This window comes from Papaver somniferum, chromosome 4 (genome assembly GCF_003573695.1).
Source record: "Papaver somniferum cultivar HN1 chromosome 4, ASM357369v1, whole genome shotgun sequence".
Lineage (NCBI taxonomy): Eukaryota > Viridiplantae > Streptophyta > Magnoliopsida > Ranunculales > Papaveraceae > Papaver > Papaver somniferum.
In genome coordinates, this window is record NC_039361.1 from 51087759 (window position 1) to 51159847 (window position 72089).

General features: G+C 35.8%; 3 protein-coding genes across 3 annotated transcripts; 2 read left to right on the top strand and 1 right to left on the bottom strand.

Annotated features, from left to right (window-relative positions):
• Window positions 1-13935: 13935 nt before the first annotated feature.
• LOC113272505 lies at window positions 13936-14996 on the bottom strand. Its single transcript, XM_026522331.1, has 3 exons — window positions 14608-14996; window positions 14307-14502; window positions 13936-13995 (listed from the first exon to the last, which is right to left on the bottom strand). The coding sequence occupies exons 1-3, from the start codon at window positions 14796-14798 to the stop codon at window positions 13936-13938; spliced, it is 447 nt and encodes a 148-aa protein (XP_026378116.1). The 5' UTR covers window positions 14799-14996.
• Window positions 14997-17365: 2369 nt separating this feature from the next.
• LOC113275455 (E3 ubiquitin-protein ligase SINA-like 10) lies at window positions 17366-18834 on the top strand. The gene is made up of 2 exons (XM_026524961.1): window positions 17366-17719; window positions 17986-18834. The coding sequence occupies exons 1-2, from the start codon at window positions 17432-17434 to the stop codon at window positions 18646-18648; spliced, it is 951 nt and encodes a 316-aa protein (XP_026380746.1). The 5' UTR covers window positions 17366-17431; the 3' UTR covers window positions 18649-18834.
• Window positions 18835-24492: 5658 nt separating this feature from the next.
• Window positions 24493-26541, top strand: LOC113275456 (heavy metal-associated isoprenylated plant protein 21-like). Its single transcript, XM_026524963.1, has 3 exons — window positions 24493-24775; window positions 24945-25020; window positions 26028-26541. The coding sequence occupies exons 1-3, from the start codon at window positions 24701-24703 to the stop codon at window positions 26318-26320; spliced, it is 444 nt and encodes a 147-aa protein (XP_026380748.1). The 5' UTR covers window positions 24493-24700; the 3' UTR covers window positions 26321-26541.
• The last annotated feature ends 45548 nt before the right edge of the window (window positions 26542-72089 follow it).

A 72089-nucleotide genomic window follows, 5' to 3' on the forward strand; every position in this document is an offset into this window, starting at 1 on the left:
GAGAATATAACAATTGAATAACTATATAACTAGTTTCATTTGAGTCATTTGAACTAGTTGTGGTTAAGATGAATAAGGTTGATATGAGAGTATTCATATAGCTAAGCTCGGTTAACTACTGTTGAGCCAACCTAGTGTACATGTTTAGGTACGGTTACTCAAACCTAAATGAAGGTACATTTCATTTGTGTATAACAATCTAAGTTTGATCTAACAGTTAAAAGATAACGGTGAATATTGAATGCTTTGTTACCAAGTTAACATTGATTGCAAACCCTGATTTGAAAACTATATAAGGGAGAACTCTAGAAACTGGGAAACCTAATCCCCACACGTTCTGTGTATACTAGTTGCGAGTAGAGTCGATTCTCTTTTAACCTTAGGTTTTTCACGAAACCTTGTAGGTTAACGTCTTAAAGACTTCATTGGGATTGTGAAGCTATTCGAACTATTTTCTCTGTAGTTGCGTGTTCTGATATTACTTCTACTATCGTGGTTGAGTATTATCTTTGCTTGAGGTTTATCTCCGATAGATAAGATTAAAAGTAGTCATAAACATCTTTCGTCTAATCGTTTGTGATTCCACAGTATCTTGTTTCGCTTCCATAAGATTAATTTTATTGTGAGGTGATTGATAATACTATGTTGTTCTTCGGAAATATAAGTCCGATTTATCAATTGGTTCCTGTGCACCTTGATCTATCAAAAACCGGAACAAAACTCATAAGTATTTCTGTGGGAGACAGATTTATCTATTCCAATAGAATTTTCTGTGTGAGAAAGATTTGTTTATCAAGTCTTCGACTTTGGTCGTAACAACTCTTGGTTGTGGGTGAGATCAACTAAGGGAATCAAGTGCGTAGAATCCTGTTGGGGTTCAGAGACATAAGTAACGCAACTGTACCTTGATTAGTGTTAGATTGTTTAGGGCTCAACTACATTCCAGTCTGAAGTTTATTGTTAGTAGGCTAGTGTTTGTAGCGGCTTAATACAGTGTGGTGTTCAAAGCTGGACTAGGTCCCAGGGTTTTTCTGCATTTGCAGTTTCCTCGTTAACAAAATTTATGGTGTCTGTGTTATTTCTTTTCCGCATTATGTTTTTTTATATAATAGAAATACCACAGGTTGTACGTTAAATTTAACCAGTTCTTGAATCCGACCTTTTGGTTGTTGATTAAATTGATTGACACTTGGACATTGGTTTGTGATACCTTCCAAGTTATTTGTCTTATTCAATTGGGCTCGCAAATTCCTATTTGTTTGATTGCAGATTGAATTGAGAAATTGAGATATAACTCTTTGATATACTTTTCTATAGATTGAGTCTGACTGTCTAGTTGATTCTCTTGAAAGTATATTGGAGTTTGTCTATTCAGATTGCCGAACAAAATTTGGGTGTGGTTGTTAGACCCCCGCTTTTTCAATTTATGCTATTTTCTTGTGATGGTTCATCAATTGGAAACCCTAGCGGCTTTGACATAATTATCAGAGACCATATATGTCAAGTAATTGGCACAATGTCTGGTGGTCTAGGTGTTACTACTAATTTCATACCTGAAGTGTTTGCAGGTATTTGTGCAATGGATGGGTTGTTGTACTGGGCGCTAAGAAGATAATAATCAGGTCAGACTCTAAACCACTCATTAGTGACTTTTGCGGAGGTACAATTCCATGGTTCATGAAATTAAGATGCCTTAATGCAAGACAAAAGTTGGAGTGTGTCAGATTTGAGCATTGTTTCAGAAAAATAAATTTCTCTGCAGATTCCTTAGCCAAAAAAGTTGCGGAATTAGAAGTTGGAGAAAGAGTCATACATAATGGAAGACTTGGATTTCTGATAAGTACTGATATGCCAGAAGTTGCTTTTATCAGATTTTGCAATTAACTTGGTTTTTTGTTTGTGAAAAATACTAGAACCACCCTACTATATGGGTTCAATATATATAAGCCCCACTAAATGGATCCTTCACTATCAACTCCAACTTTGACTTTTTGATATTTCTAGGCCCGGAACTTTTATTTTTGGGTCAGGTTTTAAATTTTCCCGGATTTGCTGACGTCAGCAGAATTTTTAATAAATTATAAAATACCGAAATTAACCTTCAGTATTTATAGTCGTTTTATACCAAACAGAAACCGAAAATCAAATCAATTTTTTTTCAGCTCTCTCTTCTCTCTGCTCTCGTTCAGAAACAGAACTTGAGATTTTCTTCAGACGAATCTTTGCATTGAACAGTTTGATAGTGAAGAAAACGAGAAGAAGAAGAACAATTCGTTAATTTTCTCTCAATTTTGTTGATCTTTATTCACCGGTTTTCAGATCTGACGAGTTTGTGAAGATGCATTGATGAACAACAAATAGGCTTGCTCAATTTATCTTTTATGTTTGTATCAAATACGTTTGATTCAATAGTTTTATGGTCGATTTTTTGATTTCGATCTTCTACTGATTTCCGTTTTTTTTTTTGTATTTTGTTGAGTCTGAGAAGAGGTAGAAGACAGGTTGGAATAGAGGAAGCTCAAATATAGGTACGATTCTGTTGTTTTTTGAGCTTATTGATTTTGATTTTATGATTTTTTTTTTTTGCAGATTTGGAATTTTTTGATACGAAGAAGAGGAAAAAGAAACCAGATTATTTTAGAAGAACAATAACAAAACTAAGTACGAATTCTTGTTGTTGTTTGATTTCGAATTTGTTTTTAATTTTTTTTGGACTATTTGCATTTCTTATTGATTTGAGAAGAGATCTAGTATTTGTTGATTATAAGAAGAAGAAGAAGAAGAGATCTAGTATTTGATGAATTATGTTTATAATTCTTGTTAGTATTTGTTGATTATAAGAAGAAGAAGAAGAAACAACATTGTATCTGAAGAAGAACAACAAATCTAGGTATAAATATGTTTTATAAAATGTGTAACTTCAAGTTACACATATTGTCATGTAGCATGTATAAGTGTTATTTGTTATTGCATGTATTATCTGAGAATAAATTTACTAGCTGTAATTTTCTTTTATTATTGTTGTTAATATTTGTTGGTATAAGAACATAACAACAAATCTGGGAAGACATGTTGTTTTGTAAAATGTGTAACTTGAAGTTACACATATTGTTCTGTAGCATGTTTAATTTTTGCTTGTGTATCTTTAAAACAATTTTTTTATTGTTTTCATTTGTTGAGTATGTTGATTGCTCCTTTGATTTTTATCTTGCTTCATAGGATACACTTCTCACGAGGGGGCAACGCTCCCGAGTGAATAGTGTTCGTTTTTTTTTTTTTTTGCATATTATTATTGAATTGCGTTCGTTTTTATTTTTTCAGTTTGTCATGGTTGTTGCTAGTTCCATTATTATTGTTCGCTACTTTTCTGATTTCATCACCACTCGTGTTAGTATTGAAACCACAATTGATGAGTTTAAAGACGAAGTTTGCAGGCAATGGAAGCATTTTACTCCACTTGGTATTTGTTTCTTCTTCCGAGAAGGTGGGAAAGATCTTCCGGTTGACTGTGATTATTCGCTTCAAGCTCCTGCTTCCCTCACAAATAATAAGAACAAGACCAGTTTTTATATATTCTTGCAAAATGTTACTCATGTAGCCTCCTCATCTAGATCTAGGGTAGTTTCTTCTGTTTCTAATGGTTCTGGTACGTCTTCGAGAAACAACAGCTCAGATAGAATGTATCTGGAAGATAGGAGCAAGACTGCAAAACCATTGTTATCGGATGGTTGGCCTAAGGTCCTTGGTGAGATTGGTCATGTTTTTGTTGAAGGGGTTAAGGAGGTCAGGATTGCTTACACCAATTACCGTCTTCGCACTGGTTTCAATATGGTTGTAACACACAATGAGCGTTTGATTATGATTTTTGATGGGGTTGTAGTAATGAGGTTCAAACTCCCGGACTTGTGAAGATTAAATTTAAAGATTTGATAAAATTATATATACAAAAATATTAACAATGGGTGCGAGAGGTAACCAAGACACTAGATTCCACTATTATGCAAAATTGAATGATAAATATTTCAAAACTTTATTCAATTCTTAAGTCCTCTTTTATCTTTAATTCACTATCAATCATACAGATTCTCAAACATTATTTGTAAACCTTAAGCATAGATTATCAAGAGATTAAACCAAGCATAACCTATCAAACTGAATAACAAATAATTAAGACAATCATTCAAATAATTTAAAACTCTGCAAAAGCAGCGATTAGGTGAATTATATAATTAAATGAAATAGTTACCCATTTATGTTGCGTGAATAGCTTCCTCCATTGCCTTGGTTACGAGGGAATTAGCCGCTCATCATGTTGGAAAACCTCTCAAAATATTTCGTTAATGCTCAAAAATGGTTTACAAATGATGAGAATACGAGAAATACAATAAAACCGGGTTTGTAACAATTATATTTGTTACAAACCAGAGAACTACGACCCTCAGTGACAAAATAAGACTGCTGCAGCTGTGTCGCAAACGCTGTAGCAAATAAGTCTGCCTGATGTATGACCCATAGGTGGGAGTCGTTATTACTGTAGAAAAACGACTGCTAGTGCAGGTCCGTTCTTCGTGTTCTTCATGTTCTTCAGCAGCAGCAGCAGCAGAAACCAAGTTTGGGAAAACTCGAATTTCTTCTTCTCTGGCTCTCCTCAGCCCCCCAGACTCTCGACACCCTTTCTACTCAACCCCAGCAACCTATTTATAGCCAACAGACCCATCGAATCTCGCTCATTCACTCCATATAATTCTCTTTAACTCGGCAGTAAAGAAAATATTTCTGGGAATATTTTCTTTCCTGTTTCATCTTCTCACGTGTTTTCAAGCCTCCAAATTACCATATTTAACTCCTTCACGCTCCAACAGTCTATGAGGGTCTTCCATGCACGCACAAAACACGTTGAATCTTCTCCAAATCACGTGAAACCCGTGATATACACGAACTGCCCTGTTTTCAACCCGTGAATTGTTTAGCTGATTCTAGCCAATTCTGGTCGAACCAAACGCCCACAGTGTGTTTAATAGGCCATATCACAAATATCTACCAAAAATCAGCCACTGAATCTCCCTAGAACACGTTCAAAAATTCGATCAAAAATCTGCAGAAGTGTTCTCCATTTTCCCACCAAAAACAAAATTCAAATGTAGAAGATGACCTTCCCCTAATCCTGTATTGGGGTGTGTATAGCAGATGCCTTTTGGGGTGACCTGGGGTGCCCCTTAGTAATTGAGGTGCCCCTTATCCAACAATGAGAGTCCGAATAACACGTGTCCTCCGGGGCTTTTACCAACTTTTCGAGCCGAATTTTCAAAAAATGTTTATTTTCCAAAGGTGCCTACAAACACATAAAACACCAAAATTAGTACAAACTCGAGTGCCAACAATATATAGTATTGAGATCAAATTAAACACAAAAATGTGTCTATCAAATACCCCCAAACTTATTATTTGCTAGTCCTCGAGCAAAATTTATTTTTGAAAAGATAAAAAGACTACACTTAGCACGTGCAGCAGGCCGTTAAACCGCTAGGTGGCCTTAGCGGCGGAGTGTTGTCTCCGGAGGGTTTACCAGAGGTGTACCCACAAAACCTTTACTCCTAATTGGTCACAAGTATCCAAAGAGCTATGAGGACATACATATTCTCAACCTATCTCCAAGTAAGTAGAATGCCAGAGAAATTAAAGGTGTCAGCTCTAAAGCTGACTGAAGAAAAGGGGAGACACATCCGCACCACTGCTAGATAAAGAGATATCCTCTACACAGCTAGATAAACATTGTAAGATGCGTCCGCTGCTTTACAGCTGGATAAGATTAGGAGAGAGATAAAAATGAGAGGGACATCTGCTACACAGCTGGACTAATTACGTGTGATGAGTTAAACCAGTGCTAGAAAGATCTTGTGCCAGATTTAAAGCAGACTAACAAAGCAACCAAAATTCATCTTTCTTCGACTCTCTCACAGTGCTCAGTAGAAATAACGTCTTCTTCGGTCTTCAACTGTTGATGATAAACTCGCGAACCTCATAGAACCTTGACAATTAACTCTTCTCTTCGATTTCTTGCTTTACTTATAAATTTCTTCTTCCCTATGGCCTTATTGAACAAAAAGAACGTAATGATGTTTCATTTTTTTTTTTGATGAACAAAAAATTACAAGACAAAAATTTACATGGCCATGAGAGAAGGACTTTCAAAACTTGGATCTTCGCAACTTGTGATGTCTTGGTATCATGGATTCTAACAACTTATATCATTTGCTCTTATAACTTCAACTTTGATTTTTGAATTATTCTCTTCTATTGTTGCTTCTAAACCTAAAACGTCTTCACTTTCTTCATAGATTTTGATGTCGCTCCGCTTGTTGATGATGATAAGTTTCTACTGAGAGAGAGTCGCAATCCAGTAACTAAGACTACATTGTGAGGTTGCTTTGTCTTTCTGGCATTTCCATGACCTACTTTCCTTTCCATCATGTATGGTTAGGTCCATCACGGTTACCCTCTAAAAGGAACAAGTTCTCTCCTGAATTTCAAGGATCTCGATGTCTTTTTCTCTAATGTCTCAATAAGTTGTTATCCCTAGCATTCCAATTTCTATCTTTTCGGTGAGAAATAGTATGTAAACTTAGCTAACCGGATACCATGTGACGCTAGAAGTTTCAAAAATGCAACTAAAAAGTTTCTCCCATACCCCCAAACTTAAATATAACATTATCCTCAATGTTCTAAAGATAAAATTAAAAGCATATGAACAAGGAGAAACTGTTACCATTTGAAGCAAAAGGGTTAAGGAAAGATATTACCATGTTGCATGAGATTGGGTTACCTCCCAAGAAGTGCTAAGTTTAAAGTCTTCAGCCAGACATCAGAAGGAATTAGTCACCTCATAGAATCATATAGAAGTAGCCGGAATAATTGTGGGTCATCTGGATCAAAAAGTGCTAACCACAATAAGAGGAAACTGCAACAGAACAAGAAGATACCGAACATACCCTTATTTAACTTTTTGTTTAATACAACTATCTCTAGTTGTGGCTCAGGTTCAGGCTCTATAAAAGGGTCTAAATAAAATGCTTTCATAGGCTGGACTTCCTCAAAAGAAGGATTCTTAAGATCAGGTTGTAGAGTCTGGAAATACTCAAGTAGGAACTTAGAAGCACATAACAATAACCTGAACAACTGCGGATCCTTAAAGTCAATTAGACTTGACTCACAAAACTGACCACAATGAAAGAGTTGGTCTTCCTTAAGAAAATGTGTCGACCCTATTCTCCTAAAGTAATTAGGTTTAGTCTCAAAACTTAATAACCGACACATCTGAAAATCAAATGTTCCCACAATTGGAAGAAAATTTTTTGGTGGGAAAACAAAGTCAATCTTGGTATCATAGCCTGGGTCAACCACATCAACCAGAGGATGGGTTTCTAACAACTGAGCTTCTCTTTGGACATCATTAGGTTCAGGAAAAAGTATACGAAGATAATCTTGTAAGATGGTTGAGGCACAAATGTCAAGTCCTACACGAGGGAACTTTTTAAGAGTTAAAGCACACAGAGAATGATAATCACCCCCAAACTTAGAGTTTTCTGTGTCTCTAGAAAGACTAGTCACAACTTCCCTAATTTCTAGGTCATCGGATTCCCGAAAATGGTCAATTGATTCTTCTAAGTCGGGTTCATCCTCACTCATCTCTACGGGTATATCTTCTTCATCTAATACTATTGTTTCTAAGTCACTAGACTCTAAAACAACATTTTCGGAATAAACCCGTTCCTCTAAACCACTATCGGCTTCGTAATCAAAAGGAAAAACTACATCGTCTAAAACGGTGGTATCCCTAATCAAATCCTCGTCCTTTTGAATAGGTGAATAATCATAAAAATTATTTGGATTTGAACTAGAAATAATATAATCATTATAAAGCTCAATTGGATTAATAGATTCCTGATTACTATGCCTACATATTTCAGATTCTTCATTACTACTATCCTCATCATCATAATAGTACAAAGATGATTGAACCTTATCTAAATAAGTAGTGTCCTTTATTCTAGCCTCGTCCTCTAAATTAGGCAAATATTCACTATTGATATCAAGGGTAGAATTAGAAACCCTATTTTGGAAATTTAGATTATTTCGAGCAGCATTAGCCAACTGTTCATTTTCTGCCTCTAGACGTGCCTGAATTTCACTGAGCATAACACTTATACGTTTACCACTCTCGTTTATCATCTCAGAATATCGTGTACACTCTTCTTTTGAACTATTCATTGCAACTAAACGTTTATACGTCCTTTCAATCCGTTGTTGGGTCTCTTCTAGAGATGGAACAGGTTCAGAAATATCATAATCAGGACTAGTTTCCAAAAACGAGTAACCAGTACTACAGTGTTCCTGATTTTCTTGCTCGTAAGACCAATTCGAGTGTGGATAGTAATTGGGCTCACCATGGTATGAACCATAACCTTGAAAAGGTTGGCGTTCCCAACTACTATTCCCACCATGGTCATAAAAATGATGATGTCCATATTCAAATTCAGATCGATACTCATTGTATTGGCTTCTGTCATACCAGTTCGACATTCTTAATTGCAAGGGAATTCTACACAATCACAAACAAGGCTGACTCGACCAAATCAAACCTACTGATTTCTAGCAAACAAAAAGCATGATGGCTCCACTTAGATTGTTTATAGACCAGCTTCTAATCCTTCGAAAGGGAATTCGTTACAATTTAAGCAAACCCCTCTGGAATCAATACGAGTCAAAGTAAGTTGAATTGAGGCGAGGGAAGCTCAGTGGAGCTTTGATACCCAAGGCCTCACCGCTATCACAAGGCGGCGCAGTCACGCATTCAACTCACAGAAACCATCGTGAACTTCGAAGTATGCTAAAAGAGTAACCAATATTTTTTGAACGACTTTCCTACTAAGCTCGTTACCCTATCGGTCTCGTTCTAATCAAATTTTAAGCTTGGGTTCGCGTTAGGTTTCGTTTACCTAAGGCGAGAAAGAAGGGAACGGTGATGAAATCCGAACCCTTATCTTATATTGCCAATTCTTGCCCTTTACTAGGAAATTAAAGCATCCGGTTCAGTCCTCAACATATAATCATCTTAAGGCAGACAGTAAACCCGCTGACAGGAGATTCGCGGGTGTTTAGAAGTTTACCTCCCGTACCAGACGGGCGAAGAACCGCTGTAGTCGACTACAGGTCCACTGACTCCGGTGTCAGTGTGCGAACCCGAGGGGCCGAGACGATATTGTAATCGTCGTCCTTCCCTGCAAACAGTTTATATTTAATTTTTTTTTTATATAACCCTTCCGTAGGGTTTAAAATTAAAATAAATTGTCCAAAGTCCAGTCCAATGAAAAGAAATATAAAAAATAATAATAATTACAAAAAAAAAATGGAAAGTCTCTTAAAAAAAATAAAAAAATAATTCTCTCTCTTTTTTTTTCTCTCTTTTTTCTTTATTTTTTTGCTTTGTCTTTTTTCCTTCTCTTTTAGCTTTAAGCTTTGATTCCAAGGTCTTTAGTATCCAACTTCAAACATGTAATACAAAGACACAACCAAAGAGACGTAAAAAGAACAAATGGAATAATAAAAATCTAAAAATTCTACCTAAGCACAAATCCGCGTCGGCGGCGCCAAAATGATTATATTTTTTTTTTTTTATGTTGTAGTAATGAGGTTCAAACTCTCGGACTTGTGAAGATTAAATTTAAAGATTTGATAAAATTATATATACAAAAATATTGACAATGGGTGCGAGAGGTAACCAAGACACTAGATTCCACTATTATGCAAAATTGAATGATAAATATTTCAAAACTCTATTCAATTCTTAAGTCCTCTTTTATCTTTAATTCACTATCAATCATACAGATTCTCAAACATTATTTGTAAACCTTAAGCATAGATTATCAAGAGATTAAACCAAGCATAACCTATCAAACTGAATAACAAATAATTAAGACAATCATTCAAATAATTTAAAACTCTGCAAAAGCAGCGATTAGGTGAATCATATAATTAAATGAAATAGTTACCCATTTATGTTGCGTGAATAGCTTCCTCCATTGCCTTGGTTACGAGGGATTTAGCCGCTCATCATGTTGGAAAACCTCTCAAAATATTTCATTGATGCTCAAAAATGGTTTACAAATGATGAGAATGTGAGAAATACAATAAAACCGGGTTTGTAACAATTATATTTCTTACAAACCAGAGAACTATGACCCTCAGTGACAAAATAAGACTGCTGCAGCTGTGTCGCAAACGCTGTAGCAAATAAGTCTGCCTGATGTACGACCCACAGGTGGGAGTCGTTATTACTGTAGAAAAACGACTGCTGGTGCAGGTTCGTTCTTCGTGTTCTTCATGTTCTTCAGCAGCAGCAGCAGCAGAAACCGAGTTTGGGAAAACTCGAATTTCTTCTTCTCTAGCTCTCCTCAGCCCCCCAGACTCTCGACACCCTTTCTACTCAACCCCAACAACCTATTTATAGCCAACATACCCATCGAATCTCGCTCATTCACTCCATATAATTCTCTTTAACTCGGCAGTAAAGAAAATATTTCTGGGAATATTTTCTTTCCTGTTTTATCTTCTCACGCGTTTTCAAGCCTCCAAATTACCATATTTAACTCCTTAATGCTCCAACAGGCTGTGAGGGTCTTCCATGCACGCACAAAACACGTTGAATCTTCTCCAAATCACGTGAAACCCGTGATATACATGAACTGCCCTGTTTTCAACCCGTGAATTGTTTAGCTGATTCTAGCCAATTCTGGTCGAACCAAACGCCCACAGTGTGTTTAATAGGACATATCACAACTATCTACCAAAAATCAGCCATTGAGTCTCCCTAGAACACGTTCAACAATTCAATCAAAAATCTGCAGAAGTGTTCTCCATTTTCCCGCCAAAAACAAAATTCAAATGGAGAAGATGACCTCCCCCTAATCCTGTACTGGGGTGCGAATAGCATATGCTTTTTGGGGTGACCTGGGGTGCCCCTTAGTAATTGAGGTGCCCCTTATCCAACTGTGAGAGTCCGAATAACACGTGTCCTCCGGGGCTTTTACCAACTTTTCGAGCCGAATTTTCCAAAAAATGTTTATTTTCCAAAGGTGCCTACAAACACATAAAACACCAAAATTAGTACAAACTCGAGTGCTAACAATATATAGTATTGAGATCAAATTAAAATGTCTATCAGCGTTCTGGAAATTTCATGCAGCTTCCATTGATGAGAGGAACAAAATGTTTCAGGTAATTTTCTTTTGTTCTGTTATTTTTTTAGCATATGATGTTTTGTTACAATATGTGTAACTTTGGGTTACACGTGATGTTTTTGCACCATATTGGTGTTTTTTCTTCTTTTATTGTAGTTTTGTTACAGTATGTGTAACTTGGGTTTACACATGATGTTTTTTTGCACTAGATTGGTGTTTTCCAGCTTCTATTGTAGTTTTTGTTACAGTATGTGTAACTTTGGTTTACACATGATGTTTTTTTGCACCAGATTGGTTTGAGAGATTATTTTATATTTTGTATCAACTTTCTCAGGTCAGAGCTTATAACCCTGAGCACACTTTTGGTGCTGGTAGGCGCAATTTGAATCAAAAATACTCAACCAGCTTCACATCTAGTTTGATCAAGGAAGAAGTTCGCAAAAATCCTCACAAGAAGCCAAGGAAAATTGCAGATGATTTCCAGACCAACTATGGAATTACCATGGAGTATTATCAGGCCTATAATGGTGGAAGAAGGTTTATGATACCATTTATGGCGACGATGTGAAGTCATACTCGCACTTGGTATGGTATATTAATTTTACAAGGGAAACTAACCCAGGTAGTGTGATAGACTTTCAATTTAACCCTGCAAAGAAAGAGTTCAAACAGATTTTCATCTCGTGTGATGCATGCATCAAAGGGTACCGGTTTTGTCGTCCAATGGTCTATTTGGATGCTACTTTCCTTACTGGTAGATTTAGAGGCTGCTTGATGGCAGCTACTGGGATCAATGGTGATAAAAGTATGTTTTTTAAGTTTTTTGAACAACTGCAACTGAGAGTTATACATGTGTAACTGAGAGTTACACATTGGGGAATAACATCTGTAACTTTAAGTTACATATTATGTTACTAGCATTTGTAACTTGAAGTTACACTGGACCTGCACCTGTCAAAGGTTTTATTTCTCATGCTTTTTCTCTCTTTGTATGTTAATTTTTTGAAAGTTTACAGGGTGTGTAACTTCTAGTTACACTAGGTATAAGCATATGTAACTACCAATTACACATTCTGTATATGCATGTGTAACTAAAAAATACACATCCTGTATATGCAATGCTGTTTTTTTTGAATGTTTATATTTTTATTTTTTTTGAAGGTGGCGCGTATACGGTTTCCCTTGTGCTCATGCTCTTGCAGCCATACGAAAGATAAAACGCGAAGCTATTGATTTCATTTCACCGTACTTTACGAGCGAATATTTTAGGAAGACTTATTTGCATGCTATCCAGCCAATTCGCAACTACAACAGGCATGTTGATATTGACAAAGACAACACCATCAACCCTCCTATCGTAAAGAGACAACCAGGTAGACCCCAAGGGAAAAGGATTATAAGTAAAGGTGAAAAGAAAGCAAAGAGGAAAGTTCATTGTAGCAATTGCAAAGAAGCTGGTCACAACAGAGAAGGTTGTAAGAATACCTCTGAAGTACACGCCCCCTACCTTGAAGCTATCAAAGTCCATTTCTAGGAGTATAGGTTTATGTGTGGGTTTTTTATTTGTCTTGGATTATTTGTTTTTTTTAGTTTCCTTCATGTAGGTTTGCATCGACCAAACTTTTTTATTTTTCAGCAACGTTGATTATGTGCAAGGATCATTTATTTAGATTTTATATTTTCTGAATTCACAGGTGAAATGTGTTTCAGTCCCCAGTGTGTGTCTTCTAAACATAGAAGGGAAATGCATGTGTAACTTTGGTTTACACTTATAAAATATGGATGTGTAACTATTACTTACACATTGTTATTTTTACATTTTTGATTTAGCTTGTCTTAATTGCATGGGTAACTATGAGTTACTTAACTTAATTGCATGGGTAACTATGAGTTACATTTTTCAGCCTTTTGACTATTACCCTGTTACGTAACACATGTAACTTCAAGTTACACATCTTAATTATATGTGTAACTTTAAGTTACTTAACCTGTTGCATACTTCTGAAACCTGTAAAAACTGCAGAAAAGTTCTAACAAGATATTTTTGCAACTCTAATAACAACTTGTAGTTAACAAAAGTATAAAAGTTTTTAATTCAAGAAATTTCAGTCCAAAAGTATAGAAGTTCGCAAATCGAAGAACTGCTAAAATATAGTAACTGGCTAAATTTAAAAGTTTCAACAACGTATTGCAAGTCTAACAACAGCTTGTAGCTAACAACATATTTGCAAGTATAGAAATTTTTGTAATCCAAATGACTGCTTTACATATCTCTGGATGGATCTGAAAGAATATTGTAAAGCATGCTTCCTCTCATGCAGTTCACCTTGTCAGCCAACCATCTCACCATATGTGTGATTTGTTTTTTGTCAAGTGGTTTATTCTTCATCCTGATCTTTATGTAAGTGCATACAAATAGAATACAATCGGGAAATGAACCTTGTTTGGGAGAAGCGAGATTTCTGGCTTTTTCATTCATTCCAAGAGGACAGCGGAGTGTCAGTTCGGTAGTTATTGCAAATGCATTTTTCTTGGCTTGTTGTAAGTTTTCTTCCTTGAGTTTCTTAACGTCTGACGAGTTCATGTGGGACCGAGGATTAATGCTCGTCAAGTCATACTCCAACAATGTGTAGTGTGTGTTGTTGTTGCACATTGTGACGAAAATTCTGACTGCACTGTTGTTGCACTTGTGATAGTCCTAAATAAGCTTACGAATCCAGAATTTCACGAGATCACCGTTATTGTCCAAGTAAGATTTCTGCAAAAACCATTTGGTACATCAAACACACATTTTAAACCAAAAGTTACAAATGCACAAGTGATTATGTAAACAGAAGTTACACATAAGGTCTTGGGTTTTATACTTGAAAAAAAGGATATGTAACTTCAGGTTACACATTATAATTAGATGTGTAACTTCAGGTTACACATTATAAATGCATATGTAACCTCATACTACACATCACATTTTGCCAAAATTAAAAAATCTGAGCATGTTCTCATAATCTTACAACACCCATTACACATTATAAATGCAAGAGGATTTTAAATATTTTTCGAAGTACTTACATATGCTCTCGGCGAGAGGAATAACGCTTGTTGATACTTCTTGTTTGATTTCATCGTTTTCCTCAACCCGCTAATGTAGAAATCAATGAATTCTGACTCCAAGTAGGACTCTTTCTTGGTAAGCTGGAGCATTAGTTCTCCACTTATATTAAAGAGCAGGCTACCATCGTGTTTGAATTCTATCCAGGCAATGTCTCTACATTATAAAGAAGGAAACAATTAAAGAAAATAACAGAATCAAGTATTAAAATCTACAATTAAACACCATAACAGAATCAAACATGAGTTTATAGCTACTTACGTTTTGGGATGAGTATTGAAATATTCAAGCACTTTCTTCTTTTGCTCGCCATCCAGCCTTTCAATAACTTGGGAATATTTCACATCCTTTCTCATTGTCCTGTCATCTTCGTCTGAAACTGCATCCATTGTTTCTTCTACTTCTGGAACTACAGCCATTGTTTCTACTTTTTCTTCTTGAACTTCATCCATTGTTTCTTCATTAGTATTCTTCTTAATCTTCTTTGACTTCCTTTCATACTGTTTCAGATCTTGTTTTTCAATTGTTCTATTCCTCAAAACGCGTTGTTGTAGAACTCTTTGGTTTTTCTCAGCTTCCTTGATTGGTTCTCCTACTGGTTTTGGACTTCTATATAGTACAAGGCTAAAAACCCTTTGACTAACATCAGTGTTCTCCTAAGTTTGAGCTGTGCAACAACGAAAATAACCAGAATTAAAAAAAAGTTGCACATGCTCAACTTGTGTAATCTGAAGTTACACTTGCCTTGCATAACATGTGGCAGAAAACTACAATTTACATTAATATACTTTGTACTCTATGTAACCTCAAGCTACACATGCCTTTTACCACTTGATCTAGGCTCTGCATTCTCCATCATTTGATCACCGTCAAATTTCAGCTGATTTTGAGTTGTGCAACAACAAAAATAATCAAAAAAAACGTTTGCACACTGTCATGATTTTCCTTGCATAGCATGTGTAAATTCAACTTACACATGCCTTTACAATGTGTAAATTCAAGTTACACTTGCATTACAAACAAAATAGAGAGGAAAAAAATATAATAAGTTACATAAGGAATAATTGTTACCAGTTAAGCTAAGTTCTGCATTCTCCATCACTGAAGCTCCATGTTCACTTATGTTAATGTCACTGACAACCCCATCTAGCAATGTATTTATTTCCAAATCCGTCATAATATCACCATCAGGTCCTATTTGCATCAACCTGTAGGGTATGGGATTGTCATCATTCTATTATGTGTTGTGTAACCTTAACTTACACATGCATACGAGTGTTTAGGTTGCATTTGCAGACGTCATTTTTGATGTGTAACTACTATTTAAACACAATACAGACATATGTGATATTTTGCATCAGGCAATTGGAAAATCAGTAGTGAGATTTTTCATGTGTAACTTTTAGTTACACAGGCAATTGTCAAGTTAGTGGTGAGATTTAGCATGTGTAACTTGTAGTTACACATGCACCTTTTTGTAAAGTTACACATTTACAGACATTACTGGTGAGATTTAGCATGCGTAACTTGTAGTTACACATTCACAGGCATTACATATGATCAAAATATGATATTCAAAAGTGTAACTTATAGTTACACAGCCTCTTGGCAAGTCAGTGGTGAGATCTTGAATGTGTAACTTACAGTTACATAGGCTTATTTAGAGATCTTGAATGTGTAAATACAAGTTACACACTCAATATACAAACCACTATACAGTCAGTGGTGAGATTTTGAATGTGTAACTTATAGTTACACATGCCCTTGTTTGTATAGTTACACATTCAAGAGCTTTTACATTAGATTATAACATGACATCACAACCAAAATCACATATATAGTTTTCACTAGCATGCTGATATCATAACAACACATATACTCAAATAATTTCACATCTTAATACCTCTTAAGGCATGATCTTCTTTTGGAGGTTATTTCTTCCTTGCACCATTGAACCTTAATCTGCAGTTTAAACAGTTTAAAATGAATCAAAAACATGTATTAATTTGCAGTAGTCCTAAACTCCTAAACATCAATTGATGTTCTCTAAGAAAACAGATCGAAGAAAGGAAAACTGAAAAAACATCAATTGATGCTCAATTTGCATTAGTTTTCTTTGAATAAAAAAAAAATTCTCTGAAAGAAAGAACGAAAACAGATGCAAAACCTACCTTCGTCTTCTTCTTCTTTCTTTGTCTTGTTCTTTGATCAAAAAACGACTGAATCAAAAAACGAATTATTCAAACGATAGATCGAAAATAGATCAAATAACAGATCGAGAATGAATCAAAAAAGAATGAAACGAAGAGAATGAATAAAAAAACAACTGAAATTAAACAGATCAAAAACATATCGAAAACACGAAGAAGAACAAAATATATTACATGAAGAAGAAGATTTGATAGAAAATCTACCTGTTTTTGGTTTCTCTTTCTTCGATCTGCAACTCTGAAATTTCAGTTTCGATTTTGGAATTTTTCAGTATTCGCTCTGTAGTTTCTCAGATGAGATTTGGTTTCTCTCTCCTAAAATGAAAATAAATGTATTTGCGTAAGAATAAACCTAGATTAGTTATTTATATAGTCAAGGTTATTATGATCATTTCGACTTCTATTATAATTTAATTTTAATTAGGTGCCTCATTTTAAAATTCTTTTAACTAGGGATCTCATATTATGGGTTATCCATAGATGGGATCTTAGCCTAATTCTCCCTTTTTGTTTTAGCCCTGTAATATTTTTGTCCTGCTATTTGGTCTTTATTTAAACTTGTAAAACTTGGTGTTCCTTTTGTCATTCAAATTAATAAAAATGTGTGATTGAACAAAAATAATAAAAATAAAATAAAACAAAAAATCTTCCCGGAAAAACGGTAACAACCCTGTTTTGTTTTTCAAACATTGGTCCATCAGAATCCGTCGTGGCACCGTCGTCGTGTATCCTCAAATCTCAACAGTCAAAACCACCCAGGCCCAATTTGAGGGTATTTTGGTGAATAAAAACTAAAACTAGGAGGGAGAACCGGTTGGTATGTATAAAATATAAGAAAAGGGAAAATTTTGTGACAGAAGAGTTTGGATTGATTGATGATGGCCAAATTTTCAGTTGACAGAGAAGAAGATGAAGAAGAAGATAGAGGAGCAGGAACAAGCGGTTACATTAGCAGCAGTGAAAGTCCAAAACATAAGAAACAGAAGGTGGTTCCAAAGAGATCAAATGATGAAAAAAATAAAGATCAAGAAGAAGTGATGGTAAAATCAGAAAAGGAAGAAGGTATCAATGATTGTAGTAGCAGCATCTCTGTTACCTTAATTGATCCAGAAGTACTTGACTGTTCAATTTGTATGGAACCCTTAACTCCACCCATTTTTCAGGTAACCAATTTCTTTATTTGGGGGTTTTTCTTTGATTCATTATTACCTGAGATTATCAAATTCTTACCTGGTAATATCATATAGGTAATTGATTATTATCATCCTTTTAATTATTTTTGGTGTTTGAGTAGTTAGGATTAGGAGACTGCCTTACAAAAGTTACCAATTGGGGTTAGTTTTTTTTACTGTGGTAATAAATGAGGCTAGTGTCATGTTGTCAAAAGAAGTACACCAATCTAATGTGTGTGTGTTTGAACTGAATTCAGTGTGAGAATGGACATATAGCGTGTGCTCCATGCTGTACTAAGCTTGGGAACAAATGCCCTTCCTGTTCATGGCCTATTGGCTACAACCGTTGCAGGGCTATTGAAAAGGTTATTGAATCTATCAAAATATCATGCAAATATTCACGCTATGGTTGTAAAGAAACATTTAGTTACAAACAGAAAATTAGTCATGAAGAAAAATGTATCTATGAACCTTGCACTTGTCCTATCACTGACTGTACGTTCACTGGGTCATCTGAACGATTATATCTTCACTTCAGCAGCAAACACTGGGCCTCTGCTAGGCGTTTCCAGTACAATTCCCCTTTTGCAGTTTCATTTGATAAAGATGATTCGTTTATTATCTTCCAAGAGGAAGAAGATGGACGTCTCTTTCTTCTGAACAACCTATTTGAACGTATCGGAAATGCGGTGTCAATGAGTTGTATAGGGCCTAGTACTGTCAAGGGAGGGTTCGCATACGATCTTGTCTCAGAATATGGGCGGACCTCTCTTAGATTAAAAGCTTTCACCAATAGCTTTAATGGGCAGACAGAACCTTCTACGTCTGTGGAGTTTCTTCTGGTTCCATACAGTTTTTATCGTTGTTTTGGGCAACTCAAGTTGGAGGTCTGTATTCGGAGTTGTAGAAAATTCAGTTGAATCAGTGCTTGCTCAGTTGGTGAAACTCCTGTTGTACAATATGTTTATGTTGGCTTGTTGTCTTTTAACATTCTGTAAAATATTGTACATGATACGCCTACCATCTCTGTAATCTATGATGTAAACTTCCTGTGTGCATTCGAACTATTCGTAAATGCTTAAACCCACTTTCCATTGCACCTTGTATATGTCTTTCTACGAAGTCATGACTGTGATTAGTTTGTGCGTAGTTTCTCTAGAACTAGCTTTGGGAACTTCAGAAAGTACAGTCATTTTTGTGGCAAATAGATCAGTTATGTTTCCTGTGAAAGGCTTTCCTCAGAGAGCCTACATCTTCCGCAATTGGTGGTTTTGGGGTATTTTAAGTACTTTGCAGGCCGAAAGCAGGGCACCTGATGTGCTTGCAATTCATTTCATGAGAATTTTCGATGTATTAGTATTCAAAATATTCTGATTTTCATGTAAATATGTTGGAACTTTTACATTTTACTAACAACACTGAACTTTTGGTCTTCGGCCCTGAAGTTGAAACATGGTTCATTGTCTGGTTTAGGTATGTCTTGCACCAATTTTTTTTTACTCTGGAGTTTTCTCAAGCTGCACTGAGGTCTATTAAGAGGTGATATCTTCTATTTTCAGGTCACAGGAGGCAGATAAGAACTAGCATGTTGGTCTATTTGGAAGCAGAACAAGGAGGAATGTGCTGGTTCATATGATTGCTTTCTGCTTTCTTTCTCAAATATGGTTTGCGCAGGCTTAACTTACTTTCCGCATATATTACCCAATCCCTGGTAAGTTTTTTTTTTTTTGTGCTAACACATGATGAGTTGATTTATTAAGACTGTAACTGAATGACTTACCCAAGAAAAGTACAAGAACTTGTTGTGGTTGTGGAAAATAAGGTGAAAGAAAGAGTGCATTAAGGGAATAAGGGTTGTCAAATATAGGGGTGTGCTTTATCTTTTGTCGATGAAGTGATCAAATTTGTCACCAATGATTAAGGCTCTAGTTCTAGTATCTTAGGGGTATCAATTGAGGATCTAGTATGTTTGTCAGTTGTTGTTGGGAATTATGATAGAGATATCTTTCAGCGGTATCATTTTTTCCTTTGAAAAAAGGAAAATCGATTAGCAAGTTGTTATATACGGGTCATCCAGGATCTGTTTTGGGCTGAATGATGTGAACCCATTCATGTTGAATTTGCATAAAGACACAAAATAGTATAGTTCACATGAATATCATGTGCGTTTTATCTTTATTTGTTTATTTTGGATCGGCAAAGAAAGATTTTTTTGATAAAAAAAGAGAGGGTACAAGAGACTTATACCACCCTAGAACAAGAGAAAAGAAAAAATGAACAAAGATGATATCAAGCTACCACTTTGTTTATGGAGGGTCAAAGTTATCTTTAGGAAGTTTAATACTTGATGTGTTATAAAAGGACATTCTGAGGCTTATGGGACAAAATTAAGCAATTAACAAGGGTAGTTTTACAAGTGTCACCAAATTATTGACAAGCATTCATGTTTTATGTAACCCTTCATGTCTAAATACATGGTAATGAGTAGTAATTATCATCTAAGAAATATTTGCTATTGTTAAATTTGAATTCCTTTTCCTCTTCGCAATTGTATCTAAAGTCGCCCATTACCTCAAAGTTGCTTCAGACCGGAATATGTTTTATGAACATCCTTAAGCAAGAAGTACAGAATATTCATGTGTGGTTTCATGGCCTTACTGTAGTTGTATAATTCTTAAAGCTGTTTTTATTGACTTGCAAATGAGGGAGTTTATTAGTAAAAACACTAAATCTTCTTGGTTCGGACCCGGGTAATATAAAGTTAGTTTAATCATGTAGTAGAAGGATTCTTTACTAGGGAAAAACAATTTAAGGTGAAGATTCCCTTGAGTTGAATGTCTTGTTATTGGAACAACCATTCCAGACTCTTTGAAGTTGACATTTGAGTATTTCTCATCGTGATCTGTATAGTAGTTAAGGACTTCCACTACCATGCTGCTTAACAAACTCATGACACCTTGTAGTCATCTATTGATGGGTGATTATGACTGTAGTTATATTGAAACTTTAATATCATTTGAAAACTCAACAGCTCAATACAATCTAGGTATCCCTAAGGGTTGGATTAAGAAAAAAAACCAGAGAATCCCACACGAAACCATATTATTTGGTCAGGAGCTTGACTTTAATCTGAGGCAGATATTTAAGAAAATATAAAATACATTGTTTTTGGATTCAGATATGCTGGCAGAACACACTCCACCATAAGGAAATAAAATATGCAGGAGAAGTAACATCAATGGTCCCATATGTTTTGGTAATTTTAATTATAGTTTATGCGATTTTCACATATTAAGATATGTTATTTAATATGGTGGGTTTGATTTTGTTGTCTCAGATCTTACATGGGTAAAGAAGACACTCAAATGTGTTAGGTTAAGATGTTACGGTGTAATTGACTGTTTGAATCTCGACAAATGCATGCTCGAGTATTCTACATTCATGCAGCAGCATCAAAATAGCAATGGTGTGTTCGATACTGGTGAAATTTATGGAGCTGACTATGGTAGTGTCCCATTTCAAGTTGTCTACTTGGGTCTGGCTGCCTGGCTCAGATTTCAAATAAAGAATGAGAAGTCAGCTCTATTGTTATCGGTTTTCACAAGGAAGTTCATGATTGGAGTTGTTAGGAGAAGCGTGTGGCAGGATTCAGTACTCCATTTAAAGGTAGTTTGTTAACCTAGGTGAAATTTTTTTCAACTTTTAAGAACATAAGAAGATCACACATAAATGACATTATATGGATTCAACCAAGTAGGGCCAACCATATATGACTTGAGTTAACAGTTTGCTTTTTTCCTGTATGCATTTTAGGTAGAGCTTGTTGTGCCAACCAAGATGTGAAAGCTTAAGCCAATGTCAAACTGCCTGCGTGTTATCTGATACCTGTCCTACTCATTTTTACACTGGTTTGTATACGTGGTTTAGGTAGTGATATCGAGGATACATAAATTGTCAAATTATCTGAGTTACTTCTTTTGGAAGCTTGAACTTGAACATGACCTGCCTTGCACCACCACGAATTCCACTGCGCTCCCAGAATGGTACACTTCTTGCGTTGATAAAGTTAAACTCGGGTAATTCTTTGTGCTATTCATGCCATTGAAGTTTTTTATTTGTCCAATTTAGGGGTCAGTCCAAACCTAGTTTGTGCTTGTCCTGCCTTAAAGATTACAACACGAAGACGAGTAAAGTACAGAGTACCCTATTGGTCCGACATAAAAACCCCATGATTGATTGATTGATTGTTTCAATATGTACTTGATTTCATGATTGATTTTTTGCCCCTTCTCAGCAGGTGTAAGTGCAACTTGAAACTTCACATATTTTAAGTTCAGTCAGATTATTATTACACTTGTAATTTCAAAGCTCATATCATTACTTGAAGTTACGAAGTACATCCCAAAATTGTGGATGCGAGAAACAGAGGGGTTTCATTTCATTTTAAATACATAAAGCTATCACCAAACTAATTTATTTATTAATTGACCCCATCTCATTAAACACCAATTAACCCTACTTGGCTACATTTGAAAGAAGAAAAGAAGGGGAGATCTTTAATTCGTGGGCGAGAAGAATTGTGGGAACTACTGTTTCCATCCTTGACTACTACACCTTATTGGATGTCATTCAAGCACTTGGCCAATATGTGCAATAATGCAAGTTTTATGGGCTCCATCATATTTATTTATTTGATTAACTCTTGGAACTTCCTTGTTCCAACTATTCTTTGATCATTATCAAGATTCATTAATACTACACACAAATATCAGAAACTACTAGACTAGAGAGTATTATGTGGACAAAAATACAGATTCCAGATTTGTCTAGGTCATCACAGGGTACATTTAAGTGAAATTGATGATGCATTACTATTGGACCATTGGCATATGATTACATCCACATTACCATTTTATGCAGTGTAGGGAGATCTTTATGCATCACCCCCTGACACCATTTCACATTCTAGTGATACATTTACTTTCTGATAGTTTTCACAAGGACAAATCTAGTTTAGGAAATAATGAAATAAGCAAAGAGTTCAAGAGGAGATAAATGCACCTAGCCATGAACGATGCAACTTGTCCCGACAGATGATTCGCAAAATCTTATTTGATCTATTTAAAATCATATTTCTTATAATCTGCTAGCTCTTATTGAAAGTAACCTGTTATACGGCGGCATGGTTTATTAGAGGGGCGGTATTCTAATAGGACAAAAAGGGTCATTTCATGATCATTCAAGGTGTCCCTTATAAAAAAAATACTGAAAGTGACAAATTAATCCTCATAATTGATAATCTAGTTTAATGATGATAATCAAATTTAGTGTTAATGCTTAATTTCACTTATATTAACTCAAAATCAAAACCAAAATCAGATTTTTAGAGTTTTAAAAAAAATTGTAGAGGAGAAGGTCAATCTCAATCAATTGAAGAAATTAACCAACAAAATGAAGAACCAGGACCTGAAAATGATCGGGTATACTTCTAAATTAGTCCCAACTAGCTTTTTGTTGCTCAAAGTTATCTAAAATACGTAAAAAAACTCATTTTTTTTTTTTTACATTTTCAGAGCTAATTACGGTTGGAATTTTGCTCATAACCAACCGTAAATCGAAATTACGGTTTGTAAAAGATGAACTACCAACCGTAACTGGTTAAATTTGAAGAAAGACCAATCGTAAAACCAGTTACGGTTGGTAACTAAGTGCTCGATACCAACCGTAACTCAGTTATGGTTGGTAACCAAATGCTCGATACCAACCGTAACTGAAGAAAATTCTCAGATATAAGAACATACGGTTGGTAATTGAACTATTACCAACCGTAACAACATCAAAATATCCAGTTACGGTTCGTAATTGAGCTAAAATCAACCGTAACTCACATAAACCCAGAAATTTCAATTTCAATTTTCATCTAAAACCCTAATTTTTGATAGAATTTAAACTTAAATCGAACAAAATAAACCAAATCGTAACTGGGTTTTCAAAACATACCTCATATAAATCATTACACTACACTTGATTAATTTTCGAATCGTCGATTAATCGAAGACGATGAAATTCTGAGTTTTAATGCAGATTACGATTGATGGGAGGAGGAGAAGAAAAGAAATTTAGCTTTGATTTAGGTTAAAAAATGGGGAGGGTAATCTAGTTAATTTACATCCTATAAGACATCTCTTAACCAATTAGAGGGACATTACTATCACAAACCATGCCGCGCCTATAACAAGTTACTATTGAAAACTCCGAAAGGGTAGTGAATTTCAGCAGAAAGACGTTCCCTGGTACGCATGCTTTTTGCAATATGGGAACAATCTAAAAGTTAAAACTAATTAAAGATGTACAAGAATTTGATGACAATCAAAAGGATCAGATGTTTATTAGTATTGACTACTAAGAATCATTTAACTAAGATTAGAAAGAATAAAGAAAAAGGTTAAGCTAGAGAATACACTAACTAAAGGGAACAACAAAGTGAAAAGTAAATGAAAAAAAAATGTCACAGTAGTTTCCCAACAAGGCTCAAGCTAACAAATGAATATGAATTTTGAAGCTCAAAAGGTTAAAGCTAGCTGCCTTGCTTGCCCCCCATAATCAAAATATATCACAAAGGCACTTTAGCATGATTTTGGGTGGCAATAAAAGCAAAATTTTATTCACACAAAGACAAACTTTTCTTATTATTAAAAAAATCAATTATTGTCTGATCATCAAATCTAGCTATCATTCACCTCCTTATATAAATGCCGTAAACCACACCATAATTTTTAGTACCCCAAATCAGCACATCTCTTCCCATATCTCTATAACTACTCCCCTCCCTCTCTCAAACACTCCTCTCTTTATCATCTCATCTCCTCTACTATCAATATTACTGCTTATCCCAATACCTTTTGAGCATATATACTTATTAAGGTTATAAGTATTTTAACTTTTGAGTTAGAAGTTCTTCATCGAAGAGAAATGGGTGTTCTTGATAACCTTTCAAACTTTTGCACTGTTACAAGCACCAGAAAGAGCAAACGCAAACCAATGCAGGTATATATTACTTATTAGTTAATCTCTGCATGTGTGTGTGTATTTTCTTTGTAACTTTGCTCTTGTTGCTCTCCCTCAATCTATCTATCGTTGTTGTTTCTCTAGCTTACAAACAGATGCAAATTAAGCACCTAAAACAAGTTTCTTTGTTGTTTTTTATTACCTGCAGACAGTGGAGATCAAAGTGAAGATGGACTGTGATGGCTGTGAAAGGAGAGTTAAGAATTCTGTTTCCCATATGAAAGGTTTGCACTTCCACTACGTACTCCATTAAAACCACCACCACCACCACCACTTTTTATTTGGCTAAAACCACCACCACCACAACTAGAACCCATAGAGGTGTTGATTTTCTTTGTCCATCATCAACATACTGTACAACTCAAACAGGATACTACTTTCTCTTCATCAAGGCTGTATTAATTAACATCTACCCATGTAAACATTAAATGGGATGTTCTTGTGAACCACTTAGCTAGTGTGTTGCACTTACTGCTTCAACCATGTTGGAGCTTGGACCACATTTTTTTTAAAAATAATTTTCACCTTAAATTTTTGTGTAAAAAGGGTAAAAGCTTTCTTAAATCATCAGAGCAAATATTAAAGTACAGTAGTGGTTGTAATAAAAGTTTATAACTATGGCGTGTGAAAATTTCTTGAGTTAAAATTTAGCGAGAAAATTATTATTAAAGTACAATAGTCTAAAATTTTGATAAAAATTATTATTTAAACAAAATTATTAATTTATCGAGTTAAAATTTAGCTTGTGCAAGTTTAATTGAGACCAAATTTTATTATTTTAGTGAAGTAATTAATTTATCGAAATTCTGTCGTAATGGTTGTAATAAATGTTTATAACTATGGCGTGTGAAAATTTCTTGTCTTCAATATTTGGTCAAGTCAACATTGGTGAAGTATAATTACTGACCAATAACGTCATTCAAATTTTATATGATCAATAATTTCAGAAAGTACTGGTACACAGAATTTCTGCCTGAATTGTATATAGAAGAAAATTCCAAACTAGCATGAGCATGTCTCTAAGAATGGGTTCCTCTGTTTGTTGTCTTTTATCTCCTATTGTTTTCTATTCTGTTGTCCAACAGATGACAGGTTAGGTATGTTGCCCTCTAAGCATGAATATATGTTTTGTCCTATTACATCCTAAAATGGCCTGAAAGGCTGAAAATCTGTCTTTCTTAAACTCTTGTATTACATGTTAATAAGATTTTTTGTTGGACTTTCATTTCAGGGGTGAGATCAGTGGACGTAAACAGAAAGCAAAGCAAGGTGACCGTTTCAGGATACGTAGAGCCGAATAAGGTGTTAAAAAAAGTACAGAGCACGGGAAAGAAAGCGGAGTTCTGGCCATATATTCCTTATAATCTAGTTGCATATCCTTATGTAGCTCAAGCTTACGATAAGAAAGCACCATCTGGTTATGTGAAGAACGTGGTTCAAGCACTCCCTAGTCCAAACAATCCCGACGAAAAGTTGACGACTCTCTTCAGCGATGAAAATCCTAATGCATGTTCCATCATGTAATTAATTAAATTAAATAAATGTGCGTCAAATGTAGTACTAGTTACCTAGCTGGTTGTCTAGTCTATCTAATTAATTAGTTATCAATGTACCAGGTTTGCCTGTTTTTAGTCATTTCTGTGGACTTGATATGGACTATGATGAGTAGTTTATGAGATAAATTTTCAAAATGGTAAAAAAAAACACGCCCCTGGCTAGCCAGTGGTGACGTGACATGTTTCTAATCGTTCATTTTAATAGATTATTAGTCATTCATTTTCACGTGAGTTTTAGTAGATTCTTAATCGTTCATTTTTCAAGTGAGTTTTCATTTTGCAAGACAAATTTCCTGTTCAAACATGATTTCTGGTATCTATCTATAATGAAATGACTACCACCCCATCATGACTCGTAAATTATGCAAGTGTACTTGCTAAACAAATGATATCTGTTGAGTTTTGAAACTTTGAATCTCTATGATTTCTTGTTCAAAGTAAATTAGGGGGTAAACACTTGTCTTATTGCTTATAGAAATCTTTTCGGATTTTCTTGTCCTTATCAAATTTTAGTAATTCTTTAGTGTTAGCTTGATTACGATACCCAACAAACTTGATTTACATGTCTCCAGTTTCATGTTCCTTGGAAGAAGAAGACAGATTAAAAAGAATGAGACAACATCGGTAAATCTAAATTTTAAAAAACACTTTATTTAATTAATAATTAAAATACTAAATTGATTGTGCAATAGATTTGGATGATCAAATAGATAATAAAGTTTAACAATTGCCATGATTCTTTTGGCGTCTTTTGCTGAAAAATAGGCACGCAAAACACTAGAAACGATATTAAAGATTACAGTATGTAGATACGTTAAAGAATACAGTATGTAGGTACAGAAATTGTCAATAAATCATCGAGGTATGAGGTTCTTGGGCCACTATGGAGTGCTAATTGAAGCAGGTGCAATCTGAAGGACTAACCCAAAAGAGCAATAGATTATAGACCGTTAAGCAAAAAAGATAAAGGTTCCGGCCAACAATTCCCAACCCCTTCTAGCCAGCCGTCAACTGTCACGTTGCCGTCAGGAAATGCTGACAGGAAAGGACGAGGAAAAGGGAGCCAAAGTTGTCCAGGAAATTAAATGGTAGGGGTAGTTTGGTCTTTCTGGAACGCTACCGGCGACCGGACGGCTGTGGGTCGTCCAATCTTCTTTTAGTAAACTATACAGTGTACATATCTTTAACATCGGATCTAGCTATCTGTGGTTCGAGTTGACCCACTGATTGAGTTGACGATTCAGTAAGTCCACCGAGTCAGGCAAACTATCAATGTATCACCTGTTCTCCACTGATTGAGCTACCTCCCCTAGTTGTGAGAGCAACAATTGTTTACATAGTTTAGTTTAGGTTACGCTACGGACCTTTGCTGCTTTGTGAAACCAGTTTGTTTGCCTGGTGCATTACATCACCACCTGTAATTATTGCTTTCGCATATAATTTGGTGGTGGAAAAACCTTGGAGCCGACCAACCTTCAATTAGAGATTTACCAACACAAACTCATTCTATTAAGCTCAACAATTAGAAATGCAAGCATTATGCCCCCTGACGGAAACACTAAATAATTTCACACATTCTGCATTTACATGGGCAAACATAGTTATGTGGAAGCACACACTGCAGGTCAGAAAGTGCTGAATGCACATATTTTTACTGACAACTTTAAAAATGTAAAGTTGAGGATCTGTCCTGGTGGATTCAGTTAAAACTCGGCAAAACTCAAGAATTCAGGAAGATGTCACCACTCAGGCAACAATCACATATCGTGGCAAATTTTTAATAACTGAATCTGCCCATGCTTGATGATTCTAAAAGTATAAACTTCGAATTCCATTTGCACCCGCGTGAAAATTTTCAATGATTTTCAGCAAAAGTTACGACGAAAGAATCCAGATTGTCATAAGTCCTTGGCTTTGGTCATATAATAAGTTAAGCTTTCCCTGTAGTGACCAACGATCTCCAATCAATCCACTGATACACAAATAAGGACAACATTATTGAAACTTCGGGATAATTCAAACAAGAGATTGAGAACATATCAAGAGTATCATTATCAAGAAAAATGCAAAACGTTGTAGTTAAAGAGGAAGTAGTGATAGTAGAGAGAGCAAATGAGCGGAGAGTGGCGATGTGTAACACTTGTTAGACATATGAATTCAAAAATGAAGATTTTAGATCAGTTCTTTTTTTTCCTTCACAAATGAAATGAATAGGCGGTACCTGTGATATTTAGGAAGTGCAAAAGACACGCCCTAGTCAATACATGTACTTCATCCAGCAAAGCAATGAGTTGATCAGAGCCTGAAACTTCATGCTTACTGGTCCTGCTTTAGCACAAAGTAACCCGTACCAGGCAAACAAACCAGAAGAATCCATAATTTATGGGCCATGAAAGCATGGACCATTACAAAAAGCATCACTATATATAACTGATTGAAGCTTACGGTTTGGTGACAATGTAAAGGAAATATGAGGAAAGCAGACACTTGTATTAATGCCTTACAGTGAGAAAGCAGAACTATTATCTTACTGAGCATAGATGGCAATCTGCGTTAGCAAAATGTATTACTAGTTTTTTGGAATTCGAATCATTAACATGTACTGAGTAAGTAACTCAGCAGCTAAAGGTTATGTAATCTCAACCATGCACAGCAAAACCAACTTACCTAGTTTTGAATATGTCTTAAACACTTAGAAGTTAAAAGCAAGGAACAGCCTAAGGGAGACGTGAAAATGACAGAAATTTTCAGTTCCTAAGACTACAAATAAGTTGGTAACTAATGACATTCCATATTTTCCAATTAAGCATAAACCCCTGCAATTGTTTATATCAGCTTCCTTTGAATGACAGGAAGCTATGTGCAATTCCAGAGAGTAAAACATTGTGAGTGCTTTCATCCAAATAACTAAGTGTACAGATCAAAACTTGTTCGCGAGTATACTAGCAATTGCCATTTCTATTCAGTCTAAGCAAAGTTCTTCGAGAAAGAAATATAAAAAAAAAATAGATAAGATAAACAACACTAGAATAGAACCTAATAATCTCGAATAGAACCTCAGAATCTATTCAATCTAAGATAGTTCTTCAAGAAAGAAATAAACAAACAGATCAACAACACTCGAATAAAACCTAATAATTTGGATACTAAACTGAAATGAGATAAAACAAACTAAAAGAAAGCAGAATAAGTACATGTTTTCCTTCCCGTGACTAGCCATCCAGCCGGTAGGTTGCTACGTATTGAGTCCAGCAAATCATCAGCACAATCAAATTTACTGGTTGCAGCTCCTTTAGGAATGAAGGTTTTCAGAGAAACGATGTTTTCCACTTGAGCCTGCTGCTGATAATCCATGGACGGGCAATAAATATTACCATCATCACCAATACCACGGTTTAGGTCTTCATTCATCTTAGTTTGAAAATCCCAGGATACCGGTAGGAGCATTCTATCACCTTGAGATGTTTCTCGTGCAAATTGTACAAAATAAGACATTCCCCATTAAACCAATATAATAACACCTGATCAGAGAAAGCCAATATACGTGTAGGAGGCATAGCAGCAGAGGTGTCAAAGTACCAACAAAGGGGAGGTTGTAGTAAACCTTCCTGACCCTTAATCTGAACATCGAAAGTCTTCTCCTTGATCCATATTTGCCTGTCCTTGTCCTTCAACATATAATATGAACCTTGCAACAACAACAACATACACCGGTCTGATAATTACAACGATGGCCACGATGATCATTGCTGGATATTATCCTCTCAGAACGAGCAATACAAGGATATCCTTTAAACTCCAGAAGATGATCAACGACTAAATACTGACGCTCATTCGTTGCTGTTGTCAGGGTACATTCAGGCGGGAGTCCAATGAAGTGAATCTTCTCGTTGTGGAGGTCGAAAGAGAGCAACATTTCAATCTTGTCATTATTATTACCAACTTTATTCTTCGTCCTCCAAAATAGACGACCCCCACAAAAGGTGGCTTGTCTACACAACGTTCTCGAAACTCTAGTTACCATTCGGCTAGGAAAAGGAGAAGAACCTGGTGGTGGTGAGACACCTAAAGTACTAGTGATTATCTTTCTCCATGAATTAGTTCCCAATGTAGTGACCATGCAAAGGAACTCGTCGTTGGCTTTCGAAACAAAAAGAATTACAACCTTGTATGCTTGTGACAATGGATCAAAACCAGAACCATGACCCAGGTTGATGTATCCCACAGTGGGAGGTGAATAAGAGAGAACAACTGATTCGCTTCTAATCAGGTTAGCGACAGTTATTAAAGCATAAGTATCATTAGATGCCCTGATTCGATGGACACATGCTAAGCCATTACAAAAACCTACTAATTCATATATTGATTGGATTCTTAGAGCACCAAGACATCTGATATCTGCCTTTTCTCCTCCTAATAAACTAAAAAAGTAAGAATTTTCGACGCCGTTTCTCAGTACATTAAGTAGATTAAAGACTAGGAAAAAATTATTTTTGTTTTGAAAGTAATGAATTGCAGAAAATCTTGAATCATTACCGGGCAGGTAATCTCGTCAAAATACTTTCAATCATCAATTACTCTGGAAGATTACTTTTAGACGTCCTCTCCTTGTCTCCTCCGCCATGATTTTTATTTTTTTTTCTGAACAACAGCTCCAATTTCCATCCCGTTCTGCTGCTCCCTCCTCTTCTCCGGGCATTTTTTTTTACAGAATTTCGCTGTTTTTTCAGTATGACTAGTTTGAGCCTTTGAGGGGGCACCCACTTTACTGTCCATATAAATTGGGCTTGGCTTAAGAGTAATATTGTGTACTACTTTTGAAGACAATCGGTGCTACCATGCTACATGAAAATTTTAGGGACTAGCAACGTATGGGTGAATGCGGATTTGGTATTACGGGCGTTCAATCTATCTAAATGGAGGATTTAAGATTTCCATCCACGTCCATATCTTTACCCATCGGATTTGACATCCACTGGTGAGCAGATTGGATGCGGATGACTTTGCGGATATAAACGAAAACAAGTAAATGTCAAAAATGAGTAATATAACTTAATTTTAAAACTTAAATTATTAAAATATTAGTAATTAACATAACAAGAGCAACATAAAGTTTTTCCAACTACCAAAATTATATTTTTTTGTTGATATGAGGGCCTCTGATCAATCCCAATTGATACCTTTTGAATATCTTTGAGGAACTTCAATGCATCTCAATAGGAAACTATATATCTACCGATTTTGTATAATTACCTTCATATACGTATAATACTGACATTATCCTTAGGATCGGGTGTCCAACGGATGGGTGATGTTTCACCCTCACCTTACTCCATAATCTTCAACGCCGTTTTGAGTTTTCTTTTACTTTTGCAATTTCAATTTCAAGATGAAATTGAAAAAATATTATCCAAAAAACTTATTCAGATCTAAAAGAGTAAATCTTCATCAGTATCAAGAACGGATGACCCAAGATTTGGTTCAGGTTTATCATTAGCTTCATCGTCATCATCGACAAATCTAAAAGAAGGTTCATCTTCCGGTACTCCAACAAGTGTGCTTCCGGTGAACAGTCCATTTCTTGCTCAATCGAAATCATAAGTTGAAGAATTATGGTCAGTAGAAACTTATTTTGAATTAGTTGAAGCATTTAAGTTAATGATAAAGATGGTGATGGAAAAATTACCAGATCTGAACTTGAATCTGTGTTACAAAGAATCGGCGGTAAACCGCGAGTAGAAATGAGGTTATGATTATGCTTAGTGAGATTTATTCAGATGGTGATGGTTTTATTACTTTAGAGGAATTTAGTGCTATTAGTTCAGCTATTGAACCATCTGTTGTTGGTTCTTCTGAACTGCGTAATGTGTTTCATTTCTTTGTGTTTGTGGAAATCTGAATCTATGTACAAGAGTTCAAAATCTGATAACATGTCACCAGATGTTGAAACCAATGTCTTTATGGATTCCAGTAATGAGGTTGAATCTTCCTCAATCTCGAAAATAGGCGAACATTATGTTCCCATAAAATAGTCAAGTGTTGACAATTGTTATCATTATTATCTCACTAATGAGTCTGACTCGGCAGTGGAAAGGGAAGCATCCAAAAAAGCGTTGAAACCATGGTTTTTATAATCGTACGAGTCACGAATTGACTCGTACGATTTGCTTCAAAAAATTTGAATTCGTTTCAAGTCGTTCTTGTGAATCGGTTCTTTCTGTTCCCATAAAATAGTCAAGTGTTGACAATTGTTATCATTATTATCTCACTAATGAGTCTGACTCGGCAGTGGAAAGGGAAGCATCCAAAAAAGCGTTGAAACCATGGTTCTTAAAATTGTACGAGTCACGAGTTGACTCGTACGATTCGCTTCAAAAAATTTGAATTTGTTTTAAGTCGTTCTTGTGAATCGGTTCTCTCCAAAATCGTAACTTCCACTACGAGTTTGACTTTTTTGACCAAGTCAAACTAACAATAGCTCTTTGAAAATCGAAAATTTATTGAAAATTTTTATAGGCTGTGTGACTCGAACCCAGGCGTTGCACGTTGTTGAGCGAACCCTCTGCCGCCATACCAGCTCAGTTTTTGCTGTTAACTGTCAACATATTTTAAATTTACACTAGTTTTACATCAAAGATGAAAGAATGTTTAGTTCAATAATACTTTTAGACGTGCATGTTACGATTTATTAATCAACCATGAATCTACGATTCACGATTTAAAATACGATTCAATTCTCAAATAACAAAAAACAATTCACGATTCGATTCACGATTTAAAAACCTTGGTTGAAACTCTTAAACATTTCAGATTTCATGCTTCTAAGGTCAACAGGCTGAAAACAAAGTCAATGTTCTTATTTGTAAGGTTAATGAAAGCAATTCACAAATAAGGGTCCTTCTCGAGGAACATGCCTTGGAAGATAAGAAAATTATCTCCCTCTAATCGCGATTGGAGAAAACTCCTCAGAACTCAAACTTCTATAAGATGCTCGTCCGTCTTGCATAAGTATCATTAGGTGCCCAGTCTCGATTGACATATGTTAAGCCATTACAAAAACCTGCTACTTCATATATTGATTGGATTCTTAGACCTCCAGGAAATCTAATATCCGCATTTTCTCCTTCTAATAAACTAAAAAAAATAAGCGGGTTCGATCCCGTCTCTCAGTACATTAGGCAGATTAAAGACTAGAAAAAATTTATTTTTGTTTTGAATGTAATGAATCTCATAAAATCTCGAATCATTAAGAATTGAATTGTACCACAACTTACTGACGCAACAACATATTGCTAGAGTCCGGGGAGGAAATCTCGTCAAAATACCTTCAATCATCAATTTCTCTGGAAGATAACTTTTACATGACGTATCCTTGTCTCCTCCACCATGAAATTTATTTAAACAGCTCCAATTTCCATCCGGTTCTTCTGCTCCCTCCTATTCTCCTTTATCATTTTCTCACAGAATTTCGCTCTCTTCAAGTTTCCATAGTTCGAGGGAGCGCCCACTTTACGGTCCAAATAATTGGGGATCTAATCTTAATATATGGATTTAGCATCTGGTTGTTAACCTCTTCTTTCGAAAACCAACAACAAGAATCATCAACCTCTTACAGGGAAATAAGAACACAGAACCAGATAATAAGGAGGAGACAAAGAAATTGAGCGTAACTTGATCTTTAAATTGTATCCTGACTTTGATTTAAGCAATTACTCTATTCTTTCTAAGTCATTTTCTCGGCATGAATCACCAAATCGTTCAATATTTGAGAATCCAATCTAGTTCGTTGGTATAATGAAGTTTTTACAGCATAGGTTTTTTTCCCAATTACATGATTTAAGAGAATTAACTTGGATGGATTATTACTAAACTTAGTTTTATGGATGTTTTATGGGTTCCATTTTATAGGATTTTGCATTAGTGTACAGTCTTGACACAATTTAACCTAAACCTATTCTCATTCAGCAGTGTTCATTAAATATGGGGGGTCATGGAGGTCTAAATATTCTCCCTCATAAGAGTTGTAACATATACAATTATGATAATAGAGAGAAAGTGAAGAAAGATGAAGAAGAAGAAGCCAAAGAAGAGAAGCTCATGTGAGAACAGTCTTGGAAACGAGATACTGAATTTTATGAAATTCCTTCACTACCCTAAGGTGCGGATAAATCCGCAGATTTACAAAACCAACCGCAACCAAACTGCTAAACCTTGCGGATTTGAGAATCCACGCTTGACGGCCCATAGACTCTTGAAGATTGAATTTTACCCGCAATTTTGCGGACGGTTGCGGATAAAATACGCGGTTCCGGATTGTATGCACACCCCTAGTAGAAATTAACGTTTAATCCCATTTTGAGTGGGCTTTGGATGCTTTAGTCCACTCATATGAAGCCCAGGACTCTCTAGTCCAAATATTGACGGGTTAGTCCAGAAGATCGTCGATTCCCGATTTTTTGAATTTCTACTATACCCTTAATCCCTTGAACCGATTCCATATATATATATATTCAGTATTTTGAATTCTAAATTTTTGGATCTGAGATATGAATTCAAGAGAGGGAACATGCAAGAAATAATTTTTACAGGCGATTTAACGGTTTTACAGAGGATTTTGTGGATTTAATTGTTTCTTCAATAGAACTTAACTTCAGGTTACTCTTAGATTTGGTGGAAGTGTTATGAAATCGATTTTCAAGGATCTCAGAGTTGAATTCACTAAATATTGAGAGAGAGAGAGAGAGAGAGAGACTCAGAGATAAATTTTGGATTCAATTTAACAGATTCAGAGAGGTTTGTGTGTATTCAGATTCAGAATTTATCGTTTCTGCAACATAATTCAACTTCAGGTTACTTTGAATCTTTAATTTTTAGTTTTTTTTTGTTTCTGATTTGATTACGATCTTTTTGTTTTTTTTTTGAGTTTATGATATGAATACGATCTGTTACATCTTATTGTTGTATTATATTGATTTGATTTTGTTATTTCTTAGTTTTTGATTTTCGTTAAACGATTTTGATTACTTTTTTTTTTAATTTTCATTTTTTGTGTTATGATGCATGATATGAAATCGAACTGATATTTGATTGTAGGCTTATGGTTTCATTAATATTAGCTTATATCTTCAATTAATCGATGGATTATTTGATTTAGGTTTACTGTTATTTGATGTTTGGCTTCGGTTAAATGTGTACTTTCATGTATACTGTTTACGTTTTAGGTTATTCAAATATGTAATTGTGATTTGAAGCTTCAAATGTTTATTATTATTTCTTTTGTAATATGTAGGGGTGTCAAATATGTCTGAGAAGGTTATTCATTGTATTTTGAATCACGGTGAGCATTCTGCTTCTTTTCGTGTTAATACTTCGAGCACCATAGATGGCATTTTGCATGTAAGCATCCCTGGAGTATACGTTTGAGAAATATGGATAATGATCATATAGTTTTTGTACAAGGTGATATACAACTGCAAGGTTTAATTTCTCTTGTTATTGTTATTAAAAATGAAGATTTCTATTTGAATGTTAACGTGATTCTTGAGCATACTTCTAGTTATAAGTCTGGTTATACCACTAGTTTTGGTTCCAGTACTATAAATTCTTGTGTAACTGAAAGTCCTAAGCTTGTAAGGGTGGTAGATTATGATGCAGACAAGGCCAAGCCTCTGATTTTCGATGAATGGTTATATATTTTTGACAAGATTGGTACAAAATTTGTTGGTGGTGTTAAAGTTGTTAGACTTGTTGTTGATAAGTACACGATGGCTACTGGTTACAAGATTTGTATTCTTAAAAATGATAAGACTCGGTTTACTGCAAAGTTCCAAGAAGATGGTTGTTGTTGGAGAATTCACTTTGGGTCTGTGAATGGTGACATTTCTCGGTTCGTGCTGAAAGATGATAATGTCTTCACAGGTTAGTGGTGTTCATGTTAGTCCACATTACTAATTCTTATTTTTGTGATCCACGTTACTTATTTTTAGGCTTTTTATGTGAAAGTCCACACCTTATATGTATACTTGTTTTAGGTGTACATTGTGGTGCACATTACTTGTTGTAGGCTTTTTAGGTGCACATTGTGGTGCAAATTACATATTCTTGCTTGGTCTGTGTCTTCTTTTTGCATATGTGGTGAGATCTGATTAGGTGTACATTGTGGTGCACATTACTTATTTCAGTTTTTTTTTTGTAGTTGTGGTGTTGGTTTGAGGTTGAAGAATCCTGCGGTGACAACCAAGTTAGTCAAGCATTTGTTCGCTAACAATATACAGGGGGATCCTAGTTTCAAACCCAATCAGATCATGTCACTTTTAAAGAAGACTTATAGGTCCAATATTAAGTATCACCATGCCCGTAGAGGGAAAGAAGCCGTATATAAACAACAATTTGGTGATGACGAGAAGTCGTATAGCTATTTATCTTGGTATGTCAAAGCCATTGAGGAAACTAATCTTGATAGCTATGTGAAGTTTGAAGTTGATCATGCAACTAAAAGATTTCATAGGATTTTTTATATGTTTTGGTGCTTGCAAGCATAGTTATAAGTATCTTAGGCCCATGATTTACTTGGACGCTACTTTCCTTACTGGTAGATTCAGGGGTGCTTTGATGGTTTCAACATGTGTCAATGGAAACAATGGTTTTTACCCATATGCTTTTTCTCTTGTTTCTACTGAAAACAAAAAAAATTGGTTTTGGTTTCTCGACAATCTTAAACAAGTGGTGGATGGTCGTCCGATTGTTATTCTTAGTGATCGCGGAGAAGGCCTTTTGCATGGCATTCCAAAAGTATTCCCTGACTCATATCATAGCTATTGATTTTATCACATCAAGTGCAATCTTCCTATTGGATCAGGTGATGCGAATTCCAAGGTTGTTAGTGATTTGTTTTACAAAGCTGCTTACTCTTATACAACAACTAACTTTGAAGAAGCTTTACGGGGCATGCATGAAATTTGATGTTAATATGTTGCTAATTATATCATGACTATTCCAAAGGGGAAATGGGCAAATGCATTTTTCCCTATATGCAGATATAGTACTCACACTTCAACTGTTTCCGAGTCATTTAACAACCGGATTGTTAATCTCAAAAAGTTGTCTGCTTTTGCTCTTCTCGATGGATACAGTGAGTTTGATGTTTAATGTTTCATTAATTATTATTATTTTTTTATGTGTACATCTTCCCTTGTACACATGTTTATCTGTATGCATTATTAAAAAAGCGGGGATCAAATAACCACACCCAATATTTCGTTCCGCAATCTGTATGGACTAACTCCAATGTAATTCTGTGAGAATCAACTAGACAGTCAGACTCAATCAAGGAAATATATCCAAGAGTTGTATCTTTATTTCTCAATACAATCTGCAACCGAACAGATAAATCTGTGAGCCTGATTGATATGAGAAATAACTTGAACTGTATCAAAAACCAATGTTCAAGTGTCAATCAATTACTCTCCAACAAACAAGGTTGGATTTCCCAATTGATTGAACCATGCACAACCTGTGATATTTCAATTATACAAACAAATATAATGCGGAAAAGAAATAACACAGACACCAAAAAATTTGTTAACGAGGAAACCACAAATGCAGAAACACCCTGGGACCTAGTCCAGATTTGAACAACATAATATATTAAGCCGCTACAGACACTAGCCTACTACAAGTAAACTTCGGACTGGAATGTAGTTGATCCCTAACCAATATCCCACTGATCAAGGTACAGTCACGTTCCTTACACCTATGAATCCCAACAAGACTCTACGCACTTGACTCCCTTAGCTGATCTCACCCACAACTAAGAGTTGTTACGACCCAAAGTCGAATATTTGTAAATAAATCTGTCTCCCACAAAAATGTCTATTCTAATAGATAAATCTGTCTCCCACAGAAATACCTATGAAGTTTTGTTCCGTCTTATGATAAATCAAGGTGCACGAGAACCAATTCATAATCTGGTTTTATATTCCCGAAGAACATTCTATAAATATCAATCACCTAACAATAACTTAACTATATGGTAGTAGAACAAGTTATTGTGGAATCACAAAGAGTGAGCCGAAGAGCTTTGTGATTACTTTTTATATTTTACCTATCAGAGATAAATCTTGAGCAAACCTTAAAGAAGATAGTACTCAACGGGATAGAACAAGTAAGATCAGAATATGCAACTTCAAATAAAATATTTGGATCTGGCTTCAGAATCCCAATAAATTCTTAAAGTCGTTAACCTATAATGGTTTTAGGAAAAACCTAGGTTAAAGGATAATCGACTCTAGTCGCAACTAGTATCACACATGAGGTGTGGATATTAGGTTTCCCAGTTGCTAGAGTTCTCCTTTATATAGACTTTCAAATCATAGTTTGCTAAGTTAGCTTAGAAAAAAAGCATTCCATATTCACCGTTAGATGAAAATATGATTTAAGATAAAAGCTAAGTTTGCTTGAAACCAAAACAATATCTCTCCACCGTTAGATGGTCTTAGCTTGTCAGACACAAATGAAATATACTTTCATTTAGATATGGGTAACTGTAACTAAACGTGTGTATTGATTTGGCTCAATAATAGTTAACCAAAGTTAGCCATATGAACACTTTTGTCTTAACCACATTCATCCAACACATATAGATCAACTATGATAATCAATCAATCACGAAAGATAATCAAATGAATCTAATTGTGTTTCATAGAGTTGTTCAATTGTTAATAATCGCATAGAAGTATATATGATCCAATTGAAACAACACCGGATTGATTCGTAACGTAGAAAGTACAAGAATCAGTTCATGAACATTAAGCCACTGTTTGCAAAGATTGCATTCCTTATATCATAAATGTACTTTTTCATGAGTATGAAAACATATTTAACCGATTTTAGAACTTTCACCACTAAGTTTGAAAACGGGTACGCAAACTTTTAGTTTTGGACTTTGGTCTTGACCAATAGTTTGCAAACGGGTACGCAAACTATTGTTCCGGACCTAACTCAGGTAAAACCTTTCTCATACTGGTATGCAAACTTGGTTCCCGGACATCTCAGTTAAAACCGTTCGCATACTGGTATGAAAACTTGGTTTCCGGACCTGAATCATACCAACACAATTTGTATACTAGGTACGCGTCATGTGATGTTTCCAGACAAGGGTTTATGTTCTAAACTCCCATTTCAATCATTGAAACATTTTTAGAAGACGACAATGGCTGTCTCACACAGACCATTAACTTATAAGCAATTTTTAAGTGATCGAATGATCAATACAAAACTTTCCAAGTCGACATCAAATGACCGTCTCACACAAATCATATAATATGTTTCAAGGCAATATCCACATGATCATCTTTTGACTTATTATTTAATTTCCAAAAAATAAATTGTTTCCAACTAAACTTGTTAAGAATAATGATGAATGTAGCTAAAGCAAAAATCTACCAAGGTAGATATTTAGAGAAATAGATAAACGAGTTATACTTAGCTCGAAATATCAACTGTGTATGATATGAAAGTCTATATAAATATAAGACTTTGTCTTAGTAGGAGATTGGATAGAATAGAATAGACTTCTGAGTGATAGATAAGTTTTAGTCTCCATATACTTTTTGTTGATGAAGTTCCTTTGAGTTCTTCAGTAGATATTCGTCTTCAATTGTAAGCGCTGTGAATTCTAAAGCTCAACTACACAATCTATCATAGTACGAAACTCCTATAAGTAGACTAGAAATCAAGACTATAGTTTTGATCAACTGAAATTGAAAACTAATATTGAGATAGGAGCACTTGCGAGTACGACCTAGCAATGCTCTAACAATAACCCCCTTTGTCAATTTTAGTGACAAAACTATCAATACATATGGATTACAAAACAAATAAACTTTGTAGATTGTCATCCATCATGCTTGATTTCCTTGGTTCTTCAACATTCCTTGAATTCTTCTCCACTCCAAGTATTCCAGTGATTCTGAATGTGTTCGACTCAGCATCATTGTTGTTGAAGATCCGTAGCCATAACAAGACGAAAACAGTTGTTCCCAAATATGGTTATACAATATCATAGTATTACTACACAGCATAAAAGTCCAATTGCATCACAATTTTTGATAATAATAATACTATGGTGATATGTATCACTCCCCCTTAGTCAATACTTCATCTCACAATGAAAACCACTCCCCTTACATAATGATCCGTAAACTACAAAATAATTCTCCCCATTTTTTCAATATAAATTGGCAAAGGTACGAAAACTACGGGATCATAATGAAATTCTCATAGAGATAATTCGTGACTTTAAGATAACATATCAACTTTGTTTCGATGATTTCACATAGTCGAAACTTAGTGTATTTACCAAGGAGTTAATAAAGATACAAGATAACTCCTACAATATTCCACAGCCGCACTCCCACAAAGATTTGGCAATTAAGCACAAGTTCAATTAAGAACTCTTCCCCATAAAATGTCATTCCCGAAAGAACAACAAGAGCTGTTAGAGCACTACTCGGTCGAACTCGCATGCGTTGCTATCTCAAGCATGTTTGTCAATGTTAGTAATCAAAACTATAAGTCTTGATTTCTAGCCTATTTATAGATGTCTCGGACTAGGACATAGATAGTGTAGTTGAGCTTAGTTTTCATGAAGTTCATCATTTGAAGACGAAGAACTACTAAGGGGAGCTTGTGGAACTTCTTCGACAAAAGGTATGTGGAGACTTGAACTCATCTATCACTTGGAAAGTCTATTTCTACTATCTCCTATATTAAGACATAATTCGTGTTACGATATAGTTTTTCTCTATACACATTTGAGATTTCGAGCTGAGTATATGTCGCTTACATATTTCTCGAAATATGTGTCGGTGAGCTTTCGCTTCCACCAAGTTCACCATATATCATGAGAAAATTACCGAGTAACATCTTACATGGTTTATGTGATACAATCATTTGATGTAGGCTTGGAATGTTTCGATAATGAATATTTCAATATCTTGAAAATTGCTTGGATGCTAATAGTGTGTGAAAACGGCTATTGTCATTATAGAAGAATGTTTCAATGATTGAAATAAAGAGTTTAGAATCATAACCATCTTTGGATATAATGATAGTGTGTTCGCACATTAGTGTGTAAGTCCAAAACCGGGAACCTAAAGTATGCATACTTGTGTGAATACAAACAGGTTGTAGGAGACTGGGTAAGTATGCGTACCCGTATGCATACTGGCGGAAGTTCACGTCCGTGAATTTCTGCTGAGTTTGAAAACAAAAACCAAACTCATCCGGTTACCTAGAGTACGTGTACCCGTATGCATACTGGCGAAAGTTCAAGTCCGTGAATTTCTGCTGAGTTTGAAAACCAAACCAAACTCAAAGCCGGTTACTTAATTACGCATACCCGTACACATACTTAAGTGTGTTACTTTTCTAAAATCGGTTGTACGTGAACCTAAACATTTATCAATAAGGAATGCAATCTTTGCAGACAGTGGCTATAATGTTCATGTACTGATTCGAGTGAATCAAACCGATTTTGCTTCAATTGTGTTCTTGTATAATCCATGAGAATATAGCAATTGAACAACTCTGTAACTAGTTTCATTTGAGTCATTTGAACTAGTTATGGTTGAGATGAATAAGGTTGATATGAGAGTAATCATATGGCTAACCTCGGTTAATTATTTGTGAACCAACATAGTGTACACGTTTAGGTACGGTTACATAAACCTAAATGAGGGTACATTTCATTTGTGTGTAACGGTTGAAAGATATTAGCTTGGTTAAATCAAGTTTTTCATCTAATGGTGAATATTGATTGCATTGTTACCAAGGTAACTTAGATTGCAAACCCTGATTTGAAAACTATATAAAGGAGAACTCTAGTACCTGCGAAACCTAATCCCCACACCTCCTGTGTGTTACTAGTTGCATAACTAGAGTCGATCTCCTTTAACCTTAGGTTTCTTCTCGATACCCTGTAGGTTAACGACTTGAAGACTTCATTGGGATTATGAAGCCAGACCAAACTATTATCTTTGTAGTTTCGTGATCTGATCTTGATGTTTCTATCGTGTTGAGTGCAATTGAAATAATTGGCTCGAGATTTTATATCTTCGATAGGCAAGATAGAAAAGTAATCACAAACAATTTCGTCTCATCGTTTGTGATTCCACAATATCTTGTTTCGCTAGTCGATTAAGATTATTGTGAGGTGATTGATAATTCTAGGCTGTTCTTCGGGAATATAAGTCCGGGTTATCAATTGGTTCATGTTCACCTTGACTTATCAAAAGACGGAACAAAAACTCTTAGGTATTTCTGTGGGGAGACAGATTTATTCAATCCTATAGACTTTTCTGTGTGAGACATATTTGTCTATCAAGTCTTTGACTTTGGGTCGTAGCAACTCTTAGTTGTGGGTGAGATCAGCTAAGGGAATCAAGTGCATAGTATCCTGCTGGGATCAGAGACGTAAGGAGCGCAACTGTACCTTGAATCAGTGTGAGATTGATTAGGGTTCAACTACAGTCCAGTCCGAAGTTAATTGGTAGTAGGCTAGAATCTGTAGCTGCTTAATACAGTGTGGTGTTCAATCTGGACTAGGTCTCGAGGTTTTCCACATTTGCGGTTTCTTCGTTAACAAAATTCTGGTGTCTGTGTTATTTCTTTTCTGCATTATATTTTGTTATATAATTGAAGTATCACAGGTTGTGCGCTAAGATCAATCAATTGGAATATCCAACCTTTGGTTGTTGATTTACATTGATTGACACTTGAATATTGGTCTTTGGTTCTGTTCAAGTTGTTTCACATAATAATCAGGCTCACAGATTTCTATCTGTTTGATTTGCTGATTACATTGTGAAATAGAGATATTAAAACTCTTTGATATACTTTACTCTAGATTGAATTTGATTGTCTAGTTGATTCTCTAGAAAGTGTATTGGAGTAAGTCTTCTCAGATTTCCAAATGAATTGTTAGGTGTGGTTGTTATACCCTCGCATTTTCAAGAGCGACCTTACTTTTACAAAAAAACAAGGATTTCTTTGGACATTAACAAATTACATGAAACATGAATTTGTATCCAGAAAACTTGAATAAATTAATTTAATCGGAAATACTCACATAAGAGAACTTATGGAGCCATACAATATTTTCACATAAAAGTGGATCATGGAAAGATCAATATTGCGGAATATACAAACATTCATTCTTATTTCCATCAATATTTGCATAATGACATAATATACTTAACTTTTGACATATATGAGATACCCATAGTTCATGGACGTAAACATCCCATAACAATTTTTACAATATATAAAACCAATAAAGATTAATACTGCAAAATCATTTTCCAAATAACTTAGAATTTAAATAAATAAATCTAAAAACATTGCAAGATGAAAATCCGTTGACAATAGCTATGTGTAATCACAATATTTTCTATTCCAAACCCTAGTTATCCTTCTTAAAACACAAGAATAAATTCTCATAAGAAGATTCATGGACTTTAAGATCCTTGAAATTTTTTTATCGTCCCAGAACTCCTTATCGTCAACAGACATTGGAACATAAGGTTCATGAAGAAAGGAGTCAATTCCAACAAACCTTCTTGACCAATTGATGAGTGCCAAATATTGTATATATTTATCCCTTTTTGTTGGCATTTAACTCATCTTTTGTGCAGTAATTCTACATTTTATCCCATATTCTGTATTTTCATTGTTTTCAAGAAATAAATATTTTTATTAATTAATTTTGCATTTTTAGGTAATAAATAAAGTTCGGATGAGTCGCGGAGCGAAAAGAGCAGAAAAGTAGTGAAAAGCCGGGAGAAATTACGCAAGGAAGCCGCGAAGAATGGTGCGCACAACCTCATTTTCTACACACAAAAGCGCCTCCGTTCTCAGCCATCAGATCATTTCTCAGAAGCATCCGACGGTCGCTCCTTGCTGAGCATCAAAATCTGATGTCTCTGCCAAGCACCACAGCGCTGAAATTCCAAGCCTTCAGATTAGATGGTAGTTGAATCCAACGGTCTCTCCCTTGCTGTGCATCAATGTTTGATATCTCCGCCTAACACTACAGTACCTAACTCCATCAAGTACCGTTTATTTTGTTGTATCATATAATCCAACGGTCGCTCATCGCTTACCTCCGCATCACCGTCCGATCTACCTACCATCTCCGAATCTCGCAGCTCAGAGTCACAGAACATCAAGACTCGATGCATTCGCCTTACACCCTAGTACCCGAGCCCATCCACCTAACCCAAACACACCCCCTACCCCAAACACAGTCGAGCCATACCCTCTCCACCATCTTCTCCACAGAACCACCGTACACCACCACCTTCTCCACCTGCTCTGACTCCATCACCAACTCCTCTACCACCACCACACCTCCACCATCATCACCCCTACCTTCCTACAACTATTACCCATCTTTATAGCCCCCTAATTCGTCAATTTCTCCCCTGCCGAAACCCTAGGTGAATGGTTGACGAATTAGTGAAGCTAGAAAGAGAAATTGAAGGCATGGGAAGGAGCAGAGAAGGGAGAAGAAGCATGGGTTGAAGACGGACTCGTCTTATCACGTTTGGTAAGCTCGAAAATCAAAACCCTAGTCTACTGTCAATTTGGGGATTTTTTGTGTAGAACCCTAATTGTGCTTGTAACTATAAATTGGGACTGTGGGTGTGATGTAAAGACTCATGTTGGGATTAGCCCACATCCAGGACTCTCATGTCCTGTTAAATTTCAGTTACAACTTAATTTCAATTTCATGTTCAGTTCAATTTCCATGTTCTGTTAATGTTGATTTTTTTTTTAGTTCAATTTGTTGCTTAGTTTCATGTTCATGTTAGACTTGTCATATCCTGTTTGTTTCCTGATTAATGTTAATGTGTGATGTTCCTGTTGTTAGTTAGACTCATTGTTTTGTCATGTTAGTTCATAGTTTAAATGCTCACTGTTAGTATCAATGTTCCTGTCATGTTTGTTTTACTGTCATTTGAAGGAATGCTAGGCTAGGTATCTGTGAAGCAATGTGCTGATTGTGCAATGGCAAGAAATCAGTGCTCATAGCAAGCTGATGTTCTTGCCATTCTCCTTGTATGCTTAGGTTGTAGTGTTGATTGTGCATTGGGAGAAGCTAGTGCTTATAGCAAGCTAGTCTTCAACCCATTCTATAGGAATGCCTGTATTCTTGCCTTAGTATTGCTTCTTGTCAGTTTTTTTCATCCCTGCCCTTGGCCTTAGGCCTTGGTCCATTCTTGTTTTGTTCTTTGCTTTTGCTGTTGCCCTGTTGTATCTTTCATTTTATTTTCTGTTGCTTTTGCATTGTTTTGTCCACTGTAATTTTCATTTGCTTCTGTTCACTTTTATTTTGCTGTTGCTTTGTTCCTTGCTTGTACATTCTATTTGCTGTCCCCTGCTGTGTGCTCTCTTGTGCTGCTGTGCAGCTCTTTCTTTGCACTGCTTGTGCAGCTGCCCTGCCAAGCTGCTGCCACTCTTGCTCCTGCTGCTTGTGCTGCTACTTCTTTTCTTGTTGTGCACTTGCCTTGCTGTGCACTTTCATCTGCTGCACTGCTGCTGCACTGCTTGTGCAGTTGCTACTGCTGCTACCACTTCCACTGCTGTCAAGCTGCTGCTGCTCTTGTTGCTGCCTTGTCTGTTGCTGTCAGGCTGCTGCTACCCTGCCACTCCTTCTCCTGCAGCCAACTGAACCCAAGTTCCAATCCAACTGAGCCCAATTCAAATCAGTAAAGCCCAAAGGCCCAGACTCTTTACTAAAACAAAAGCCCAAGATCTAGACAACTGAGTCCAAAGCCCAAATTCATTAAGGCCCAATCCAATTCAATTAATTGTGGGCTTAACCCAAAAGCCTGAACTCACTGTAAGGCCTAAGCCCATTTGCACTTCAAAGATAACTGAGCCCAAGCTCAGTTCATTTTATTGAGAACAAACCCATTAGCACTTTAAGCCCAACACTCCCAAAAGGCTTCTAAGCCTAAAGCAAATTTAGGAACCCAATTAGCTAAAACACATTTCCGAAACACACCCGATCTCTGTGGATCGACCCGTACTTGCACATTTGCCACTTCCGACACCGTGCACTTGCGGTTATAATTTGTAGGACCTTTTAGAAGCCCTGCCAAGTTTTTGGCGCCGTTGCCGGGGACTACCACCAATGATAAACCAGGGGCTTCTGAATTTCAAGAGTTCATAAAACAATAGCCTTTATTTGCTGCATCTCTATCCTTGTATCTTTCAACTCTTCAATAACACCAGAAAACTTCTGAAGATTTGAGGGGTTAGCCCTTGGTTTCTTCATATTCTTCCGTTTTTGCTTTAAAGTTGTAGAGGGATGAAATTTACCTTTTTCCTTCATAATTGACGGCTTAACAATCACATCAACATCTTTTCCATCATAATACATGATGCTTGGAGTCTCCATTCAAATATGGGATTGTGAGAGAAATACACAAAAACTAGCTCCACAAGCAATCTTTTGATAAAAAGAGTTTTCAGGAAGGAAAAAGAATATAGGGTTAAAGAACCTATAAACAAAGTAGGATTCATGTAAGAGCAACTCTCAACCCTACAAAAGGTTGAATTGTCGATTTTAACCCTCTTTTAATGATCAAAAAGGATAAACCTTTTCAATACCATTTGTAGATATGAAAAGCTCAACAGAAATCCATAATATGAAAGAAAGAAAATAAACAATACAATTTCTTTTTCTAAAGACCGATTGTGCAAAACCTCTTGTCTCTTTGAATTCGGACAAAAGATACAAGATGCACCTTTAACACAGTCTAACTGTGTTGGGGTGAACAATAATTTGCCCACCATGAAATTCTTGTACGGAGATCTCCGTTCCCTGTTTCATAGGTTGTTTAAACCTAGTTCTTTTCTGTAGAAGTCTAACTTTTTCTTTAGAAATTTACTTCTTCGGAGATGAGTTTAATTTACTTACCTCAGAAGGATTTGACTTCAGAACAAGTTTGAGCTTGTTTGTTAGACGATTTGCTCTCCGTTGCAGTTTGTTGACATTCTTGATGGTGGTTTTTATTTTAGGGTCAAAATTGTAAAATCCTGTATTTAATGCGCTTTTATCCTGCAAAGGAATAAAGGCCATTTGAAAGTGACGAGTGCTCAAACCTCTTTACTTACACATGTATTGAAAAACTCAGAAATTGTAGATGGGGAAAAACGGTTTTCTGGTTTTCTAGGAAAGTGGAGAGTCGAGCGTGCTGTCGAGACTCCTCAACCGAGCGAACTGCTGAACCTCACACAGATGCACCGCTGCAAAGAGGGTGCTTAGATTCGGAAAATCAATCGGTATGACTCCGGCCTAAACCAAGACAATGGTCATTCCAGATTCAATTCGGTCGCAAAGAGGGAAATGGGTTGATCTGTAGGAGGGAAGCTGAGAGTTGTGTGGGATCAGTGATGATCAAGGATTGTGGGTGTATTGAAGGTTTCTTCAATATTGCGGAACTGCTGAAGTTGAGTTCTGTGAATAAGTTTATATCGAGTTGTTGACGGAAAATGATGATAATCGATGATTGATGATATCATGATGTCCTCGATTTAGACTTATTTATATTGCAAGAATGATGTATCGTTGATCCCTGTAAGTGTGACGTTTTCTTGAGTGAAAGAGTGGGAAAGTGGGAGATCGTGGTAAAGTCAGTTCCATGTTGTGCGGAGACTTGACTGATCGTGCACCCACTACTTTGCTAACTACTTCAACCGTTTACACGACTTATGCACATTTCTCGTTGTGGATGAATCCACGTGTCGTAGACCGCCAGACCAAAACCCTAAGTGATACCCCCCCCCCATTTGTGACGTGATTGATATTTCACGAATCGTGGAGTCTGCAAGGCAGGCATGTATTAGTTAGTCAGTTGTTGACTGATTTAGACCGTGAATCTAGTTTTGTTGAATCGAGCATAAGTGGTGAATGCTCAGTGATTCATGGATTGAACATGTAGTTCTCTGAGATGTCAATGAATTACTGACTAGAGCGACTGAGCAAGTATTGCTCAACTCGACAAATTTCTGAATATTGAGAGTTTGTCGAGCAATTGAGCAAGTATTGCCCAATTCGATGAATTTGATAATTTTGGCGTGCAACTGAGCAAGTATTGCTCAATTCAAAAAAATACTGAATATTGATAATTTGACGTGCAATTGAGTAAGTGTTGCTCAATTCGAAAAAACTACTGATGAATTACTGAACGTTGATGGTTGGATCAATATTCGAGCAGCTGAGTAAGTATTTCTCAATTCGACGAATTATTTACTGGTGTCGTGACCTAATAAAATATTAATCAAAAATATTGGTGAATTAACGAATATTATTAATTTGGATGTTGATTGCTGAATCAACATTATTTTGTGTTTGAACTTGCTCAGAATGGTGATTCGTGGAGCGTTTGTTCGAAACCCTAATTTTTATCAATCTTTCATCAATTGGTGAATTGCTGAAAATTGGTCATGAGTGAGGAAGGACCGACCACATGGGATGATGAGCTTCCATGGGTTCCCAGTGCTCGAGTTAGCATGCACCAGGGTTCTAAGTTTGAGAGCTGGTGAAAGAACGATGATTAAATGCAGGTTTCATCATTTATTGAAATATTGATGGATTCAACATTAGGTGATAAAACCTAGGTATGAGAGATAAGCACCGACCAAGAGAGTATGGGAATGACTCTTGGTGGTCACGGGACCAGTTGTTGGTCATTTGGAGAATCCTCCAGTTGGTTGGAGAGAGTTCGGGCCCAGTATGAGCAATTGAGCAAATTAGGTCAGAATTATGAAAACCTGTGAGACCGGCTTTGTACAAGACCTAGGAATGACTCTGGTCGGTCATGAAGGCATGCACATGTTGTTGTGGTGTCCGTGTTTCCATACTGAGAGTTTCAGAATTTTCTGATGCGCGTTCGAGCAACATAGTGAATTTTCAGAAGAGTTTCATCTCGACTGAGAATTCTCGATTTTTGTTGTAATGAGCATGTATGCTCAATTCATCAATATTTTGAGAATATTAAAATAAAAGTGTTTTAATATTTAAAATTTCCGTGAGAGGCAAGCCAGTTGTGTGACTATGTTGGCTTTTGGTTTTTCGTGATTTGAGCAATATTTGAGAAAATATGGAGAAATCATGAATTTTGCTCAAACCCAGGAGTTTCATGAATTGAGGAAAATAATAATTATGCAGGATTAGGGATTGCAAGGTGTGGGACCGACCATGGCTAGGGCATGGCCGACCGGCTAGGTTGTACGGTCCCACGCACCTTTCCCTATTTAATTATTTTTCATGAATCTTTGAAGTCCTGGAGAATCCTTGAAGTTTTGGAGAATCCATGAGTTTTTGTTGAAACTGAGGATTTTCGTGAGATTAGGGAATAATAATTATGAAAGCTAAGGATTGTGAGGTGTGGGACCGACCACGGCTCGGGCACGGCCGGCCGGCTGGGTTTCCCGGTCCCGCACACCTCTCCTTATTATTTTATTAATGTTTATTTTTTTCTCCTGTTTTGCGAAGGATTCCTCATTATTTCATATTTTTAGACACTCGTTCGTGCATCCGGGTGCTCAGTCGTGCATCATTGTCGAGTACACTCGCACCATTTTTGTGGGGCTTACTCAGTGATGGTCCAGATGCCCGGTTGTTGAGTATTTATTACCAATCTATGAATTCAGTGGAGAATAATTCATGAAACTAAGTAATAAAAATGAATAGTTGTTCATTATTAATTCGCAGGATCAGCTGTGGATTCGACTACGAACAAGCATTACCATCCTATGGGATCGTGGATTCGACCATAGAATCGGAGTAATTAAGATTATCTATTACCATTTCATGAGATCAGTGGATTCGATCATGAAATCGGAGTAATGAGATAGCACAGTTGTTTTATTGTCATTCTATGAGATCAAGCTGTGGATTCGATCATAGAGCAATTGTTATTGGCATTCCATGGGATCAGGCAGTGGATTCGTCCATGGAATAGGAGCAATAATAGAATATTCTGGGAATTCAGTAGTGAATGTCACGGCAGGATTAATCTATTGCAGAAAAGATATTATCCGGTTAAAGTGTCACATCTATTCTGAATGGTGCATAGTCAGGGAGTCACAGTGTTGTTTACGACCTGAAGGCGTTAGTGCTCTCAATCTACGGAGAACCGCCTGAATCTATGCACAGTCTCTCCACATAATCAGGGAACGGTGAGTGTCACCGACGTCCTGAAGGCGTCATCCACCCAACTATTCTTCTATATGGAGGTGGGTCTCTCTCCTGTAGTCAGTGAACAGTGAGTATCACCGACGTCCTGAAGGCGTTAAGCTCTCAGTCTACGGAGAACCTCCCAAATACTTTATTATTCATAGAGGTCACGACGAAATGACAGGGATCGAACGCTCAGCTGGTGGAGGCTTTTCGAAAAAATATTCATCATGGCTTCGTAAAATATGAATCGTTGCATGCCTGAAAGCCGTGTCAAAAACATGTCTCAAGATTTTCCGGTTTTTCCCTTTGTTGAAAATCCACCATCTACAAGCATATATATGAAATTTATCAGAATAGTGCATCAATCCCAGATATTCTATAAAATCCAACCTATCGCATTAGTTACTAATGCATTCGCTTGCCTGATATTTTCCCATGTTATGTTCTCAGCCAAATCTAATTATTGACATCACATGATGATGAAGTGTTCACTCTCAGCATAGTAGCATGAATCTCCCGAAGTGTCAGTATTGATATCTGCATGAAAATACCCATACGAGCTACATCACTCTCTGACAAGGAGATCAATGCGTTCACACACTTTTAATTAAAGTTAGCATGATCCAACGCATATTTAATTTTAAATAAAATCTAGACTGTTAATATCGGTCTCAGAAACAATCACTGCCACACAATTTGGCCGCGTGATTTAACAAGCTTAGACTACTCCTAGTAGAACTAGGAAATCACCGTAGAATTCACCGCCAGTCCCACTAGTCCTCTAGTTGATCGAATCCCGTGTTTCCTATTCATAAGCGTCTCAAACGCTGACCCAAACATGGACGTTTGCGCTGCGGAAAAACAAAGCTCGAATGAGCTAAAACCGTAAAAAATGGTCTCAAAAGTCATCATATTCGTCCAACTTTGTCAGATTAGTTGGACGACATAGATCGCGTTCCAAACTATCAGAGAAGTACTAAACACGTCCACCACCGACCCAATGCTATCCCTTACCAGTCGACTTGCTCATGGGAAGTTAATAGCGCACCAAATCATTCTATTGAACTAGGATGATCACACAACCTTGAAAACCCTAAATTGAATAAGCGGCTTTACACAACTGCCTTTAATCGATCGTATCCGTCCAACTTCACCAGCTTAATTGGACGTCTTAGATCGTGCTTCAAATGATCAAGGAGATACCAACGTGTTCAACATCGAATCAACTCCACACGTGAACGATCGACTTGCTTATAGCAAGACTAAAGCGCACCAAAACGCCAGCCCAAAGAAGCGTGAACACGCTGTTTCAAAAAACCTAAAAATACTTTGCGGCAATACATTACTACCGCAAATCGATCTCGACCACTCATATTCTTCAACCGATTTGAGTGGCTTAGATTTAACTTCAAATGACATCGAGGACATCAACGTGATCACTGTAACCCCACCTTCACGCGTGACTGACTGACCTGCTCGAGCTGACAATCGAAGTCTCAAATCGCTCGTCCAAAGAGGGTGACCGCGCGGACCCCCTAAACCCTAAAGTCGCGTCAATGGCAGTTTGAAACTGCCGCAGATGATCACGACCATCCAACTTCGCCAGCCTAGTTGGATGGTATAGATCTATTTTCAGAAAACAAGTAAAGCAACATTGTGAATACCGGTCATCCTTCTTCTACATGAGGCGATCGTCCAAGTAATGGCGTGTCCCTAGAGCCGCCAAACGATCACCCAAAGGTAGTCAATCATGCTTTCTCTTTTAAGACGCTTATCCGCGACTTATTCGATCAAGCTCAAAAATAATGAAATTTCATACACATCGATTAATTTGAGATGCTTTACATGCATCGAATACATACATGTTTTCTATTGGCCTCATAAACAACTTAGTTGTTTCATCTAATAGCACCATGCTATTCTCCGCGGTGGGTACCACGACCTACTTATTCGAGACATCAAACATGTCACAAACTGGGGGATGCTTACTGGGGTATTGGTCTGGCGGTTTACAGCGTGCGGCGTGCAACGCATCCATTACGAGAACGTGTCAGGAAAGGCGGACGGTTGTCAATAAAGAGAGTAGTGGTAGAACGTGTGATCAGTCATTTATCGTAACGAGAAACGATGATCACTACCTTCCGCACAAAACCCACTTCTCCATTACTTCACTTCCTAAGAGATCGGGGTTGCGCTCAAATGACTTGTATAAATAGATTTTAAATCTATTTCGAAGGGGACACACAAGTTTTATCAACAAGTAGCCAGACCATTTTCTGATGCATAAGTCATAAACAGACACACCTTCATAATTCAACACTCTGATCTCAAATACCTTCTCCTCTTCCCTCCCTAAGATCAACCCTTCTCCTTCACCTTGTGACCGAATTGAATCTGGAACGACCATTTCTTGGTTTCGGCCAGAGTCTTACAGATTGATTTCTCAAACCTAAAACATTCCCGTGCAGTGCATTTTTTTAGGGTTTGAACTCGTTTCTCATCAACACGCCCCAAATTACCAAAAACAGCAAAATCAGTTTTTACCCCAAAACAGACATATCTTATTTTATGTTTGTACTTAAAGCACTTGGAGAGTTCATGACCATTTAAGAAACAGTAAGAACATGTCGACGTGGAAGAAGGTTCACGTACGGTAACTGAACATGTTGCTAAACATAATGAAGTACCTGAAACTTGTGAGTAACAGTTTTTCTTAGACGTAGTGAAATCCATTTCATCCTCCAAGGCAATTGAAGACGTTTCTCCAGAAAGAATATCAAAATTGATATGAGTATTGCTACAATCATCAAAATCGATACTTTTACAAAGAGGTGTTGCACTTGATTTTTCGTCTTCATTTGAATCATAATGATCAGAAATTTCATCAAGAGTTACAGCAAGACCTTTGTTTCCAGTGTATTTTCTACGATTCGGACATTCATTATCAAATGACCAAAACCTTTACACTTGAAGCACTATGGCATATCCTCATCATCAGAATTGACAGTATTTATGTTTTTAGAAGGAACACAATTGTGAGGCTTAATTGATGATCTGGGTTTATCTCTGGTGAATCTTTTACTCCTCTTTAACAGAAGATCTCTAAATTGTCTTGTGATCAGAAAAACTGAGTTGTCAATATCTTCGTATGATGATTCAGTCTCAATCGGATCATCCATCGAGTTTCCAATACTTTTACTTTTATCAAGTAGTTTAGTGTTCTTTTGTGCTTTAAAAGTAATATTCTTTCCAACTTTGGACGTATGCTCATGATCAAAGTTCTCTAACTTTCCAACAAGAATATTCCTGGAAAGTAGATCAAGGTTACTTCCCTCAGCGATGGCATGTTTCTTAGAATCGTGTTTTGCCGGTAACGATCTGAGAATTCATCACAATGTCCTTTTCAGGAATAGTCTTACCCAATTTAAAAGACGCATTTACAATTTCAGACTCTTTGTGATTAAACTCATCAAATGACTCTTCATCAGTCATGTGAAGGTTTTCCCAATCATAATTTAGGTTTTGAAGCCTAGCTTCTTTCTCAGAGGTATTCCCTTCAAATACAGTTTCTAAGATATCTCAAGCATCTTTAGATTTAGTGCACTTAGTCACATGGTGCTGAAGATCTGAGGTAATGGCATGTATGATAGCATTTAATCCGTCATAATTTTTCTTTGCAGCGAGAATCTCGACAGGATCATGCTCACCAATATCCTTTAGAACAGTTACATCGCCCATTGTAACCAATGAAGGATCATAGCCATTAACAACAGGAACCCATGATTGAAAATCACGCACTTGAAGAAAACCACGCATAACAATTTTACACCATAAGTAAATTGATTCATCGAAGACTGGTGGTATGTTTATAGAGATAACACTTCTGTCCGTAGAGTTAGATTGCTACAAACACGGACTTATGAGGTATTAACATGTTTGCCTGCTCTGATACCAATTGAAAAAGAGGGGGTCTAACAACCACAACCGATATTTGTTTCGGCAATATGTATGGACTAACTCCAATGTTTTTCCGTTAGAATCAATTAGACATCCAGGCTCAACCAAGGAAATATATCCAAAAGTTGTATCTCTATTTCTCAATACAATCTGCAATCGAACAGATATGAATATGTGATCATGATTAATATGAAAAATAACTTGAACGGTATCAAAAACCAATGTTCAAGTGTCAATCAATTACTACCGCAAATGTGGGGGTCTAACAACCACACCCAATATTTCGTTCGGAAATCTGTATGGACAATTCTATTACAATTCCAAGAGAATCAACTAGACAGTCAGACTCAATCACGGAAAAGTTTCCAAGAGTTATATCTCAATTTCTCAATCCAATCTGCAATCAAACAGATAGGAATCTGTGAGCCCAATTGATACGAGAGATAACTTGGATGGTACCAAATACCAATATCCAAGAGTCAATCAGTTCCTATCCAACAAGCAAGGTCGTATTTACCAATTGATTGAACTACGCACAACCTTTGATATTTCAATTATATAAACAAATATAATGCGGAAAAGAAATAACATGGATACGAGAGATTTTGTTAACGAGGAAACCGTAAATGCAGAAAAACCCCGGGACATAGTCCATATTGAACACCACACTGTATTAAGATTCTACAGACACTAGCCTACTACAAGATTAACATCGGACTGGAATGTAGTTGATCCCTAACCAATCTCCCACTGATCAAGGTACAGTCGCGTTCCTTACGCCTCTGAATCCCAGCAGGACTCTACGCACTTGATTCCCTTAGCTGATCTCACCTACAACTAAGAGTTGCTACGACCCAAAGTCGAAGACTTACAAACCAAGCTATCTCCCACAAAAAAGTCTATTCTGATAGATAATTATGTCTCCCACACAAATACCTATGAATTTTTTTTCCGTATTTTAATAAATCAAGGTGCAGAAGAACCAATTGATAATCCGGTCTTATATTCCCGAAGAACAGCCTATAAATATCAACCACCTCACAATAACTTGACTATATGGTAGTAGAACAAGTTATTCTGGAATCACAAAAAATGAGACGAAGAGATTTGTGATTACTTTTTATATCTTACCTATCGGAGATAAATCTCGATCAAATATTAGATAAGATAGTACTCAATATGATAGAACAAGTAAGATCAGAATATGCATCTACAGAGAAAATAGGTGGATGTGGCTTCAAAATCCCAATGAAGTCTTCAAGTCGTTAACCTATAATGGTTTTAGGAAAAACCTAGGTTAAAGGAGAATCAACTCTAGTCGCAACTAGTATCACACAAGAGGTGTGTGGATTCGGTTTCCCAGTTTCTAGAGTTCTCCTTTATATATCCTTTCAAATCAGGGTTTGCTTGGTTAGCTTAGAAATAAATCATTCATTATTGACCGTTAGATGAAATCCTGATTTAAGATGCAAGATAAATTTTTCTTGAAACCAAAACAATATCTTTCCACCGTTAGATGGTCTTAGCTTGTCACAGACAAATGAAATATACTTCATTTAGATATGGGTAACCGTACCTAAATGTGTACATTGAGTTATCTCAATAATATATAACCATAAGTGATTGTGAAAAAACAGTCCCAAAATACCAAAAAAGGCCAATATATGAAATAGCAGTACCTTTTGTTGCTCGATCAGATGTTAAACCTGATGCAGTTGATTTGTTTGAAGTTTTTGATGATTTCTTTGAAATTTTTGATGTCTTCTTAGTTAGTGATGAGTTTAAAGTTTCTTCTGCTAAAGTTGATGTTGAAACGCTGTACTATGTGAATATTTCGATCTTCTCTTAGGTCCTGATGATTTTGAAGTTATTTCTACTTCTATTGATGTTGTATCTCCCGATAGTTCTTGTGATTTCTTCTTGTGTTTTCTTTTCTCCAATTTTCTTTTCTCCAATTTTCTTTTCTCTTCTATTTTCTAAATGAAATAATGAATATATTTCCGTTATTTTTAAGTTTTTAATTTCAGTTTTTTTTTGAACGAACGTGTCGCATCCACATCCAATGTGTCAGTTGCAAAACTGTTTTTATTCGCTGCACATGTTCTTTATGAAACGTATGCGAAGGACATAAGCGTCTTCACACATTTTTCAACGAATTTTGGACTACTCTGTACCTACTGCCTAGTCAACTAGGGCTAGACCAATCCGTAAGTTTTGAGGCGGTTTTGGACTAAACCGTTTTTTTCCTTTTTTTTTTCGTTTTTTCTTTTTTGGGGGCTTGTTAGGGTTCTCTTTTGAAGTTTTTTTCTCTTTAATCTTCTAATAAAGAGTAAAGAGATGCTTTCAGGAATCAGGTTCCAGTGTTATTACTTGACACTAGTTATTACGCCCGTGCGCTGCACGGGCTTAAATTGGTTATTCTGAAGACTTGACTGTTTCCGACAATAATTGCATCATGAATATTATTCAGGTCAATATCTAAGCAGTTGATATCGAATGCAGTTGATCTCTTCTGGTTTTACAACTAATTATCATTGGAGCACAGTTCCTACATGGACTCAAATTTGAAGATTGTTGAGTTTAATTTACTACAGAGTGATGGTATTTTTCAATGATCTTGTAGTAATAAGTTCGTTGAGACTTGTGAAAGCAAAATATTTTAGACTTATAAAACTTAAAAACAGAAAACTTATTGCAAAATTGATTTCAAGATATTAAAAGTAACCAAGACACTAGATTCCACTATTACACATGAATGAACGATATCAAATATGTTTCAAAACTCTAACTATCCTTTAAGTCCTTTATTTATTAATTCACACATAATCAAACATATTCCCAAATATTAATTGTATTCCCTAAGAATAGACTATCAATCAATTAAACAAAGTATAATCTATCAAAATGAATCACAAGTAATTAAGAAAATTATGTGAACATTTAGAACTCCGCAAATGCGGTGATTAAATGAATTATAAATTGTAAATTAGAGAAAATAAAATTGTTACCAATCATTCATGCATAGATAGCTTCATCCATTGCCTTGTTGCGCGAGAATTAGCTCATCATCATGGAAACACGCTCAAAATCCATTTTTATTGCTCAAAGGGTGTTTACAAAGATGAAATGGGAGAAACAATGATAAAACAATGATTTTCTTTTCTCTCTCAAAAACTCCCCCCAAATTTGCTCTCTAGCTCTCTATTTATACACACAAATACACATCACTCAAATATATTCTTCCATAACTCCAAAATCTTCTTCTTTTTAATTAAAAATATCTTCAGAATTTTTCCTTCTCTTTATTCTATACATTTCTTTACTAAACCTATATCTTCTTTAATTCGCAGAATAAAATCCAAGATAAAATCTTCTAAGGATATCTTTCTTATTTAATACAAGATAACTTTCTTTTTCTTCAAAACTTCATGTTTGTAAGGCAAGAAGATATTCTTATCTTAAAGATAATAAATCCTTCACCGTTGAAACCAAATTTACTGCCAAATTTTTTCCTTTTCAAGTCAAGGAAGAAGATGGAGCCCCCTTAACCAGTAATGGGGTGCGATTAGCAGTTGGTTCCCTGGGGTGCCCCTTATCAGTTAGATGCCCCTTGTCCAAAACTGAGAGTCTGAATAGCATGTGTCCTCCGGGGTCCAAATAGCACTTTTTGAGCAACTTTTTCCACACAAGTGTATTTCTCCAAAAACACCTACATAAACATAAAAACACCATAATAAGTACAAAATAAAGCACTAGAAATAGAGACACTGAGGACAATTCAGACACAAAAATGTGTCTATCACAGAGCATAGTACTTGCATGAAAATACATACAACTTGATTTTTTTTTTGTACAAACACACAACTTGATTCATACTTCAAAACATATGCATCATATCGACATATCAACGACTTTCCATGATCACAATAGCGTAAAATAAATTAGCACAACTTGCAATCCCATTCCAGAAAGTAAAAGTTTAAAAAGGGACAAATATAATACACCGCTTAATTGAGGGGCCCAAAAAATAACTAGGGGCCCTGGATTCTTATCCCCACCCATGGGATGTGGATAAGGGGTGTCTAGATATGATGAAAAGACTAGATTACTCCAACCCTATCAATATTTTTTTTAAATAATATTTTTTAATATTTTTTTGTTTATTTTGCTGAAAAATAATTACCCTATAATAACGACCCTTTAGAGCCTTCGTTATTGTTTCAATGACGACTCTAAAGTGTCTTTATTATTTCAATGACCACTGTAAAATGTTGTTATTGTAGGGTCGTCATTGCAACAATAACCACTCTTTAAAGTCATCATTTAAGTGATATTATAGAGTCATTATTGTTTCAGCGACGACTCTAAAATGTCGTTATTAAAACAATTACGACTCTACAATACGATGACGACTTTTCATACAAATCCGGGAAAAGAAGTTGCAAACAAATTTTTTGAAAAAGTCTTTTTTTTAAAAAATTAAACTCTAATTAAGTAAGATTAACACTAATTAAATAAAATTATCACTAATTAAATAAGGGTAGATCATCCATTGCCTAAAATATTTGGATAAGGGGTTATTGAAATTAGGTTTGGGTGATCTTTTTTTTTTCCTCTAGTGTGAGGCCCCTAATTATTTTTTGGGACCCCAATTAAGCGATGATAGAATAGACTAAACAAAATAAATAGTCCATTGTGTATTTAGCTACTTTACATATCTTGATTTTTTTCGTTACAGTTTGATCATACTAAAATGTCCCGGTTTCATTAATGTTTTTCTGCATGTCTGCAAAAATAAACCTTCGACCCTTTTTTTTCTTCTTCCGAAACGAGGACAGAAGCCTCAGAACACTATATATTAATACTTTGATGCTCCACTACACCAAATTTGGGTTTTTATAACAATAGGATTCCTAACAAAATCTTGTTTGGTAACTCTAATAATCTATTATAGATCTAGCAACTCATATAAAAAGTTAGCAAATTAAGAAATAGTTACCATAATTTGGAATTAATTCATAAAAACTAAATAATTATTGAAAGTGTGAGATCATTAGTTATACACTCCTAACACATTTTACACTAAATCACTATTACTAATATTCCTACCCAAAATCCATGTATACCAAAATCCACCCCATTTTTATAACTCTTTGTCATTTTTAGTAGTAACACAATTTTACATAACTAACACATTGATTTATTTTAAAATTTAGAAAATGTAAAATAAAATTATAGGATTTTATAAATCTTTTGTTTGGAACCAATTTCAGTTCTAGAACCTGAGAACAACTTATATCCTGGAACCAAAATGATATGGGAACCGTAACCTAACTTGGCTATTTTCCCAAATCTTCTGAGGACCGAAACCACACCCGACACAACTCTTTCAACCATTACACACCTGAAGAACTCGATCATCTTTCTTCCTTTATATCAGTTGAACTCAAATCCGTTTAATTTTTGTCTCCCAAATACTGATCTATCTAGGTTGAAGGAATTAGAGGATTGAATCTCAGTCAATCAAGGAATTAGGCGTTTAATTTGATCTCCCAAATCGTCTAATTTTGCTGAACTTGATCAATTACAAGTTGGTTTTATTTCTTTTTTTGTTTCTTTAAGATTGTCTAAAGTCTCTCAGATTTCATGCTATGCGAATTGGGTGTTGTCTGGATTATTATAACATTGGGTTTAGAAATTGGATTTACATTAACTAACCTAAATGCATGATATTGCCCAAAATATGTTTGCTTTCTTTAACGGATTGATTGAACATATGGTAAATTTGTGGAATGCTCAACGCCTGCAAAGGTAGAGTTAACTTCAGTGAGAATTCCTAGACTTAGAGTGTTTAGCTTAAGCTACATGACAGAGTTCAGTTGTGATTTCTTCCGAGGTTTTGGTAGGCTTTTGATGTGAAACTTGAAAACAAAGATGAGATAAATTAAGATTGACCAATTAGTGGTTAAATTGAAGTACTAGCTTATTGGTCTCTCAGTGAGGAAATACCAGAAATCAACACCTTGTCTTATGTGGTTATGTGTTGAAGCTTAATTTCGATATACATCCACAACCCCATTCATCTTTCATTGTGCCCTGCGCTAATCATTTTGGTGTTCATTATCTCTCAGGCTCCGTTGTGTTGTTGATGCAGGGGCATAATCATTTTGGTATCCATTCTGTTTAATCGCATTATTATATCACTTTACTTCTAAGAAACGCATCAGTTGTGTTATTCATTTTTCATTGTTTACCCCTTTTTTCTGAGTGTGATAGGTCATTATGTGTTTGGTTATGGTTTTCTTAGTTCTGATGTACTAGGCTGCCTCACAGCATTTACTTGTATCATTGGAAACCATTAGAACTGACTAGATGTGCTTAAACATAATAGTTATAGGGATGCCTGATCTTTTTTGTAATTCCATCTTTTTTAGGTCTGGGTAGTTTTCAGTGTTTTTCTAGTGGCAACAATCTCTAAATTGTATGAAATTTGGCGACAAAATTCAAGCTGAGTCCTAGGTTCATGGAGGGCCTTCCAGTGATGCACTGTAAGGTCAAACCAAGTTGCGATTTCCTATGTCGTCAGCAAAAGGTGGATTACAAGGTTTAAGACTCCAGCTTCCGCTTCTTGGTCACAACTTTGATGAACTAGGTATATGGCACTTGGAGTGCATATATGGTAATGTACTAGGTTATGTTTCAGGAAGATTTAATATGTATGACAATGCATGAAGTTATTATTCTACATATGACTAAAGGCCTAAAGGATTGTTTGAAAGGCCAATTTTCTAATGGTATCGAATGGTTTTAATTTCTCTTGCAGAATTTGTAACTCTGGGGGAAGCTGATTCATATAATGTTTCCCAGCTACCTCAATGAGCTAATGCCCTTCTTGTTCATAAGTACAGGGTTGCGGGTCTAGAAAGGCAAGTAGTATGTTCTTTGTCTCAACTTGTAGAACGTGTTTTCTCTGTCTTACCTTAGTTCGGTAGGTAACCTAGATGTTAAGCATTTGTGAAGCGTCTATAGGTTTTGAACATCAATTTTTGCTGTCCAGTGAAGATTCATTACAGCAACGGAGCTCCTTCTCACCTGCGCCAGAGGTTTCTGTTTTGATACTTTTCATTCACATATTGCACTACGACAAACTATAGTTTCATACATAGTATACAATTCTAGTAGAACTCCCCCTTCTTGGGTTTTTATTCATGTAAAATTTCTTCTCATGTATTGATTTTTCCTCACTAGCCAGAGTAATCAAGGTTCTGGTAAAGCAAAAGGAGGTTCAAAGTTTCCCATGGATGAACTAATTTGTAGTGTCTGCTTGGAAGAAGTCAATGATGGAGAAATCGGCTGGACCCTTACATCTTTGCATCAGGTGTGACCTCTTGATTCATCACCATTTAAGCATGTACCTATTCATGTTGTTTATGCTGTAGATGTTATATGCTTTGTGCTAGTTGTGGCCCTTGTAGGGTCTTAACTTCTTGTTTGTATGAATTTTCAGAATTCAGTATATCCATAAGAAGAAGGTTTCAGTCCCCAACATAATCCAATGAAACATGTTACATTGCAGTTTGTCGTTTTAACTGAATCTGGACTTGCAACCTTGTTTTACTTCTTGTCTGGCAGCTTGATTTCCCCGTCATTTATTTTTATCACTTATGTAGGAAAGCATTAGCATATGTATATCATTAGTTATGTAACGCCGGAATCCTTTTATCTGAGTTTTCGTTTCTCTCTGGTGCTGTTACTGGCAATATTCTCCGAGTTCCTAGTTACTGAACTGCGTACTAATTTTTGAGTGTTCTAGATTCCAACTAGATGCCATTATTTATTTCTTGGAAGTTATAGGAAAGATAAAGCTACTAGTAATGATGATTTTGAGTCAATGCTAATTGGCGATTTTGGACACAGTTTTTATGTTGACATCTTTCGGGTTTTACAGGCAGCTGGATCAAAAGTTTCGCAGTTGGAGATGAGATGCTCAAACAGAAAAGACAAAATTTGGACTTGGAATAAATAATACATGGTTTTGTAAAATGAGTTGATGAATTTTTTTAAACAAGTTTATGGATGCCAAAGAAAAGATTGTAATTGATCAGTAGTAAACTTGTGTTTGCTTCTATTTTATTTAATCTTAAAAAGAGAACATCAAGGATCTATTTTTGCAACATCAAGCATGTTTGCCATCGTTGTTGTGACGAAATATGAAGGATTCCCTCTAAAGAAATATCAAGGATAGCAATTTTCCCAAATTATTATCATCATATGGATTTCTTCTCATTGTCAACAGTTATTTGGGTTTACGCTGGATTTTCCAATGGTAGAAAGCAATTTGAAATTTAATGCGGATTTGCCTCGTATTATTCAGTGGTTATTGTTACTGTAAATATCCTTAATTCGTTCCAAACAAAAATAAAATACATCTTCAAAATACAGATGCCTGGTATGCATACCATTCTGATATGACCCTTTTGATCTTTAAAATTGATCTTTTAGAAAATTTCCCAAGCAAATAACCAACTGTTCACCATCAGTATACATACCTTTATAGTAGTCTACTCCCGGTCAGGTTTCGAGCTCGGAGCATCTTTTTTTTCTCAAGATATCCATAAAAGGGTTTGTTCAAGGTTTCGAAGAATATTCCGATGGAATCTTACCTGTAAATGGTCAAATTCATCGTTCCTACGAAGTTTCCGACTTATAGTAGTCCACTCCCGGCCAGGTTTCAAGCTCGGGGCCCCTTTCTTTCTCGAAGTCACCAGAAAAGGGTTTGTTTAAGGTTTCGGAGAATATTCCGATGAAATCTTACCTATGAATGGTCGGATTCATCATTCTTACGAAGTTTCCGAATTATAGTAGTCCATTCCCGGTCAGGTTTCGACCTCGGGCCACTTTATCTCTCGAAGTCGCTAGAAAAGGTTTTTTTAAGGTTTCGGAGAATATTCCGATGGAATTTTACCTATAAATGGTCGGAATTATCTTTCTTACGTAGTTTCCGACTTATAGTAGTCCACTCCCATCCAAGTTTCGATCTCGGAGCCATTTTCTTTCTCGAAGTCGGCAGAAAAGGGTTTATTCAAGGTTTCGGAGAATATTTCGATGGAGCTAAGATTTTGGTGACACTTTATTTCTCGAAATCGACAGGAAAAGGTTTGTTTAAGGTTTCGGAGAATATTTTGATGGAATCTTACCTATGAATGGTCGGATTCATCATTCTTACAAAGTTTCCGAATTATAGTAGTCCATTCCCGGTCAGTCCATTCTCGGAACTCAGAATGTTTAACAATCTACCAAGATAATCCTCAGTTTGCTGCATGTTAAAATTACAATCTTCAAACGAGTGTTCAATCGATATAATCTTCAGTTCGTTGTAAGTCAAAATTACTATCTTCATACGAGTGTTCAATCTAAAGTCAATCTTTGTTCGTTATAATTCATTTTCAGAAAATCGGCCTTTAGATATTTTCGAGCAATCGTTAGTTCGATATAGGTCAGGAATATTGTTCATATTATCACTTAATAACCTCTTCTACTAAGTTGAAATCTTCACCTGGCTCTAAACCTACAAATGTTTCTCAGATTACCCTTAATGACCTCTTCCACTAAGTATAGAATCTTCACTGGAGCTATAAACTGACAAGTGTTTTTCATATTATCCTTAATGACCTCCTCTATTGAATCAGAATCCTAAATCTACCGATATTGTTTATATTATCCTTGATGACCTCTTCGACTAAGTCGGAATCTTCACTGAAGCTCTAAATCTACTAATATATGTTATATTATCCTAAATAATCTCTTCTTCCACTAACTCAGAATCTTCATCATAATAATAAACCTACGAATATTGTTCATATAATCCTCAATGTCATCTCCTACTATGTCGGAATATACACCTGAGTACTAAACCTACCAATGTTTGTCAGATTTTTTTATTGATCTCTTCCACTTGTAAGTCTGAATCTTTAACGAAACCCTTAATCTATCGTCATTAAGTTTTGAAATTTTGTTTAATCGAAAAAGAGTAACAGTTTTTGATTTCATTTCTGATTCTTTTGATTCGTTCTTATATGTTTTTCGGATTTATATATAGTCAGAAGGTCGATAACGATTTATTCTGATTTATATGTAGGGGTATGATTCGTTGACATGGTTATAATGACATAATCTTGACATGGTGACACCTTTTTCTCTAAAACATCTAAACGACGATTAATTTGAAGATAAGATTTTGGTGACACGTTCCTCCTATAAAACTCTACATTCCTACCAAAAATGAGAGTATTTCGAAATACGAAACTTTGGATTTTGGTCTTATGAAAGTTCAAAAAAAACACACCTATGCTCAAAAGAAACACACTTGTCTTAATCCGTGTGAGAACCCATTATTATTTGTCTACCGTTGATAAATCTCCGCAATCCGTATGAGGAGGAATCCAACGTCCAAAGTTTTTTATACAAAAACCTAAACTTTTTTTCTCCTCTCACTTTCCTCTTTCTCTGCTTTTCTTTTTTCTTTCTCGGTCTGTTCTCTCCTCTCCAACTCCGCCTTAACCAAAACCCTCATAACAAATCCGTGTTCATAACCCTAAAAATCTTTGAATCCTTGTTAATCCGTGAATCAAAAACCAATCCGAAATCGAAAAAAAACCTCTAATTGAAACATTCATAACCCTAAAAATTTGATTTTGTCCTTGAAATTAAAAAAAACCCTTTTTCTGTGATAATAATTGTTCTTCGATCTATTCGCCAACGATTTTTTTTAGAAAGTTACGATTTTCTCTCTCAAAATCTATTCTTCATATCATATCTCACAATCTCTTAAGGTGAGAAATATATTATGTTTCTATCTTATCTTATCTTATCAATTTCTGAAATTAAGATTTTAGGGTAGATTTTAGGTTTTTAGTTGAAAAATGGTTGGTTTTGATTGTAAGATTTTAGGGTTTCCGACAATTTCTCTCAAATATTTTCTCAATTATTATCCCTTTACTTCTTCATGTTGTTGTATTGTTATTTCCTTTGACTGTTTCTTTCAAGTAATTTGGTACTAATTTTTCTCTACTTTCTACTTCATGTGTAGGGTAGTTTTGAAGTCCATTTGCAGGAGCGTTTGTGAATCTACCTCTGAATCTCTGCTAGTTTTTGATCTTGTGATTTTGTACGTTTTTTTTTTCCTTCTTATACAACTTGTCTTTTGTATGATTTGAACTAGACTTTTTGTATGGTTTGAAGTAGAATCTCTGAATCTACTGTGTTCAGTGTGTAGCTTTTGAGGGTTCTTGTTTTGTTTTTGAAAAGGGGTTTTATTCTTTTGACCTCTTCGTTTTTTTTATCTGCAGCAAGTCATTTATTGTAAACTTGGCAAGTTATTTTAGTTCTGTTCTTAGTTTTCTTGTTATCCTTGGATCAGGATATTGTACTTGAACTATTTCAGGTCATCCTTGGTTAGAGTGATAGTCTTTCCTTCTATGGTTAATATAATTTAGTAAGTGGAATTGTTATGGTTTCTTCTCCTTTGGAATTCAATGATATTATTAGTTTTGTGAATTGAACCTGATAGGTGCAGTATTCTATTAAGCATAACTAATTTTAACCATTCAAGTTGTCTCATTTTTTTCCAATTTTGATCTGAATTGTTTCTTTTGTGTTATATGTAGCATGGAAACTTCAATTCCTTTGAAGAAGTGCTTTACTGCAGTCCTCACTTTGATCAAACCTTCAAACCAACTGGTAATATCGACAGGAGTTTCGAAGGTAAAGAAACTGTATTGACCTTATACAGTATATATTCCCATATCCTATGTCGCAGTTCCCATCTTATTCATTTATTTTTTTCCACAATGTCTTTCAGGAACTCCAAAAATAGTGAAATGAGACCAGAGAATACTGTTGACAGTGAGGTAATATAAGTGCTCTATATCTGAGCTATTCCAATTCTAATTGGTTTGTCATTAAATGCAACACCTAGATGATTTAAACTTTATGACCATATGCAGCTGAGAAGTGCAAGCTCCTTTTTACCGTTTATGGCCCTTTCTATGCAACGAAATGAAAGGGTCGCAACTATGGCGTAAGTACTACACATTGTTCATGGGTATTTTCTTTAGAATGTTACTTTGTTTTGCATGTATTGGGAGTAAACTAGTATACTTTTGTTGACTGGGGTTGCAAGAGAAAGCTTTATGTGAAGCTAATGCTTCAAAAGGAAATTTTTATATCAAAAAGTCATGGTTGCTTACAAGTTAGTTCTCCTGTCAAATCTATTTAGGGTGTCATCGGTGCATTCTTACGAGGTTTCTGTTCAATGCGATTTGTAGAATCTTTACCTTTATAACCAATTCTGAACAATTTGGGTGTTGGTTATGCAGATATTTCCAGGAAACAGGCTGAACAAAGACTTGCACAACCAGAACATCCGATAACAAGTGAGTATTTCTTTATTTCATATGTATTATATAGGTTTGAATCAGTTTCTTATGAGACGATTTAGGTTTTTATACGAAACACATTAAGTTTTGGTTGGATCATGATTCTCTAGTTTGCTTAACTATGCTTTGTAACTGATTTAGTACAACTTTTTTATGTGCTATTAACTTTCTTTGGTGTTTACCTCCAGGAACTCAAATGTAACTGACAGAAGATGGTGAAACATTGAAGGTATACAATAATACACTCTCTGACTTCAAAACTTGATGATCTGGGAACTCTTCTCTACTATGATTGTATTTTTGTATATTTGTCAAATAGAATTTGAGCTGAATTAAAGTTAAACATAGTTATTCTGTTGATTTATGATCAATTGACTGATTTAATGTTAAAATGGTAAATTCCGCTGAACCTACTGCTCTACAGTGGAAAGTCTTGGAGCAAGTTGATGAAGAGCTGGTGAAAGGAGATGAAAGGGAAGCATTAAGCCTCCTGAAGGAGCTGGCGGGAAACCTGGTGGTCTTTGTTGCTTTGGCACAACAAGGCAGGTAATTGTTTGGTTTTTTACTTTTTTTTTTCCAACGGTTGGTGCCTTCTATCAGTTCTTGAAGCCATATATGATAGTTCTTGAGTTGGTTCCTTATTTTGTTTACCCTTCCATAGTATGAATGATGGAGTATGGATCAATTTTGTCGTTGATGTTCTCATGTAGTTGCATGCTTGTGATGTCAGTCCTTACCGTGATTCATCCTATAGTGTGCTATTATACATGTTTTGACAAAGGAAGACAGAATAGGTGACTGGATGAAATCCTAGAATAGGCCTTGTTGTATGAGTTATGTCTAACACCATAAGGGATCTACATCCTGGATGTTGTTATTAGCTCAATGCCTGTGATATGAATAGGAAAGTTGATGTCAGGCTTCATATGTTGATAAATTTTTTAGTTCTTATAATTGTGGTGTTACTTGATGATGGATCGTGTCTATTGAATTCTAATTGCCAATGTGAACTTGTTTGATTCCTATCGTTGGAGAGTAAGATGGAGCATTTAGAATGGTTGTCTTATTTGTGTTTAATTACATTGCAGATACACCCAAGGCTATCACACACTGGATGATCTGAAGTTGAATGGCTTTCAACAATTCATTCACCTGTTGACGGGACTTTCGGTTCAATTGAAACTTGAAAGGTATCTTCAAATTGTTGTTGTTTTATGACAATTGGATCCTTCTCAGTGGGATGCAGGCACCTATATATTTTATTAGCATTATTCAATTTTATCACAATGCTTTCTTTCATCGATTCATAGGGACAATAAATAAATTTTAATTTGTACATTTGATGTCATACTTTGCAGGTTGATTTCTGGAAGCTTTCATCCTTGGGGAGGGAATTCGGTCCAATTTTCTTTGGTGAACTTTGCATTGATGGTTGCTGCTGAAGGTTGGGAAATAATTATAGATCAAGAAGGTTGTTGGTTGTGTTTTCCCAAATGTTTCAGTTTTGTACCGTGAATTTAGAATGGTTGTAATGTAAATTGTTTCTTTTGGGATCAAATAGTAGTGGATATGAATATGAATTGTAGTTTCACCAACATTCTTGTTATAAATTTGCACTTGAATTTGAATCTAAGAACATGCATGAGATGAACTGCTATATATTTTCAGGTAACCGGAACCTGACATTTTCAGGTAGCCGGAACCTGGCCGGGGTCATCTGAATGTACCCTGTAAACATTAGACACGTGGTTTTTCTTCAGTGGTCAGAAAATAAGACACATGTCATCTCTTTATTAGTCACTTGAACAGTTATATAAAGAGTTAGCAAAGGTTATAACACAATCTTTACATTAAAAAATAAATAAGAATTGTAAAATGTCAATAGTTAGGATAAATATTGTAATGGAAATGAAGTGTTAGCTTCTTTAATTTCCCTAATGGACTAAAAGAGTTAGATAAAATATTAACACATTATATAACTGCTTATGGGTAACCATTTTTTTTAGTTAGGTAAATTATCTTCCACGCAAATGTATTTCTCCAAAAACACCTACACAAACATAAAAACACCATAATAAGTACAAAATAAAGCACTAGCAACAGAGACACTGAGGACAATTCAGACACAAAAATGTGTCTATCACAGAGCATAGTACTTGCATGAAAACACATACAACTTGATTTTTTTTTTGTACAAACACACAACTTGATTCATACTTCAAAACATATGCATCATATCGACATATCAACTACTTTCCATGATCACAATAGCGTAAAATAAATTAGCACAACTTGCAATCCCATTCCAGAAAGTAAAAGTTTAAAAAGGGACAAATATAATACACCGCTTAATTGAGGGGCCCAAAAAATATCTAGGGGCCCTGGATTCTTATCCCCACCCATGGGATGTGGATAAGGGGTGTCTAGATATGATGAAAAGACTAGATTACTCCAACCCTATTAATATTTTTTTTTAAATAATATTTTTTTAATATTTTTTTGTTTATTTTGCTGAAAAATAATTACCCTATAATAACGACCCTTTAGAGCCTTCGCTATTGTTTCAATGACGACTCTAAAGTGTCTTTATTATTTCAATGACCACTCTAAAATGTTGTTATTGTAGGGTCGTCATTACAACAATAACCACTTTTTAAAATCATCATTTAAGTGATATTATAGAGTCATTATTGTTTCAGCGACGACTCTAAAATGTCGTTATTAAAACAATTACGACTCTACAATACGATGACGACTTTTCATACAATTCCGGGAAAAAAAGTTACAAAGAAATTTTTTGAAAAAGTCTTTTTTTAAAAAAAAATTAAACTCTAATTAAGTAATATTAACACTAATTAAATAAAATTATCACTAATTAAATAAGGGTAGATCATCCAGTACCTAAAATATTTGGATAAGGGTTTATTGAAATTAGGTTTGGGTGATCTTTTTTTTCCTCTAGTGTGAGGCCCCTAATTATTTTTGGGACCCCAAGTAAGCGATGATAGAATAGACTAAACAAAATAAATAGTCCATTGTGTATTTAGCTACTTTACATATCTTGATTTTTTTCGTTACAGTTTGATCATACTAAAATGTCCCGGTTTCATTAATGTTTTTCTGCATGTCTGCAAAAATAAACCTTCGACCCTTTTTTTTTTCTTCCGAAACGAGGACAGAATCCTCAGAACACTATATATTAATACTTTGATGCTCATCAATATGAGAGTCATTGACAGTTACAAGATCTACACGATTTGTAACATAAAGATTATGAAGAATAGCAACTAAACTATCTCCTTTCCATGAGTTTTCAACTGCATTACGATTCCAAAAGTTTGAAATATTTGTTTCTTTCCTTATATTGAATCCAGAAGTTAGAACAAATGCTTTAGCTTTAAAATTTATGAAAGAATTTGTTGAGATCCCAAAATCAGCACTACTTATGTATCTATGTTCCCGAGCTTTGTCATATCTTCCAATCAAAAGGTTTAGAGTTGGCTTCGAGTCGCTTTGAAGGATAACATTGTGGCCACTCAATTCAATTGCCCATTGGAAAGCAGCTTTAGCTCCCTTTTTTTCTAATTGTTCTCTAGTGTTGCAATCTGAATAAGTTCCTCTTGCCTCAATAGTTCTGCATGTGTAATCAATCAAAGTTAGTCCAATACCTGCATTGTTTGAGGGATTTAACATTAACATTGATAAAGAAATTGTTATTCGCAAACTCATGTAAGTTGTTTCCCTGTCTGGTTCCCTGTCCACAATTGTTAAAGCCGCATCCTGCATTGGGTTATAATATAAGGTTTGCATGATGTTATAGTCGGGTCTGTTGACATGTAAATAACTATTGATAAATTTTACAATTGTTTCCGTCGTTTTTGCACTGTTTTGCTGAGTTTGTTGAAATGTTACCTCACATCGAGCTAGTCATATATGTCATATTATTATACTACACATTTCTGGCCAACTTACAATACAATAGTCTTTATTTTTTCATCAAACCATTTGTTTATCCATTCATGGAAATCGCCACAGTTATCCATTACATTATCTATATCGAGATTTAGATGCATTCATACTAAGTTGCAAAGTTGCATTTGAGGAAGATATGTGTTAATGTTTCCTCACCTTCATTATGGAATCTACATTTAGTTTAAATGTTAGGAAGAATTGCTGCAATTTTCGTACTTGTTGGAAGGATAGAGTGTGCAGCTTTCCATACGAAGATTTTAATTGTTTGAGGTACCTGCAGATTCCAAACTCTGCTCCAGTCTACATTATTGCTAATACTACCATTTATGGAGTTATAAAGAGATTTAACTGTAAACTTACTTGTAGAGTTCAGATTCCAATGTGCCTTGTCTTCCATGCCTTGCCTAGGTGTTGATGGTGGTTTTTAGCTTAGGGTTAAAATCGTAAAACCTTACATCTGACATGACGTCACTAGGACCACTAGCGCATTTATTGAATCACTCAACACGCCTACGTAAGAATTACCAGGGTATCTTTTTTTTTACATATATATGTGTCATGTTCCACGGTAGAACCCTTAGTATTGACCGACATCACCTTCGTACACCAAACCCTAAATCCTTACACCACCGTGCCAATGGAAAACCATGACATCCACATCTCCGCGCCAAGGAATGCCAACCATGCCAGCCGCACCACCGTGCCAAAGGTAAACCATGCCAGCCACGTCTCTGCGCCAAGGCATGCCAACCATGCCGTGCCATCCACATCTCCGCGCCAAGGCATGCCAACCATGTCAGCGGCACCACCGTGCCAATGGCAAATAATACCATCTACGTCTCCGCGCCAAAGCATGCCAACCATGCCAGCCGCGCCGCCGTGCCAGCCACATCTCCGCGCCAAGTCATGCCAACCATGCCAGCTGCACCACCGTGCCAATGGAAAACCATGCCAGCCACGTCTCCGCGCCAAAGCATGCCAACCATGCCTACCGTGCCAGCCACATCTCCGCGCCAAGGCATGTCAACCATGCCAGCCGCACCACCGTGCCAATGGAATACCATGCCAGCCACGTCTCCGCGCCAAGGCATGCCAACCATGCCAGCCGCACCACTGTA

Coding starts and splice junctions, on each gene's coding strand:
- LOC113272505 (XM_026522331.1), bottom strand. CDS start 14,798: ATGGATGAAGTTCAAGAAGAAAAAGTAGAAACAATGGCTGTAGTTCCA. Junction 14,503..14,607: donor TTCAATACTCATCCCAAAAC/GTAAGTAGCTAT, acceptor TTTATAATGTAG/AGACATTGCCTGGATAGAAT. Junction 13,996..14,306: donor TCCTCTCGCCGAGAGCATAT/GTAAGTACTTCG, acceptor TGGTTTTTGCAG/AAATCTTACTTGGACAATAA.
- LOC113275455 (XM_026524961.1), top strand. CDS start 17,432: ATGATGGCCAAATTTTCAGTTGACAGAGAAGAAGATGAAGAAGAAGAT. Junction 17,720..17,985: donor TAACTCCACCCATTTTTCAG/GTAACCAATTTC, acceptor AACTGAATTCAG/TGTGAGAATGGACATATAGC.
- LOC113275456 (XM_026524963.1), top strand. CDS start 24,701: ATGGGTGTTCTTGATAACCTTTCAAACTTTTGCACTGTTACAAGCACC. Junction 24,776..24,944: donor GCAAACGCAAACCAATGCAG/GTATATATTACT, acceptor TATTACCTGCAG/ACAGTGGAGATCAAAGTGAA. Junction 25,021..26,027: donor TTCTGTTTCCCATATGAAAG/GTTTGCACTTCC, acceptor CTTTCATTTCAG/GGGTGAGATCAGTGGACGTA.